Source organism: Apium graveolens, unplaced genomic scaffold (genome assembly GCF_009905375.1).
Source record: "Apium graveolens cultivar Ventura unplaced genomic scaffold, ASM990537v1 ctg313, whole genome shotgun sequence".
NCBI classification, from domain to species: domain Eukaryota; kingdom Viridiplantae; phylum Streptophyta; class Magnoliopsida; order Apiales; family Apiaceae; genus Apium; species Apium graveolens.
The window spans coordinates 654-72,742 of record NW_027417951.1 but is presented as its reverse complement, the minus strand read 5'-3'; the positions used below and the strand labels follow the sequence as shown (position 1 = coordinate 72,742).

The 72,089-nt window shown below is 33.9% G+C and overlaps 3 pseudogenes; all 3 read right to left on the bottom strand.

Annotated features, from left to right (window-relative positions):
• Window positions 1-8,983, bottom strand: part of LOC141700958 (potassium channel AKT2/3-like) — a 10,466-nt pseudogene extending 1,483 nt beyond the window's left edge.
• Window positions 8,984-24,375: 15,392 nt separating this feature from the next.
• LOC141700957 (potassium channel AKT2/3-like) lies at window positions 24,376-28,902 on the bottom strand (annotated as a pseudogene).
• A 40,307-nt stretch (window positions 28,903-69,209) lies between these two features.
• LOC141700959 (asparagine--tRNA ligase, cytoplasmic 2-like) lies at window positions 69,210-71,008 on the bottom strand (annotated as a pseudogene).
• Between the last annotated feature and the right edge of the window lie 1,081 nt (window positions 71,009-72,089).

The following is a 72,089-nucleotide window of genomic DNA, read 5'->3' as shown; positions in this document are numbered from 1 at the left end:
TTCTTCCCTTTGAATCTCCTATGTCGAGGTCTAATCTTGCCTTGAGAAGTTCGTCAAGGAAAGCAGCATTTCCTGTGCCGGCAACTGTTAATAAGTTGATCGACATATAAGGATTATCATCTTCTTGATTCCCACTATCCACTATCAAGTCCCCTATATTAAACTCCTTCAGCCTTTTATGATGCTGAAAATTAATCGCACATAGTAATTTAGTCTTAGTCATTCATTTTAATATGGTGCAGTTTATGTTCATCTGTGATGATTTTAATTGCAAACACTTAGTTTGGGAACTACTTAAATATCTAATTCATTGTAGGATGGATGGGAGAAGATCAATTATATATTTGAGAGAATTTTCTCCTCTCTGAAGGAGTTTGAAACAACATTGAAGCTGAACATATGACAAAATTACCTGAAGGAAGTTTTTGAGAATGGCAACATAGTCTTCTTGTTTACTTTGCATTTCTTCAATAAGAGCACTAGTTTTCATCTTTAAGAGCTGTGAAAGAGTCTTGGTTCAATATGTAACAGCATGTGGCCTGTAGCACAGTGCATCTATTTCTCCAAACATATCTCCAGGTTGCAAAATCCCAACAATTTCCTCTTTCTAGTCCATCTCAGAGTGATCAATTAATTCCACTTCCCCTGACACTATTATATAAACATCATTAGGTGCTTCATTCTGCAATATCACATCCTCTCTACGTGGTATATATTCAGCCTTCATATCCACAGCCTGATGAAAAATAGACAATGTCATTACATTAAATACATGTCTTATATTATATACGCTTCCCGTGTTAGACAGTTTTAAATTATTTAATCAGATAAAAATAGTGTCATATGCACATGAGAATCAAGAAGTCCAATGAGACTGTCATTTCTGAACTTTCCGAGGTTGGGAAACTTATGAAGTAAAGCTAGTAAAAGGCGCATTTTTTTAATCACGTGAAAAAGCATATGTCGATGATCATACCAAGAGCAATAGAGTTTCCCTTGATACATTCTGGAAAAGATAGACCCTCTAGACGGTTGGAATAAATAAATGATGACTAATGCTTTTGATAATGGTTTTGGTAGTTGTTCAATCAGTTGCTGCTGGTTCAAGCTCTCAGCCTTGAATCTCAAGCACATATAAGCTAGTATCTGCTCCCTGAGTCTGACCGGCAAGTGGTTTCTGCTCACAAAGTTTGACGTTGCTTCAATGCTATTCCTCTAAAAAACAAGCACAAGAAAATTTCCTGAATTCTGAACTTGATTTAAGCCTAGACAACTAGACTCATAACATCTTGCGATGCAAGATAGAAGAGATAAAAAGGAGGCTTACAAATTCCGTGGTACGACTAGTGCCTTCAACGACTAAATTTGTCATATTACCAATAATGTAAGCTGTTAAGCCAAGGTTGATGAGCATGTACACAGCTGATTATTGTGTACATGTGTGTGTGTTTACCAATAATGTAAGCTGTTAAATTCGATGCATCAACATCACTCTTAGCTACAAGTTTCAATGTGCCAAAGCTGATTGAAGATAAAATTATAAAGTTTGTCTTGTTCTTAGTATTCATACTTAACTACTGAGATGAAGAAGAATTTAAAATTTTATATATGTTTCCGGTTAAGAGAGCAACTGATTCTAAATAATAGAGCAACTCATTTTACTACCAGAAATAAAGCAGTGTTAATCAAGATCAACACAAAAAGTCACAAGTAATGCTAACACATATCACAAAAAGTAAAAGGAAGATATAATCAATTTAGGCCACACTTGTACTTTAAATTTTATAAACCAACAAATTTATGTATTAAATTAATATCCTTGGTGAACCAAGATTAGCAAACACAGTAAATTTAATCTAATTATGTTATACAAATGTATGGCAATATATTTAGAGAAAATAAGCTGAACTAAAATAATAACAAATCTCAAAATTCATATTGTTAATGAAAATAAATAAATTAAAAAATGAAAATAAAAAATGAGAGGGAGAGAAGAAGGAGAGACATACCGGGAGAGAGGGAGGAGATTACCGATTACCGTGAAGCAGGGCTAACACAGGAGAATATACGAATTCAATTAGGTAAATAGGCTGTGAAAATGAACAAAAAAGTAATATGAGCGTGTATATAGGTATATATAGGGGAGTGCCAGAGAGGGAGAGTGCGAGAGAGAGGGAGAGTGCGGGAGAGAGAGACCTGAGAAGGAGTGCGGAAGTTTCAAGCTCTTCAATCGGGAACTATCATAGAGAAGATGTAGATGTAGGGCACCGTGGAGAGAAACTAATTTGGGGATGAACTACTAACTATAGGATGGATTGTAAACCAAATGATGTAATGAGTATGTTTTTTTAATTTGATGTTTTTTAAATTAATAAAAGCTGCCATATAGATTTATAAGGTAAAAAATTGATGGTTTGATTTTAATAATAATATATACGACGGTCAAGATAAGACTGATGTAAAAGGGTATAATATATGACGGTTAAAAAAGGACCGATGTAAAAGGCTATATTATATACGTCGGGTATATAATTGTCGACGAAAAAGAGTAAATAGTGTTTGAAAATTAATTGAAAATTTGAAGTAGTCAACTAATTTGAAACAATTTTTTTTTCATAAAAGTGGACATTTATTTTTGAAACGGAGTAAACAAAATTCAATATTGTGTGAATATCAACAATATAGAAATATTATTACTTCTATTTTATTTAACATTTCGATATAAAAAAACAAAAAAAAATTATTTTTGGAAGTCTTTTAACTTTAGCAAATATATCATAACTCAAATTAAAAAAGATTGTGAGATGCATATGATAAATAGATAAATATGTGATTAGAAAATAATTATACAAAAATAAAAAATTTAAAAGAACCCCTTCAGTGTCGTGACATCCCTGGTCCAATTAATTTTTTACTCTAATACTTTTAGCGTCGATTAAATTAAAGCCCGTAGCATAAAGCAGAAATTTATAGCGGCGGCCAACTAGAAGCCCGTAGCACAAAGCATACATTTTAGCATCGGTTATAAACGGCGACGCCATAAGTACTTTTAAGCGACTGTTACTTACAGAACCGACGCTATTAACACTTTTAGCGTCGGTTAAATTAATAACCGACACCAAATGTCATGCACATATACCTATTTGCGTCGGTCAATCTTGCAACTGACGCAGGAAATACCTTTAGGCGTCGGTTCTTTAAAGAACCGACGCTAAAACTACGTTGCAGAAAGTACTTTTTGTACTAGTGTCTGCTCACACATCAGCAGCTACCATCATTTTTTCATGATATTCGGGATTTTCTCTTTCTATGTCCAATTGGATATGCTCTCACAAATCCTGTTAAGGTGTCATACAGGGCTATCATGCAGGTCTGGAATATAGCAGTGGTAAATTCAACACATACTGGTTTTTCTTTTGAGTATAAGGACCAAAGATATAAAGTTGATGCTGACATTCTGCTTCAAGCCTTGAGATTGCCTGCTCTTGATGGTGCTCTTGATAATCACACCAATGAGCAGCTGTTTGATATGCTAAGGACTTTAGGCTATCAAAGAGAAATCACAACCATTGGAAAACTGGTCAGATGCAAACTGAAAAGAGAGTGGAACTTTTTCTTTGACTGTATTAGTAGATGTTTCTTGAATAAGACAACAAACTTTGATGCACTTCCATCCACCTCCCTGAGAATTGGGTACTCTCTTCTTAACTCTGGTAATTTTGATTATAGTAATACTATATTACAGTTCATAATTGCTTGGATAGCAGATGCTTCAGGAGTAATAGGGTATACTAGATTTTTACAACTGATTTTCACTTATCTATGCCCCTAATGATATTTTTGATGATGATGAATTACTCCCTATTTTTCAGATTTCTGAAAATGCAATCACTGATCATATCAAAAGGGATGAAAAGAATAATTTTCAGGACCACCCTTTCTTCTTAGAGAGGTCAGGCAATTTCTGTTGAGAAATAGACCTACTCCTACACAAGTGCCTGCAAATCCTGATGATGGCACCTCTGTCACAGTTTCTGATGCTAAGACTCAAGAAATCACCCATCTTGTTTCTAACCCAAGCATTTCTTCTTCCAAACAGCAAATACAACAAGCCTCTAAATTAGCCTCCTCTGTTGTCTCTCAAAAGACATCAGTTGTAACAAAGAAAAGGTTGTTTAAGAAATCTGTCACATCTGGACAGAAAGCTAAACAAGTCTCACTGAGTGAGAGTGAGAAGAAAGAAGACTGCTTTCCTATCAAGAAAACAAGACTGATCATTCAAGAAGATTCTGAATCAGATGATCAGATGCCAATAGGGTCCCTGTCAAAAATCAAGAAGTCCATTGATCAAAATCCTAATGACTTGATTGACACTACTGGAATCAAGGAGCCAACTACTGGTGCTAGTGCTCTGCTTGACAAGTTTCCAGTAATTTAAGCAACTGTTGAACTGCAAAGAGTCAGTTGAAAAGAAGAAGTGAAGAAGTAGTTGGATATATCAGAAAGAAGAAGAAGACTCAGCCTCTTGACAAGGATGTTAGTACACAAGAACCTAGGTCTCAAAGAGATTTAACAACTGCAACACATCCAGTCACACAAGAACCATCTTCTCAAAGGGAAGATACAGATATTGAGGCTGCACAAATCGTTGTTAATATTGCTCAAAGTGATCTTCTTACAGATTTTGTTCACTAACTTCAGGAAAAGCAAACTCATCAGGAGATACTATCACGAGTTGATACAATCATTGTTGATCCTATTTTTGAGAAGAGCATACAAGAACCTTCACCAAGCATTGCCGAAGCAGCTCACATGCCTCAGACTCCACAAGAACCATCAGTTCAAAGTACTGATGCTGGTCTTTCAACTTCTCCTGACAGATCAAATCCTGATGATGCATCAGCTCCTACTGAGAATCATCATTCAACTGAACTAGCTACAATTGATGATTCATTACTAGTTGCTAGTTTGAAAAAGCATTCTGATGTGCTGTTTGTTCCTCCACTTTCATCACTTCCACTTGAGGAATCACCTTCAGGTATTGTTAATTTCTCATATATTCTCATATTTGTATGATTATAAATAGTCTCTTATTTGAGGTTACCTCTATTTATATGACAAGCATAAAATCTTCTTAGCCATCTCTTATTTCTTTGCTATATGTGTGATGGAGCCTTTCTGTGAGACTGTGTGAAAATAATAATAAAAAAGAGAGAAAAATATTTTGAGTGGCAGTCTCCTGTACTGGAAAAAGGAGAGGTAGTTTTGAGACAAGAATCTTATAAGTTTTTCTTTACTTATAAAGTTTCTTCTATGAGAATAATATTACTCTTAAAAGTGATATATTGTGTGAGAAGTGATGAGATCACTTGAAAAGAACATAGAGATTTAGGTGTTACTATGTTTCTGTTTTAGGATCATATCAGCCACAAACATCTCTTGCAAAGAATCTGGATAAAGGCAAGGAAATTTTGTTTGATTCTGCACATTCTCCTGCTGGCTTGTCTGACTCTGACAATGATAGTGATGCATCTAAGAAGTCAAATGTTGGTTCTTCTTCGCACTTCACTGAAAATCTTTCTTATTACAATCCTGATGCTGAGTATTTCAGACAGACAGAATGGAATTACAAATGGAGACTTGCAAATTCTTCTATCTCATCTGCTGTTAGCCTGTAACATATTCATCGTGCTTATGATGAAATTCAAACTCCTGATCTGAAGTTGCATCTTAAGGCCACAACTCTTTCTGTTAAAGGAATTTACTCTGAACTTGATGAAATGAAGAAGTCTCATGCTGGTGTCAAAGAGAAAAATTGATGGAATTTTGCTTCACACACCTAACTCAGCTGAAATCAAAAGTGTGAAAAATACCATCAAAGATGTTAAATCTCTAGACAGCATGGCCTCTAGATTTTCCTCCTTGGAAGACAAGGTTTCTTCTATAAGTGACAAACTGGATGCTCTGTTTTCTCTTCTTTCAAATACTGATGCCAAAAAGGGGGAGAAGATAGTTGCTAAAAAATGTACACCATATTCTATTCAGACAAAGGATAAAGATATTGATGGTGATGGTGATAAGAATAATCCAGTTACAGATGTTCAAATTGCTTCTACTGCTCAACAAGTTCAACATTCCAAGAAGAATGATTCTTCAGGACAAAGGAAGTCCACTTGAAGACGGGACCGTTTAAGGGTTAAAGCGTTCTACAGAAACTAAGTCAAAGTGATCACTACCTTGTAGTAGGAGTCACTGAGATCATTTTACTGCTTAGCAGGAGCAAGAACATTGAATTATAGCTCATAACCTAAGTACAAGAATTGGTTTTGACCTAGTAGGAGCAACAGGGAAGAAATGAGAAAAGAAACTAATTAAGAAATGTTTATTCTACACTCTAGTCACAAGTGAGAGATTTTTCTAAGGCAAAATACCTTAATAGGATGAAGGGGTCACAAGTAAAGGTCCCTAGGCTTCCTTGGTCGCAACTTGGGATTTAAACTAAGTCAAAAGTGCATACTAGTGAACCTTGGTCGCAAGTAAAATCTATACTAGAGAGATGGATCGCAACGTAGGATTTTTTCTAAGGCAACTACTTCCCCTAGGTGGTGTGGTCGCCATTTAGGTTTTTCCGGAATGCAACTAAGGCAAATTCACTCCCTAGAGCATGAAGAGGTCGCAAGTAAGCCCTACAAGGGACTAGAGATCGCAACTCATGAATTTAGCTAAGGCAAAGTTCACTCCAAGGCTCCCTGGTCACAAGTTAGAATGCTTGATCGGTTTTATGACTATTGTAATTTGCTACTTTGATGGTTATGGGATGTAAATTTAATATGTTGTTATGGTTTGATACTTTGTCGGTTATTTAAGATTGCTTATTATGTAATGATATGGTTTAATCCTCCGGTTATCGGAGTTTGTAAATGATTTCGTTGGATTTAATTACTATTGTTTAATCATTAAATTTACTAGTTTGGTGGAATGATTTTGAGTAGTATAGGTTATTGATTGGATTGGATATTTGGTTGTGAATATTGCTTGGTTGTGAATATTGTTTGGTTGTTTGGTTGTTTGATTTGGTTTTGTATAGGGACTGCAGAAAAACCTGCAATTTTTTTTAAAATCAGACCTTAAAACCGACCGACAATAGGCATAACCGACCACTTTTGACCATTACAAAACCCAGAAAACCGAATATGACATTTAGGACGGTCGGTTATGACATTTAAGTTAGCTTCTGATATAAAACTAACCGATGTGCACACTTTGACCACTGTCGGTCATGAGTTTCAGTCAACTTTTTAAAAACAAACATAACCGACCACCTACGGTCGGTTATGACTTAGTGACGTGGCAACACGTGTACACAGTGACCCCACATTTGAATAAAATATCCATGCAGTTAACCGACCACTATATTGGTCGGTTATGAGGGTTAAACCTGATCAAAAGTCAGAGGACATAGCATATTAAAATGTCCAGCAAGTATATGCATGTAAATTTGGAGTCAAATATACACTTTGTGAAATTTTGTACTTTTGTATGATTCTAATTAAGGTCTTATTACCGCTGACTAGTAAGTGGTTGTTAAGTAAAGTTTCATTTTATTTTTTGAAAGTTAAATCTGCTTTTATTGTTATCTAAATTTGAATCATGTTTTAAGAGAAGATAAATTTGATAGCGTCTTCCATACATTTTTACATCAATAATAAATTGAATTTAAAGTGCTTATGTTTATGTATTATCTAAGATTTAAAATCTTATATCACTCGGTACCCTTTCTCCTGGTACAAAATTTGTGCAACAAATAAAAAATATTGACTAATTAAAATTTATTAAAATTAACAATATTTTTTAAGATAGAAAAATTGGTAAAAAAATAACTATCCACACATGTTTTATTTTAAATTTATCCATATTAAACATGTACACGACAGAGCACATTTAAAAGTCCAGTAACTATATGCATGTAAATTTGGCATCAAGTATATAACAGTTTGTGAAATTTTGTACTTTTATATGATTATCATTAAAATCTCACTGCTCACTGCTCACTGGTATTGGTAAGTGGTTGTTAAGTAAACATTTAGGTGTGGAAGACAGTTCACCATAATTAATAAATACATAACTGATATTCTATAAATATGGTCTTACTGATCCTCTGTAGTCCATCACTTTACTCTGAACACCAAGTCCGTTAAAAATAATCAAAGATGGTTAAGAATTCTGGGCACAAAAAGGTGTATGGCCGAGAACCCAGAGTCAGACTTCCAATAATAACAGCTGCAAGAATTTTTCAATTGACACAGGAACTAGGTCACAACAATGATGGGCAAACCATTGAATGGCTTCTCCGTGAAGCTGAGCCTGCTATCAGGCGTTATACAGGTACCGGATCAATGCCTGATGTCCCTGAATCAACTCGGTCCCTGAGTCTCCCCATGTCTCCACCATCCTCCTTTGCACCTGTAAGTGCTACTTCAACCATGAGTATCCCCCTGTCTCCGTTGTCCTCCTTTGCTACTTCAACCATGAGTCTCCCCCTATCTCCCCTGTGCTCCTTTGATACTTCGACCATGAATCTCTCCATGTCTCCACCATCCTCCTTTGCACCTGTAAGTGCTACTTCAACCATGAGTATCCCCCTGTCTCCGTTGTCCTCCTTTGCTACTTCAACCATGAGTCTCCCCCTATCTCCCCTGTGCTCCTTTGATACTTCGACCATGAATCTCCCCATGTCTCCACCATCCTCCTTTGCACCCGTAAATGCTACTTGGAAGCCGAGTCTCCCCGTGTCTCTACCATCCTCCTTTTCAACTATGAGTCTACCCATGTCTTCACCATCCTCCTTTGCACCAATAAGTGCTACTTCAACCCTCACTGTGACACCTCCTGGTCCTGTCTTGGTGCAAACATTAATGTGTGGCTTGGCATCTTCACATGAATCTTTTGTGGGACCTGCACTGAACCGTCCTATACCTACCATGCTAACGGGGTCAACAATGCGGGTTCCGTCCACAAGGGGAATGGTTGCTCCTACAGTGGTTGATCTTGTGCCAGCATATGGATCATACATGGTGCCTCAGCAAAATATTGGAATGGCTCAGTCTGGCATGGGGGTAGTACCCACAACTTTTATTCCTGAATCTTATATAATGCCACAAGAAAATGCTGGGCTTCCTGAGCTACCTGGCATTGAGTTTGATAATTCAGAGTTCTTTATGTCACTGCTGCAGGGAAATGACGTAGCAAATGAGGGTGGATGGTTCAATGATCAGAATGATCTTCATAATCATTAGATAAGTGATCCTTAGGATTTGGATAATGATGATCTTGATTTGCAATTCTTAGGATTTGTTATCATTTCAAACGAGAAAGTTTGTAGCTTATTTTTACAATATTCATGCTTCTTACGTTCTATCTTAATAATCTTGTTAACTTTGCATCTAAATTAATGAGATAATTTGACTTTAGAATTACAAGAAGTAAAGGTAATTCTATTTCTCTCAAAGTGAACTTTAGCATAAAAAAAATTAATTTTGGACATTGTCCAAGTAGTAATTTTAGGTATTTAACTATAAATTTATAATGTATGTTACCAAAGTCATTGTTAGAGTAATTTAACAATTAAATCCCAAATTTTATTAAATGAGTTATTATTGGGGTAAAAAAACAAAGGGATTCAATATATTACAAATTAAATATAATGTAAAAATATTTTCTCTTAGAGTATAGAAAAAATGTTCCAACCCATACCAAAAGTTCACCTACAAGCAAATTGTTAGATGGGAAAAATCTTATAGAACATATGGTTAAATTAAATTTGAGTGTCTTGTTTACTTATTTTGAAACAATAGACATCTTATTATTGATATTTGATAAGAAAAGATGCAATATATTTTATTTAAAGTTCTATTTAAAGTGAATTACAATTTAATTATCAAAAAATTATTGGAATGTGAAATATGAAATAAGAAAGTATATAATATTTTCAATTAAATTTACTAAAATAATATATATCAATAAGTATGGTCAGTGCCTTCCTCGGTCCAAAAAAATTATCAGTTCCAATAAATAATTTAATTTGTTAAATTTTCAAACCAAAAAAATAGAAATAATTTAAATTTAGTTACTTGTGATTTGTAAAAATCGGGAATCGGGGAGTGGTGCTACCAATTTGGGATTAATTGAAAATTTAAAAACAGGAGATTAATCGTAGTAAAAAACGGATGTATTATAATATTAAATTATATTGAATATATTATTATGATTATATTAGTTATTTATTAACAAATATATGTTTATTATATCTTAATTTTTATATTTATTCATATTTAAATGAATATAATAATTTTAATTTTATTAAATAATTATATATACTCCAATACAGAAAAATTCCTAAGGACTAATCGGATTTCAAAAATTGAATCTGTTGGATACCTTGCGGTGGATTAATCGCGAATTAATTGGTTAAATTGGAGATTTTTAGAACACATCTTGTGATTATTATTTTCTTTTAGTTGAAGAATACTTGAAATATATCTTACACATTATTACACTTTAGTTGTCTTTATAATTATTTACATTTTAACATAAATAAAAAAAAATGTAACATATGATCTCATAAAGAAATAGTGATCGTAATTTTATTACAAAAACAATTACTTTAATGCTTGAGTTTGAAACCTAGCAACATATGATCTGATTTTATGGGAAAATTATAAGGGAAGAAATGATAACTAAAATATATAATTAATTTTGGTAACCTTATATACAAAAGGAACCACGATTTAAGGTTTGATGAAGTAGTGGTTTGTATTTAAGGAATAGTACATAGATAGATATAACAAAAGTAAAGTGTTCACTAATAACTGCTATGAAATCTGACAAATTAGAATAGATAGTAGAAACCACAACTATGTAGTGCACATCACTCAAATTTCCCACGCCCTAAAAATTAATGAGAGCCATTAATCGGAGTGATTAATCGGACTGATTAATCGGAACATTAATAGGGAGAATATAAATATTATTTTCAACTTTTATTATTATAAAATGATAAATATGTCAGATATTTATTTGACAAAAGAAATTAGAATGGTATTAAACAATATCTACACATTTGACATTCGTTATTTACTAATTATTGAGTTTACAATATTAACTAATATTTTAATTTATACTTCTAAACTAATTACAATATGTCATTTTATATTTAAAGTGGGAAAATAAATATGTTAGATTACTTATTACTTTTTTCCAATACTTTATATTAGAAATTGGCATGATATTCTGTAAAATTATCAAATTAATGAATTAAAATCATAAAAAGGTAAAAAAAACAATGATTTTTAATTATTTTTCGACGAGACCACCTATGACCGCTTAGCCCGCCTAATTGTGATTTTGACCCAATTTTCAGCAAAAAGGCCTAAATCACCACCTAGGTCCGAGTCAGGGGGTTTTACCACCGCCTAACCCCTAAGAACCGCCTACACGGTCACCTAGACCAATTTTTAGAACATTGGAAGAGACTATCAAACTCCTAAAGCATGATTAAAATTTACATACAATATAAGCAGATTTAACTTTTAATAAACAAAATGAATTAAGAATAAAATCCAAATTATTATTATTTTTGTAGCAATCAATTATACACAATCATAACAAAATTCTTATAGTAATGACTATAACTAAAAAAATAACATGACAGTATTAGTTTTTATTTCTATTTGTCACCACTATTTACAAACTTTTAAGTTGAATCATTAAATTGTATTTTAAAAAAATAAGTTTTTTATTAAATACTTCATATTTTTAATCCTCTAAATATTTTTGAAATATATATTATCATTTAGTCAAACTAATATGGGCCTGAAATTAGCAGGGTGAAAAACCAAAATACCCACCATTTGGGGGCTTAGTACCCAAAATACCATTTGGCGGGACGGAGTGTCCAAATTACGTATTGAATACGCATGTCCAACATGCGAATTTCATTTTTTAAAAATTTATAAAGGATACGCATATGTGAAATGCGTATTCATTTTTTTGTTTTTAGGGAATATGCATGTGTGAAATGCGTATTCCTTGTTTTTCAAAAAAGTGAGTACGCATAGCCCACATGCGTGTCCTTTACAAAAAAACTGAAGGTTGTATACGCAGTAATGTAATGCGTAATCTGTCGGTATTTTGGGCAGTCCCCGCGCATCTGGGTATTTTTGGCAGTTGGGGCTGGAAAATGGGGTATTCTGGACATTCTTTCAAATTAGCCTACAAGCATAAATAATATTGAATTAATTAAACCTGATATGTTACGTTTGTAGCCAAGGCCCACAGAAACTTCTCTAACATTTGTTGCCAATGGCTAACTAATGTTGGCTAACTAATGTTGTGCTTATCTTGGAGCAAAAAAATGACTTGTAATCCTATAATATACGAAGTTTAGAATTAAGTAAACTTCCACTATTATTATTATTATTATTATTATTATTATTATTATTATTATTATTATTATTATTATTATTATTATTATTATTATCATTATCATTATCATTATAATTCTTGTTGTTGTTGTTTTTATTGTTGTTGTTATAATTATTAAATGTTATTATTATTATTATTATTTTTATTATTATTATTATTATTATTATTATTATTATTATTGTTGTTGTTGTTGTTGTTGTTATTCTTATATGAGTATATGTGATTAATTTCAAACCTATATTGATCTTAAATGTACATTGTATTTTTTTTATCATGTTCGCATTTATAAAATAAAAATATCAACATAAGTTAACTAAAAAATAAGTGAAAAAATAATTCATATATATAATCAAGTGAAATAAGAAGTAAAAATTCATATTTACGCACAATATTATAGAAATCTGTATATATAATATGCTTTTTGTACATATATATTCGAATTCACACACATACACTAAATACAATATTTACCAATAAATATATTATTCTATACATTTTGTATGGTGTAATCAAAGTGAAAAGAGCAATATTCAGCTAAATTTTCATATTTCCTATATTAACACTCAAGAAAAGTTATCAATTAATCATATAGTGTCATTAAGATAAAAATAAAAAGTACTACTATTTTTAAATAGGCTTAATAAAGCTAAAATAATAGCGTTGTATCTTTAAACTTCCTTTAACTTTTATATTGTTACGGAGAAATATTGGCTAAATTTGATCAAAATGTTTTGGTCATATTTAAGCAAAAATGACCGCCAGTGGTCAAATTAAGTTAAATATGACTGAATTGTATCGGTCATTATTAGGATGGTCAAATTTAGCTAAAAAGGTCAAATTTAATTAAATTTGACGTACTAGGCCGGTCAAATTTAGCTAAATAGGTCAAATTTAGTTAAATTTGACGGACTAAATATGATTGCTCAGTTTTTCAATTTTGATAGACTAAAATTGACTTCGAACAGTCAATTTTATATTTTGACTTTTGTCATCAAAAATTTTGATAAAAATTGAATTTCCCGCCTATTGTTACAGATGTGTCGGCCAACGAGTTAAAATCAATCAATTTTATAAATTTGACTAGGTTACTTTTGGTCAAAATTATAAATATGACTCCATTTGAGTTGGTCGAGTTTATAAAAGCGACAAATTTTGATCAAATTTAAAGTACAAAATATGATTACTATTAAAAAAATAAAAAGTTCCTTGCTGCTGAAAAATGTGCAAGTACTTTTTTTAAAATTCACTAAAAAAATTTCATACATAGTCGACACAAAGGTTTTCTAGCATATTGTAAAATTTTACTCTTAACTAATTATTTGTTTATCAGGTGTTCTACAAAGATAAACCATAGTAAACTTATATTGAATAATTATTTGTGTTAAATTTGTGACGTAGCTTTGAAGCTAATTTACTAAGTCTATATCTTCAAGGCAATAAACAACTTTCCTTGTGTTCTATTAGGTGTTTTACAGAGATAGACATATAAATGTGTCATACCATAGTCCTTCCATTTTCTCTGAGACGTCTTTCCTGAAGGAGGAAACTGCATATCCTCACAAAGACTCCATACTAGCGATCCTAAATAACGACATGTAACTGAATGTGCTTCAGTTCTTCCAAACTTTATAATCATTTTTAACGGTTTATCTGGTTCCAAGAAATACCGATAAGTGCCATAAAAACTAGTTTTACCACCATGCTTTAGTTGATTGGCTTTTTACTTATCCTATACAAATATGACATTCATCAAACTAAGTCATCACAGCTCTCACAAGTCGCACATATATGGCCATGGTCTCATCTCTCGCCTCAAATTCTCTATTGACCTGGGACACCACAAGTTTCGAGTCTCCACAGACCTTCAAGTTTTTAACCCTCAAGGTTCCAGCTAAGCCAAGTCCAGCAATGTGGACTTCATATTCCGCCTCATTATTTGTGGTAGGAAAATCTTACTTTATATTATACTCAATCAAGACACCATCGAGGCTTTGTAAAACCATCCCAGCTCCACTTGAATTTTTTCAATGCCCCATTAAATAGAGCACTTAGAACTCTTTGTTCTCAACTATCTTTTCTCCATCTTGGCCATCCATGCCTTGAGCTATATCTTCCTGCCCCCGACTTCTTGGTTGTCGATAGTACATTCAACCACGAAGTCAGTCAAGACCTGAGCTATGATCGATGTTCTAGGTTTATACTTAATGTCAAATTCTTCAAGCTCTATGGCCCATTTGATCAGTCTTCCACTGACCTTAGAACTATGGATGATGTTTTTCAAAGGCTTATTTTTAACACTTCGATTTTATGTGCTTGGAAGTAGGGACGTAACTTTTTTAACGTCATGACCAAGGCCAAAGCAAACTTTACTTTAGTTAAATAGTTCAACTCATCTGCGTGTAGAATCTTGTTGACATAATAGATATGTTTATGGGTTTTGGCTTCCTTTTTTACCAATACAACGCTCAAGGCTCTTTCAAAAACAACCAAGTACAAAACAGAGTTTCATTCTGAACTGGTTTGGCCAACAACGGGGCTTGAACCTTGTATTTCTTTAATTCCTTAAACGACATATGACATTCATCGGTCCAGGAAAAATCTTTTACTTTCTTTAAAGATTTGAAGAATGGCTGGCACTTGTCTCCGGACTTGGAGATGAACCGTCCCAAAGCAGTAATCATTTCATTGTGTTTCTGAATGTCCTTTACAGAGCGTGGATGTTCCATATCCAGGATGGCCTTTATCATGTTAGGATTGGCCTCAATTCCCCTCTTGGAGACCATTAATCCTAAAAACTTTCCAGATCCTACACCAAAAGAACACCTGGCGAAATTCAACAACATTTTGTGATATCTCAAAACCTCAAATGGGCTAAATGATCAACCTTTAGAAGGCTCTTGACTAACATGTCACCTTCGTATACCTCCATGATCTTTCCAATAAGATCCTTAAAAATCTTATTCACCAACCATTGGTAAGTGGCTCCTGCATTCTTGAGACCAAATGCCATAATCAAGATAATAAAAAATACCAAAGTTGGTGATGAATAATACCTTTTGGATTGTCATTTTTATGAATTTTGATTTGATTATAGCCGCTAAATCCATCCATGAAACTCAGCATCTCATGCCCTCCAGTGGAATCTATCAAAGTGTCTATCTGTGGGAAAGGAAAATTATCCTTTGGACATGCATCGTTCAGGTTAGTGAAGTCAACATACATCCTCCACTTTCCATTAGCTTACTTCACCATCACCGCATTAGCCAACCATTCCATGAATTGTATTTCCTCATTGAACCCAACCTCTAAGAGCTTTTTTACCTCATGTTTTATGGCATCTTTTCTTTTCAAAGCAAAACTCATTTTCTTTTGCTTTACTGTATTTCGATTAGGGTCGATATTTAGCTTTTGAGTTATCAATTCAAAACAATGCTCGGCATATCAACTGCTGACCACGCAAAAATGTCATTATTCTCTTGTCAGAACTTTATCAACGTCAGGGGTTCCTTTAAAGAAGCTCCAATAAAAGTCATCTTTTTCGGGTCGCTGAGAGTCAAGAGAATTGGGATTAAATCTTTCGTTGGCTTTATTATATATTGAATTCTCAATGATCAAAAGAAGCTCAGGATATGGCTGTTCAGATGTCATTGGGATCTGATGTACCGTCAGGTTTTGGTATGTCATCAGGATTTGTATGACATCAGTATTTGAAGATAGTCAGCTTTAGAGGATTTGTTTTGTTCCTTATAATATGGAGCAGATATCTGTTACATCTGAGAGAAAGGACTTTATCTGTTTAGTTTAAGATATGTATCTGTTTCAGTTAGTTTTTGATAATGTATATCTTAGATTAATCTGTTGTAGCTGTGTAGTATATAAACACAGTTTAGGTCATCACTTAGTGAACAACACTCGAGGATCATTCGACCTAGCAGCTCTCAAGAACATCGGTATTTCTTGAGAGGATTTTGTAACAGTTTTTATCATAAATATAAAAAGCTGTTATATTTTATTACTTGTTCAAAATATTTATACAATTGTATCCAACCCCCCCTTGAACAATTGTATCTTTACTGGGAAACAATTGGTATCAGAGCACACTGATAAATTTATAATCAGAAACGATCTAAACATGTCTCTGAACAAGTATGAAAGTATTAAAATTCCCATTCTGAAAAAGACTGAATATCCAACATGGAAGGTGAAGATGCTCATGTACCTGGAAGCTACAGATCCAGATTATCTAGACGTAATCAATGATGGACCCTTCATGCCAACAAACTGGTGCCTGCAACTCCTTCGGTTTGTGAACACTATCAACTGAAGGAGAAGACAGAATGGACACCAGAAGAGAAAGTAGTTGTGCTGAAAGATGCAAAGATAAGAAACATTTTGTATAAGAGTCTTAATTCTGTGATGTCAAATAGGGTCATAGCCTACAAGACTGCCAAAGAAATATGGGATGCTCTTGAAACTCAATGTCAAGGAACCATGGCCATCAAGAAGAACAGAAGGGATGTTCTGATTCAAGAATATGAACACTTTGAGGCCAAGCCTGATGAAAGTCTCACTGATATCTATGACAGATTTCTGACTCTACTCAACAATCTGTCTTTGGTAGGAAAGGTGTATGATCGAGAGGATTCAAACACCAAGTTTTTAAGAGCATTAAGCGAAGAATGGGAGACTCAGACTTCAATCATACGATATCAGTATGATTTGGACGTAATTACTCTGGATGAAGTCTATGGCATGCTAAGAACTCATAATTTGGAGGTTCAGCAAAGGAGAGAGAGGAAAAGCAGCAAAGGGAAATCTGTCGCTTTGAAAGTTAATGATAAAGCTTCAAAAGAAAAGTCTGTTGGAGCTATATGAAAGAAGAACAAATTTCCAGAATTAGATACTGATGATTCATCATCATATCCTGATGATGATACTGATTCTGAAACTAATGAGAATATGATAAATTCTGATGTCATGCAAATGGTTGCATTACTGGTTAAGGGCTTCAGGGGAATGCAATTCAGGAAGTCTAGGAACAACAGAAGCTTCAAGAAGAAGTTCATCGGAGGTGAAAAGAAGTCAATTGGGAGAAAAGATGGAAAGGACTCTAAAGCTGGGAAGCTAGACAGGACAAAGATCAAGTGCTACAACTGTGATGAACCTGGTCACTTTGCCTCAGAGTGCAAGAAAACAAAGCATGATCATGGGAAGAGCAAAGCCCTGATCACTTCAAGCAAGAATTGGGTGGACTCCTCTGACTCTGAAGATGAAAATACATGATATGCACTGATGGACAGTCTTGATGATCCTGCTGCTTCTGAGCCTAAGGTACAAACTCCTTTCTTCACTTTTGATACTAAAAATATATCTGAATTGAAATCTATTCTTAAATCTTTGCATGGTAGTTTTAAGAATAAGACTTTAGAAAATGATAGACTTATAACTGAAATTAAGACATTGAAATTTAGGAATGATCAGTTAGAGTCTGACTTGATACATCAGATAGATTTGAAGAAAGAATGTAAGAGAGCTAAACATACAGTTAAGATTCTTGAGGCTAGATACAGTATGTTAGAAAAGAATCTAGAGAATGAGCGAAAAACCCTTAAAGCCTGGACTGATTCAGGTCAAAAGGTTCATGAGATGATCTCAAAGAAAAATTGGAAAGAATGCCTAGGCTATAAAGATGGAATTAAGATGTTGACACTGAAAATAAAATTTCCCTTAAAATTCCTGTTAAGTTTATTTCATCAGAAGCTGATGAACCCAAATCTACTTTTGAAAAGGGTTCAACATCAGTATCACAAGAAGAACTGGTAAATGATAAAATTCAAAGAAAGAAAAGCAAGGAAACCATTAAGTCTGTTAAGAAAAAAAAGAACATAGGACTTTTGTCAGCAAATTAATTGAAAAAGATAATATCTGAGGTTATTGACAAACCTCAAGCAAAAAGTCCTAAGAGAAACAGGAATGGTAAGCAAGGTATTTCTAAGGATTCAATTTACAAGGTTGTTGCCAGTGCTCCTAGGAAAACTTGTTTTAACTGTGGAAATACTAATTATCTTGCTATTGATTACAAGAGGAATAAGAAAAGGAAAACTGTTATTCCTGAGTCTGATGTTAGGGGTAGATCAGTATTTTATAAACCACAAAATCTTTGTTTTCATTGTGGTAGTAGTTGGCATTCGATTTATACTTGTAGTTCTTATCACAAGTTATATCACAATTACTATGAACCTTTGCCTAAGTTTAATAAAGTTGCTTGTGTGATTAATTCTGTTAGTTTTACTAAACTTGCTTCTGACAAGACAAATCCTGAAAATAGAAAGACTGTCAGAAGTACTCCTGACACACAAAGGCTTAAGTTGTCCAAAAAGAGGGCCCAACAAGTGTGGGTCCTTAAAAGTCCTTCTAATTGATTATTCTTCTGATTGCAGGGTAACAAGAAAAATACACTTATCTTGGATAGTGGATTTTCAGGACACATGACTGGAAATAAATCCCTGCTGTCAGAATTTGAGAAGAAGGTTGGCCCAGATGTATCTTATGGAGATGGAAATGTAGGACATACTCTGGGATATGGCAACTTGATAATTGGAAAGGTAGCAATAGAGAATGTAGCTCTAGTGGAAGGACTGAAGCATAATGTTCTGAGCATCAGTCAAATCACTGACAAAGGTTAGCATGTTATATACCAAGACTCACACTACGAAGTTGTTCATAAAAAGTCAAAGAAAATTGTCTTGATAGGATACAGACATGGTAATATTTATGAAGCAAGGCTACATGAAAGTCTTGAAAAGGAAGCTACTTGCCTTATCTCTAAGGCATCAGTAGATGAGAGCTGGAACTGGCATAAGAAGCTCTCACATCTCAATTTCAACTCAATCAATCAACTTGCCAAGAAGGAGCTTGTAAGAGGATTGCCAAACATGTTATACTCAAGTGATGGTCTTTGTAATGCTTGCCAAAAGTCTAAACAAAGAAGAGTATCTTTCAAAACCAAAACAGAATTCTCTATCTCTGAGCCATATCACATGTTGCACCTGGACCTTTTTGGACTAGTAAACATAATGTCCATCAACAAGAAAAGGTACACACTTGTAATTGTTGATGATTTCACTAGATATACATGGGTCTATTTTCTACATAGGAAAGATGAAGCTCCAGAAATTCTTCTGGATCACATAAGGCAAATTGAAAATGGATCTACCTACAAAGTGAAAATCGTGAGAAGTGAGAATGACACTGAATCCTGAGAAGTGAGAATGGCAAACTCAAAAACTCAAAGATAGAGGAATTCTGCAAGTACAAATGCATAGAGCAACAATTGTCAGCTCCCGGTACACCTCAACAAAATGGTGTTGTTGAGAGGAAAAACAGAACCTAATTGAAGCTGACAGAACTCTGCTAGAAGAAGCAAAACTACCCACTTACTTCTGGGCTGAAGCAGTAAACACAGCATGGTATACTCAGAATGTCACTCTGATAAATAGACATGGTGTTAATCCTTATCAAATGCTAAAAGAAAAGAAGCTCAGTCTCAAACATTTTCATTTATTTGGATGTAAGTGCTTTATTTTGAGAACTCATATTGAACAGCTTGGAAAGTTTGAATCAAAGGCTGATGAAGGAATCTTTGTTGGATATTCACCATCAAAAGCTTACAGAGTGTTCAATCTAAGAACACACACTGTAGTAATCTCCATCAATATATTTTTTGATGATAAGAAGATTCCTGGTTTTGAAGAAGACACTCATGAAAGTCTAATATTTGCAAATGAAAAAGCATTGTTGGAATCTGGATCAAACTCTAATGAACTGTCAAATCCTGATGATCCAAATCCTGACACTCCTTCAGATTCTGAAGATAATCATTGTGCTAATGAGCCTGCACAAGTTGAGGGGGAGCAACAGCGAAGGTCAGCTGATGATACTAACACTGAAGAATCATCTCAAAGTTCTTCTCAATAAAATGCTGATTCAATATCAGAAGAACATGAGTCAAGTCCCAATAATTCATCAGGAAATAACCCAACAGATTCAGGGGGAGCCTCAAATGGATTTGATGAGGCATACAATTCAGGGGGAGCATCTAGTTCCAGAAGGATACTTCCCAGTGCCATAAAATGGACTAAGAATCATACTCCTGATCTGATCATTGGAAATCCTGATGATGGTGTAAAGACAATAAGTGCAACTCAGAATGAATGTTTATATCATAATCTACTTTCAAAAAAAGAGCCAAAGAAAGTAGAAGATGCACTCAAGAATGCAGATTGGGTCATGGCCATGCAAGAAGAATTGAATGAGTTCAAAAGAAATGAAGTGTGGAAGCTGGTACCTAGACCTAAGAACAGGTCAATTTTGGGCACAAAGTGGGTCTTTAGAAATAAGAGTGATCTCGATGGAACAATCATCAGAAACAAGGAAAGATTGGTGGAAAAAGGATATTCTCAACAGGAAGGTATTGACTATGATGAGACATTTGCTCCTGTTGCTAGGTTGGAAGCAATCAGAATCTTCTTGGCATATGCTACTCACAAGAAGTTCAAAGTCTTCCAGATGGATATCAAGAGTGCATTTCTCAATGGAGAACTTGAAGAAGAAGTCTATGTTGAACAACCACCAGGATTTGTCGATCCTAAACATCCTGATTATATTTACAAACTTGATAAAGCACTCTATGGACTGAAGCAAACACCTAGAGCATGGTATGAAACCCTTGCTCAGTTTCTACTTGAAAGTGCATTCAAAAGAGATACAATAGATAAATCCCTGTTTTATCTAAATAAAGGTAAAGATTTATTTTTAGTTCAAATTTATGTTGATGATATCATTTTTTGATCAACTAATCAAATACTGTGTAATAAGTTTTCAAAGTTGATGCAATCAAGATATCAAATGAGTATGATTGGCGAGATGAGTTACTTCCTAGGCTTGCAGATTAAACAAACTGATAATGGCATCTATATCAATCAGTCCAAGTACACAAGAAATCAACTGAAGAGGTTTAATATGCAAGAAAGTGCAACTGCAAGTACTCCTATGGCAACTACTACAAAACTTGATCCAAATGAAGGTACAGCAGTTGATGTGACAAGCCACAGAGGTATGATTAGATCTCTGTTATATCTAACTGCTAGCAGGCCAGACATTATGTTTGCCACTTGTTTGTGTGCAAGATTTCAGGCAAATCCAAGGGAGCCACATCTTATTGCAGTAAAGAGAATTTTCAGGTACCTCAAGGGTACTATGTCTCTTGGACTTTGGTATGCAAGAGAAGCTAATTTTGCATTATGTGGTTATTCAGATACTGATTTTGCTAGATACAAAATAGACAGGAAAAGTACATCAGGAAGCTGTCAGTTCTTGGGAGGCAGATTAGTCTCAAGGTTCAGCAAGAAGCAGAAATCTATTTCTACTTCAACTATTGAGGCTGAATATATAGCAGCTGGGAGTTGATGTGCTCAGTTGTTATGGATGAGAAATCAACTCATGAACTATGGATTATCATTCTGAAAAATTTCTATTTATTGTGATAATCAAAGTGCTATTACTATGACAGGAAATCCAGTGCAACACTCTCTTACAAAGCACATCAGTATCAGATATCACTTCATAAGAGAGCATATCATGGAAGGAACCATAGAGCTTTATTTGTTCCTACTGAACAGCAGCTGGCTGATATCTTCATAAAGCCATTACCTGAAGCAACATTTACAAAGCTTGTGAATGAACTTGGTATGGTTAACTGGGATAAGTAAATTTTTATTTTATCTATTTGATCAAATCTTGATGTATATTGATCAAATCCTGATATGTCCTAAATGCTGTGATATTAAGCCAGAAATATTTGATGTATTCTATTTTATATGCATGAAAAATTAAGTGATTTTATTTGTTAATTGTGTCTGTCCGAATAAATATATCACTGTCATCATTACACATCGGTCTAGGGAGACGCGCCTTAAAAAGATATTCTTTGGTTAAAGTTTTAAGCTAACTCAAGAGTTAATTTTCTTTACCGAAACCTAGAGTCCCTCTCTATTACCAACTATTTGGTTATTACCAACTTCTCAATATTCTGAAACACAAACTCTCTAAATCTCTATCCCTTATCATATTTTTTCTATCAAAAACATGAGCTTCTTCAACATGTTCTTTGATTATCCGACATTTACAATCGAGTTTTGTTGCGATGAGTGGGAACAGGAGTGGCACATCTCTGCCATTCCTGATGAGATTTGGAGTTGGGTTCCACAAGATATCTACACTGATCTCTTGATTTTCCGGAGAGATTACTATCACCATCTGGTTCGTATGGAAGAAGATCGTTCGGAAGCCATCCGTCAGCAAGAACAAATTATTCGTCTTATTGTGCTCTTTGTTGAAGACAGGAAGAAAAGACTCTGAACATCCATCCATTCTTTTGTCTTCCTGATTTATCTCCCTTTCCCCCCTTTCTCATTCTCATCAGCTTTGTCAGGCTTCTTAGACCAAGGTTGTTGATGTTTATCATCTTAGACTAGGATTATCTTGTAATCTTTTGCATGTAATCTACAAATTTCATAAAATGTACTCTTTTGATATATTAATAAAATTTCTTTTCATTGCAAGATTTAGTCTTTGTTTATCTCGTATTATGTGTATGTGAATGTTCTTATTAAAGCTTGTTAATCTTTACTTCATCTACTTGAACTGTAATTCTTGATGAATGTTTTGATTAGCATTGTGGTTGCTAATAATTTATGATGCTTTGACAAACAAATGTTGAATTTGAATCGACATATCCTGAGTTAGTCAAATCCTGACAGAAGAAAGGTCTCAAATCCTGATAACAGGTCAGCATGTTCTAATTTGGATTATTAGTGTTAATCAATCTCTGAGTAAGCTTTATTGTTTCAATTAAGTGTCCCACTTAATTAATGATAATTGGTGGATTATCAGATAAACAAATTTCTACAGTTGTGTCTTGATATAACTGTATGTATTTTGTATTTACTTCCACAATTTCCTCCAACATTAAAATCAATTACTCAGATATTATTTCATGTTTGAAGTCAAATTCGCTAGGTTACCTTCTTCATACAAGTGTATTAAACATATTTCTGAATAGTGACACAATTCATCATACACATAGTTTCACTGAACACATCTCACACTTACTCTCTCGCACAAGCTATTCACATCATAACAACTTCTAAAGTTTCACCAATCTTCAGTCAAACCACAATCATTCATGGAAACACATTTGGCACTAACAATTACTTAGCTCTCACTAGTACAAAAATGACTTTTAGCCACGGTCAAAATAGGCCTTTAGCGTCGGTTTTTTAGCGTTGTATATGCAGGGGACGCTAAAGGTATATTCTTTTTGTGTCGGGTAATTAGGCGACACTAAACATTTTTAGCGTCGGTTAGATGACCGACTCAAAATTGCCATTAACCGACGCTCTTGCTTGGACAATTGTATCGGTCCAATAAAGTGCCGACGCTAGAAGTTGTAATTAGATGCGTCGGTTTATCAAAAAACCGACGCTGAGAGTTAATATTAAAGGCGTCGGTTGTTAAAATTACCGACGCTATATGTTTATGTTAAAGGCGTTGGTCATTGAAAAAGCCGACGCTATATGTGTATGTTATAGGCGTCGGTTATTCAATAACACCGACGCCTAAAGTACTGTAAAAAAAATAAATATTCTTTACGTTTTTATTGATATCCTGAACCTGCTTTTTACAAATACCAGCATTCCCACAAATATAACTGAATAATCAAATTAACTAGGAATCAAATTGAAATTAAAGTAGGTCTCAAGCTCTCTTTTAATTTTTTTGCACAATGTGGGACCTCTGGTCCTTTTCTTGAAACTGGAGTCTGCATTATCTTTATCCATAGCAATTACCTACAACAATATAAAGATCAACAAGTCAGGAAGAAGTAGAAGTATTTTGTTGATTTCAAAACCTATTGTAGACTTGTAATAGTAAAATGTGTATAAAAGTTGTTCTGTAGAAATAATTACCACCCAGGTTGTTTCTTCTCCACTCTGTTTGGACATAAGAAAGGTGAGCCAAAATCACAAACACACACACATATTTCTGCTTAAAAACACACACACATGTTTCCAAACTTCTTACCTGTAAAAAGGTTTACAACAAACAGAACTATGAGTTTCTACTTAAAAATATGTGATTTACTGCTAACATATCTCTTAGAATATTATTTCAAGAAACGTGTAATTTTGCTCGTAATTCTAATAGTAATGCACAAACAAGTCCTAACATCTTTTATCTACATATAACAAAGTACCTGCTATAGATTTGAGTTCTTCTAGTGACAAAGGCAGTGTAATTAGTCTGCCAGCTTCAGTGCAAAAATTTTCTCCTCTTTACAGGATGTCCGCTATATATACTAGCTCTAATAGAACATGTTATTCCTTTTGATGATTTTTGCTTCTTAATCTCTTCAGCTGGATCTTTATCCTCCAATTTCTTTACAATCCTTTTGTCCACGACGCTGTCAAGCATGCTTATCTGATGGCCTACTTCTCTTTTTTGCAACATTTCATCCAGATTTAAAGAAGATAAAAACTTGTTATTAGATTTATGTACATCTTCAGTGTTGACATCTGCACCATTCATCACAAGAAGCTCGCCCATTTCCGAATGGTTTTCCTCCATCGCGATTTGGATATGTGTTAATCCATGACAATCTTTTGAATCTACAATCAAACCGTGCTTCAGGAGTTCTTTCATGACAGCTACATCATTCCTCCTTGCAGCTATGGTTAAGAGGTACCCTGCAGTGCATGGATCCGAGATGGAAGCCCAGTGGTAAAGTATTCTGAATATGGAGTGGTATTTTGCTGCTATGGCATCCCACATTGCAGTGTTACCTTCTACATCTGCCATGCATATATGAATGTTACTATGATTACAAATAAACTGAGAAAATAAAATGACACTTTGTTCTCTTAAACCATTATGATAATATCATTCTTGAAAAATTAGATTGGTGAACATTTTAGCTACTCCTGGCTTACTGTGTTGATACCTAGTCAATAATTAGAGTGTGATCTTGATACCTATGACTGACACCGAAACTTGAGAAAAGTTATTTTCTCTTAACAGATGAACAAAAATTATAAGCCTGCTAAAAATATCTACCTCTTAGGTGTATGTTACATGCATGTTTGAGGAGTACCAATACACATTCTTCATGCCCCTTTGATGCTGCAATATGCTGATGCACAACAGAGAAAGCGAAACAGATTTCATATTTGAATGGCAGATATGTGTATCCTTACTTGGGATTGTGTTTGCAGTCTATAGTTATAAACTAGTAAGTATAAGTATTTTACCAGTGGTGTTCTTCCCTTTGAATGTCCTATGTCGAGGTCTAATCTTGCCTTGAGAAGTTCGTCAAGGAAAGCAGCATTTCCTGTGCCGGCAACTGTTAATAAGTTGATCGACATATAAGGATTATCATCTTCTTGATTCCCACTATCCACTATCAAGTCCCCTATATTAAACTCCTTCAGCCTTTTATGATGCTGAAAATTAATCGCACATAGTAATTTAGTCTAAGTCATTCATTTTAATATGGTGCAGTTTATGTTCATCTGTGATGATTTTAATTGCAAACACTTACTTTAGGAACTACTTAAATATCTAATTCATTGTAGGATGGATGGGAGAAGATCAATTATATATTTGAGAGAATTTTCTCCTCTCTGAAGGAGTTTGAAACAACATTGAAGCTGAACATATGACATAATTACCTGAAGGAAGTTTTTGAGAATGGCAACATAGTCTTCTTGTTTACTTTGCATTTCTTCAATAAGAGCACTAGTTTTCATCTTTAAGAGCTATGAAAGAGTCTTGGTTCGATATGTAACAGCATGTGGCCTGCAGCACAGTGCATCTATTTCTCAAAACATATCTCCAGGTTGCAAAATCCCAATAATTTCCTCTTTCTAGTCCATCTCAGAGTGATCAATTAATTCCACTTCCCCTGACACTATTATATAAACATCATCAGGTGCTTCATTCTGCAATATCACATCCTCTCTACGTGGTATATATTCAGCCTTCATATCCACAGCCTGATGAAAAATAGACAATGTCATTACATTAAATACCTGTCTTATATTATATACACTTCCTGTGTTAGACAGTTTTAAATTATTTAATCAGATAAAAATAGTGTCATATGCACATGAGAATCAAGAAGTCCAATGAGACTGTCATTTCTGAACTTTCCGAGGTTGGGAAACTTATGAAGTAAAGCTAGTAAAAGGCGCATGTTTTTAATCACGTGAAAAAGCATATGTCGATGATCATACCAAGAGCAAGAGAGTTTCCCTTGATACATTCTGGAAAAGATAGACCCTCTAGACGGTTGGAATAAATAAATGCTGACTAATGCTTTTGATAATGGTTTTGGTAGTTGTTCAATCAGTTGCTGCTTGTTCAAGCTCTCAGCCTTGAATCTCAAGCACATATAAGCTAGTATCTGCTCCCTGAGTCTGACCGGCAAGTGGTTTCTGCTCACAAAGTTTGACGTTGCTTCAATGCTATTCCTCTACAAAACAAGCACAAGAAAATTTCCTGAATTCTGAACTTGATTTAAGCCTAGACAACTAGACTCATAACATCTTGCGATGCAAGATAGAAGAGATAAAAAGGAGGCTTACAAATTCCATGGTACGACTAGTGCCTTCAACGACTAAATTTGTCATATTACCAATAATGTAAGCTGTTAAGCCAAGGTTGATGAGCATGTACACAGCTGATTATTGTGTACAAGTGTGTGTGTTTGCCAATAATGTAAGCTGTTAAATTCGATGCATCAACATCACTCTTAGCTACAAGTTTCAATGTCCCAAAGCTGATTGAAGATAAAATTATAAAGTTTGTCTTGTTCTTAGTATTCATACTTAACTACTGAGATGAAGAAGAATTTAAAATTTTATATATGTTTCCGGTTAAGAGAGCAACTGATTCTAAATAATAGAGCAACTCATTTTACTACCAGAAATAAAGCAGTGTTAATCAAGATCAACACAAAAAGTCACAAGTAATGCTAACACATATCACAAAAAGTAAAAGGAAGATATAATCAATTTAGGCCACACTTGTACTTTAAATTTTATAAACCAACAAATTTATGTATTAAATTAATATCCTTGGTGAACCAAGATTAGCAAACACAGTAAATTTAATCTAATTATGTTATACAAATGTATGGCAATATATTTAGAGAAAATAAGCTGAACTAAAATAATAACAAATCTCAAAATTTATATTGTTAATGAAAATAAATAAATTAAAAAATGAAAATAAAAAATGAGAGGGAGAGAAGAAGGAGAGACAGACCGGGAGAGAGGGAGGAGATTACCGATTACCGTGAAGCAGGGCTAACACAGGAGAAGATACGAATTCAATTAGGTAAATAGGCTCTGAAAATGAATAAAAAAGTAATATGAGCGTGTATATAGGTATATATAGGGGAGTGCCAGAGAGGGAGAGTGCGAGAGAGAGGGAGAGTGCGGGAGAGAGAGACCTGAGAAGGAGTGCGGAAGTTTCAAAGCTCTTCAATCGGGAACTATCATAGAGAAGATGTAGATGTAGGGCACCGTGGAGAGAAACTAATTTGGGGATGAACTACTAACTATAGGATGGATTGTAAACCAAATGATGTAATGAGTATGTTTTTTTAATTTGATGTTTTTTAAATTAATAAAAGCTGCCATATAGATTTATAAGGTAAAAAATTGATGGTTTGATTTTAATAATAATATATACGACGGTCAAGATAAGACTGATGTAAAAGGGTATAATATATGACGGTTAAAAAAGGACCGATGTAAAAGGCTATATTATATACGTCGGTTATATAATTGTCGACGAAAAAGAGTAATTAGTGTTCGAAAATTAATTGAAAAGTTGAAGTAGTCAACTAATTTGAAACAATTTTTTTTTCATAAAAGTGGACATTTATTTTTGAAACGTAGTAAACAAAATTCAATATTGTGTGAATATCAACAACATAGAAATATTATTACTTCTATTTTATTTAACATTTCGATATAAAAAAACAAAAAAAATATTATTTTTGGAAGTCTTTTAACTTTAGCAAATATATCATAACTCAAATTAAAAAAGATTGTGAGATACATATGATAAATAGATAAATATGTGATTAGAAAATAATTATACAAAAATAAAAAAATTTAAAAGAACCCCTTCAGTATCGTGACATCCCTGGTCCAATTAATTTTTTACTCTAATACTTTTAGCGTCGGTTAAATTAAAGCCCGTAGCATAAAGCAGAAATTTATAGCGTCGACCAACTAGAAGCCCGTAGCACAAAGCATACTTTTTAGCATCGGTTATAAACGGCGACGCCATAAATACTTTTAAGCGACTGTTACTTACAGAACCGACGCTATTAACACTTTTAGCGTCGGTTAAATTAATAACCGACACCAAATGTCGTGCACATATACCTATTTGCGTCGGTCAATCTTGCAACTGACGCAGGAAATACCTTTAGGCGTCGGTTCATTAAAGAACCGACGCTAAAACTACGTTGCAGAAAGTACTTTTTGTACTAGTGTCTGCTCACACATCAGCAGCTACCATCATCTTTTCATGATATTCGGGATTTTCTCTTTCTATGTCCAATTGGATATGCTCTCACAAATCTTGTTAAGGTGTCATACAGGGCTATCATGCAGGTCTGGAATATAGCAGTGGTAAATTCAACACATACTGGTTTTTCTTTTGAGTATAAGGACCAAAGATATAAAGTTGATGTTGACATTCTGCTTTAAGCCTTGAGATTGCCTGCTCTTGATGGTGCTCTTGATACTCACACCAATGAGCAGATGTTTGATATGCTAAGGACTTTAGGCTATCAAAGAGAAATCACAACCATTGGAAAACTGGTCAGATGCAAACTGAAAAGAGAGTGGAACTTTTTCTTTGACTGCATCAGTAGATGTTTCTTGAATAAGACAACAAACTTTGATGCACTTCCGTCCACCTCCCTGAGAATTGGGTACTCTCTTCTTAACTCTGGTAATTTTGATTATAGTAATACTATATTACAGTTCATAATTGCTAGGATAGCAGATGCTTCAGGAGTAATAGGGTATACTAGATTTTTACAACTGATTTTCACTTATCTATGCCCCTAATGATATTTTTGATGATGATGAATTACTCCCTGTTTTTCAAATTTCTGAAAATGCAATCACTGATCATATCAAAAGGGATGAAAAGAATAATTTTCAGGACCACACATTCTTCTTAGAGAGGTTAGGCAATTTCTGTTGAGAAATAGACCTACTCCTACACAAGTGCCTGCAAATCCTGATTATGGCACCTCTGTCACAGTTCCTGATGCTAAGACTCAAGAAATCACCCATCTTGTTTCTAACCCAAGCATTTCTTCTTCCAAACAGCAAATACAACAAGCCTCTAAATTAGCCTTCTCTGTTGTCTCTCAAAAGACATCAGTTGTAACAAAGAAAAGGTTGTTTAAGAAATCTGTCACATCTGGACAGAAAGCTAAACAAGTCTCACTGAGTGAGAGTGAGAAGAAAGAAGACTGCTTTCCTATCAAGAAAATAAGACTGATCATTCAAGAAGATTCTGAATTAGATGATCAGATGCCAATAGGGTCCCTGTCAAAAATCAAGAAGTCAATTGATCAAAATCCTAATGACTTGATTGACACTACTGGAATCAAGGAGCCAACTACTGGTGCTAGTGCTCTGCTTGACAAGTTTCCAGTAATTTAAGCAACTGTTGAACTGCAAAGAGTCAGTTGAAAAGAAGAAGTAAAGAAGTAGTTGGATATATCAGAAAGAAGAAGAAGACTCAGCCTCTTGACAAGGATGTTAGTACACAAGAACCTAGGTCTCAAAGAGATTTAACAACTGCAACACATCCAGTCACACAAGAACCATCTTCTCAAAGGGAAGATACAGACATTGAGGCTACACAAATCATTGTTAATATTGCTCAAAGTGATCTTCTTACAGATTTTGTTCACCAACTTCAGGAAAAGCAAACTCATCAGGAGATACTATCACGAGTTGATGCAATCATTGATGATCCTATTTTTGAGAAGAGCATACAAGAACCTTCACCAAGCATTGCTGAAGCAGCTCACATGCCTCAGACTCCACAAGAACCATCAGTTCAAAGTACTGATGCTGGTCTTTCAACTTCTCCTGACAGATCAAATCCTGATGATGCATCAGCTCCTACTGAGAATCATCATTCAACTGAACTAGCTACAATTGATGATTCATTACTAGTTGCTAGTTTGAAAAAGCATTCTGCTGTACTGTTTGTTCCTCCACTTTCATCACTTCCACTTGAGGAATCACCTTCAGGTATTGTTAATTTCTCATATATTCTCATATTTGTATGATTATAAATAGTCTCTTATTTGAGGTTACCTCTATTTATATGACAAGCATAAAATCTTCTTAGCCATCTCTTATTTCTTTGCTATATGTGTGATGGAGCCTTTCTGTGAGACTGTGTGAAAATAATAATAAAAAAAGAGAGAAAAATATTTTGAGTGGCTGTCTCCTGTACTGGTAAAAGGAGAGGTAGTTTTGAGACAAGAATCTTATAAGTTTTTCTTTACTTATAAAGTTTCTTCTATGAGAATAATATTACTCTTAAAAGTGATATATTGTGTGAGAAGTGATGAGATCACTTGAAAAGAACATAGAGATTTAGGTGTTACTATGTTTCTGTTTCAGGATCATATCAGCCACAGACATCTCTTGCAAAGAATCTGGATAAAGGGAAGGAAGTTTTGTTTGATTCTGCACATTCTCCTGCTCGCTTGTCTGACTTTGACAATGATAGTGATGCATCTAAGAAGTCAAATGTTGGTTCTTCTTCGCACTTCACTGAAAATCTTTCTTATTACAATCCTGATGCTGAGTATTTCAGACAGACAGAATGGAATTACAAATGGAGACTTGCAAATTCTTCTATCTCATCTGCTGTTAGCCTGTAACATATTCATCGTGCTTATGATGAAATTCAAACTCCTGATCTGAAGTTGCATCTTAAGGCCACAACTTTTTCTGTTAAAGGAATTTACTCTGAACTTGATGAAATGAAGAAGTCTCATGCTGGTGTCAAAGAGAAAAATTGATGGATTTGTGCTTCACACACCTAACTCAGCTGAAATCAAAAGTGTGAAAAATACCATCAAAGATGTTAAATCTCCAGACAGCATGGCCTCTAGATTTTCCTCCTTGGAAGACAAGGTTTGTTCTATAAGTGACAAACTGGATGCTCTGTTTTCTCTTCTTTCAAATACTGATGCCAAAAAGGGGGAGAAGATAGTTGCTACAAAATGTACACCATATTCTATTCAGACAAAGGATAAAGATATTGATGGTGATGGTGATGGTGATAAGAATAATCCAGTTACAGATGTTTAAATTGCTTCTACTGCTCAACAAGTTCAACATTCCAAGAAGAATGATTCTTCAGGACAAAGGAAGTCCACTTGAAGACGGGACCATTTAAGGGTTAAAGCGTTCTACAGAAACTAAGTCAAAGTGATCACTACCTTGTAGTAGGAGTCACTGAGATCATTTTACTGCTTAGCAAGAGCAAGAACATTGAATTATAACTTATACCCTAAGTACAGGAATTGGTTTTGACCTAGTAGGAGCAACAGGGAAGAAATGAGAAAGGAAACTAATTAAGAAATGTTTATTCTACACTCTAGTCAGAAGTGAGAGATTTTTCTAAGGCAAAATACCTTACTAGGATGAAGGGGTCACAAGTAAAGGTCCCTAGGCTTCCTTGGTCGCAACTTGGGATTTAAACTAAGTCAAAAGTGCATACTAGTGAACCTTTGTCGCAAGTAAAACTATACTAGAGAGATGGATCGCAACGTAGGATTTTTTCTAAGGCAACTACTTCCCCTAGGTGGTGTGGTCGCCATTTAGGTTTTTCCGGAATGCAACTAAGGCAAATTCACTCCCTAGAGCATGAAGAGGTCGCAAGTAAGCCCTACAAGGGACTAGAGATCGCAACTCATGAATTTAGCTAAGGCAAAGTTCACTCCAAGGCTCCCTGGTCGCAAGTTAGAATGCTTGATCGGTTTTATGACTATTGTAATTTGCTACTTTGATGGTTATGGGATGTAAATTTAATACGTTGTTATGGTTTGATACTTTGTCGGTTATTTAAGATTGGTTATTATGTAATGATATGGTTTAATCCTCCGGTTATCGGAGTTTGTAAATGATTTCGTTGGATTTAATTACTATTGTTTAATCATTAAATTTACTAGTTTGGTGGAATGATTTTGAGTAGTATAGGTTATTGATTGGATTGGATATTTGGTTGTGAATATTGTTTGGTTGTGAATATTGTTTGATTTGGTTTTGTATAGGGACTGCAGAAAAACCTGCAATTTTTTTTAAAATCAGACCTTAAAACCGACCGACAATAGGCATAACCGACCACTTTTGACCATTACAAAACCCAGAAAACCGAATATGACATTTAGGACGGTCGGTTATGATATTTAAGTTAGCTTCTGATATAAAACTAACCGATGTGCACACTTTGACCACGGTCGGTCATGAGTTTCAGTCAACTTTTTAAAAACAAACATAACCGACCACCTATGGTCGGTTATGACTTAGTGACGTGGCAACACGTGTACACAGTGACCCCACATTTGAATAAAATGTCCATGCAGTTAACCGACCACTATATTGGTCAAAAGTCAGAGGACATAGCATATTAAAACGTCCAGCAAGTATATGCATGTAAATTTGGAGTCAAATATACACTTTGTGAAATTTTGTACTTTTGTATGATTCTAATTAAGGTCTTATTACCGCTGACTAGTAAGTGGTTGTTAAGTAAAGTTTCATTTTATTTTTTGAAAGTTAAATCTACTTTTATTGTTATCTAAATTTGAATCATGTTTTAAGAGAAGATAAATTTGATAGCCTCTTCCATACATTTTTACATCAATAATAAATTGAATTTAAAGTGTTTATGTTTATGTATTATCTAAGATTTAAAATCTTATATCACTCGGTACCCTTTCTCCTAGTACAAAATTTGTGCAACAAATAAAAAATATTGACTAATTAAAATTTATTAAAATTAACAATATTTTTTAAGATAGAAAAATTGGTAAAAAATAACTATCCACACATGTTTTATTTTAAATTTATCCATATTAAACATGTACACGACAGAGCACATTTAAAAGTCCAGCAACTATATGCATGTAAATTTGGCATCAAGTATATAACTGTTTGTGAAATTTTGTACTTTTATATGATTATCATTAAAATCTCACTGCTCACTGCTCACTGCTCACTGGTATTGGTAAGTGGTTGTTAAGTAAACATTTAGGTGTGGAAGACAGTTCACCATAATTCATAAATACATAACTGATATTGTATAAATATGGTCTTACTGATCCTCTGTAGTCCATCACTTTACTCTGAACACCAAGTCCGTTAAAAATAATCAAAGATGGTTAAGAATTCTGGGCACAAAAAGGTGTATGGCCGAGAACCCAGAGTCAGACTTCCAATAATAACAGCTGCAAGAATTTTTCAATTGACACAGGAACTAGGTCACAACAATGATGGGCAAACCATTGAATGGCTTCTCCGTGAAGCTGAGCCTGCTATCAGGCGTTATACAGGTACCGGATCAATGCCTGATGTCCCTGAATCAACTCGGTCCTTGAGTCTCCCCATGTCTCCACCATCCTCCTTTGCACCTGTAAGTGCTACTTCAACCATGAGTATCCCCCTGTCTCCGTTGTCCTCCTTTGCTACTTCAACCATGAGTCTCCCCCTATCTCCCCTGTGCTCCTTTGATACTTCGGCCATGAATCTCCCCATGTCTCCACCATCCTCCTTTGCACCCGTAAATGCTACTTGGAAGCCGAGTCTCCCCGTGTCTCTACCATCCTCCTTTTCAACTATGAGTCTACCCATGTCTTCACCATCCTCCTTTGCACCAATAAGTGCTACTTCAACCCTCACTGTGACACCTCCTGGTCCTGTCTTGGTGCAAACATTAATGTGTGGCTTGGCATCTTCACATGAATCTTTTGTGGGACCTGCACTGAACCGTCCTATACCTACCATGCTAACGGGGTCAACAATGCGGGTTCCGTCCACAAGGGGAATGGTTGCTCCTACAATGGTTGATCTTGTGCCAGCATATGGCTCATACATGGTGCCTCAGCAAAATATTGGAATGGCTCAGTCTGGCATGGGGGTAGTACCCACAACTGTTGTTCCTGAATCTTATATAATGCCACAAGAAAATGCTGGGCTTCCTGAGCTACCTGGCATTGAGTTTGATAATTCATAGTTCTTTATGTCACTGCTGCAGGGGAAATGACGTAGCAAATGAGGGTGGATGGTTCAATGATCAGAATGATCTTCATAATCATTAGATAAGTGATCCTTGAGATGTTATAATTATTTATCTCCTAAAAAGATGGTTATGTCACATATAGAATTTAATCTCTTTTAATTTTTTTTCATTTTTAGTTAACACCCACAAAGGTGATTATGTCATATCTTAAATTTAGTCTTTTACATTTTATTTTATTTTCTCTTTGTTATTTAAGATAATTAATTAAACAACTTTTCAAATTTAATCTTTTAAGATGGGGATAATGATGATCTTGATTTGCAATTCTTAGGATTTGTTATCATTTCAAACGAGAAAGTTTGTAGCTAATTTTTACAATATTCATGCTTCTTACGTTCTATCTTAATAATCTTGTTAACTTTGCATCTAAATTAATGAGATAATTTGACTTTACAATTACAAGAAGTAAAGGTAATTCTATTTCTCTGAAAGTGGGCATTGTCCAAGTAGTAATTTTAGGTATTTAACTATAAATTTATAATGTATGTTACCAAAGTCATTGTTAGAGTAATTTAACAATTAAATCCAAAATTTTATTAAATGAGTTATTATTGGGGTAAAAAAACAAAGGGATTCAATATATTACAAATTAAATATAATGTAAAAATATTTTCTCTTAGAGTATAGAAAAAATGTTCCAACCCATACCAAAAGTTCACCTACAAGCAAATTGTTAGATAGGAAAAATCTTATAGAACATATGGTTAAATTAAATTTGAGTATCTTGTTTACTTATTTTGAAACAATAGACATCTTATTATTGATATTTGATAAGAAAAGATGCAATATATTTTATTTAAAGTTTTATTTAAAGTGAATTACAATTTAATTATCAAAAAATTATTGGAATGTGAAATATGAAATAAGAAAGTATATAATATTTTCAATTAAATTTACTAAAATAATATATATCAATAAGTATGGTCAATGCCTTCCTCGGTCCAAAAAAAAATATCAGTTCCAAAAAATAATTTAATTTGTTAAATTTTCAAACCAAAGAAATAGAAATAATTTAAATTTAGTTACTTGTGATTTGTAAAAATCGGGAATCGGAGAAAATCGGTGGTGCTACCAATTTGGGATTAATTGAAATAGGAGATTAATCGTAGTAAAAAATGGATGTATTATAATATTAAATTATATTTAATATATTATTATGATTATATTAGTTATTTATTAACAAATATATATTTATTATATCTTAATTTTTATATTTATTCATATTTAAATGAATATAATAATTTTAATTTTATTAAATAATTATATATACTCCAATACAGAAAAATTCCTAAGGACTAATCGGATTTCAAAAATTCAATCTGTTGGATACCTTGTGGGGGATTAATCGCGAATTAATTGGTTAAATTGGAGATTTTTAGAACACTTCTTGTGATTATTATTTGCTTTTAGTTGAAGAATACTTGAAATATACCTTACACATTATTACACTTTAGTTGTCTTTATAATTATTTACATTTTAACATAAATAAAAAAAATTGTAACATATGATCTCATCAAGAAATAGTGATCGTAATTTTATTACAAAAACAATTAATTTAATGCTTGAGTTTGAAACCTAGCAACCATATGATCTGATATTATGGGAAAATTATAAGGGAAGAAATGATAACTAAAATATATAATTAATTTTGGTAACCTTAAATACAAAAGGAACCATGTTTAAGGTTCTAATAACTGCTATGAAATCTGACAAATTAAATTAGATAGTAGAAACCACAACTATGTAGTGCACAACACTCAAATTTCCCAGCCCCTAAAAATTAATGAGAGCCATTAATTGGAACATTAATCGGACTGATTAATCGGACTGATTAATGAGAACATTAATAGGAAGAATATAAATATTATTTTTAACTTTTATTATTATAAAATGATAAATATGTCACATATTTATTTGACAAAAGAAATTAGAATGGTATTAAACAATCTCTACACATTTGACATTTGTTATTTAATAATTATTGAGTTTACAATATTAACTAATATGTTAATTCACACTTTTAAACTAATTACAATATGTCATTTTATATTTCAAGTGGGAAAATAAATATGTTAGATTACTTATTACTTTTTACCAATACTTTATATTAGAAATTGGCATGATATTGTGTAAAATTATCAAATTAATGAATTAAAATCATAAAAAGGTAAAAAACAATGATTTTTAATTATTTTTCGACCAGACCGCCTATGACCGCTTAGCCCGCCTAATTCTGATTTTGACCGATTTTCAGCAAAAAGGCATAAATCACCACCTAGGTCCGAGTCAGGGCGTTTTACCACCGCCTAACGCCTAAGAACCGCCTAGACGGTCACCTACACATATTTTTAGAACATTGGAAGAGACTATCAAACTCGTAAAGCATGATTAAAATTTACATACAATAAAAGCAGATTTAACTTTTAATAAACAAAATGAATTAAGAATAAAATCCAAATTATTATTATTTTTGTAGCAATCAATTATACATAATCATAACAAAATTCTTATAGTAATGACTATAACTAAAAAAATAACATGACAGTATTAGTTTTTATTTTTATTTGTCACCACTATTTACAAACTTTTATGTTTAATCATTAAATTGTATTTTAGAAAACTAGATTTTTTAAGAAATACTTCATATTTTTAATCCTCTAAATATTTTTGAAATATATATTATCATTTAGTCAAACTAATATGGGCCTGAAATTAGCCGGGTGAAAAACCAAAATACCCAAACATTTGGGGGCTTAGTACACAAAATACCATTTGGCGGGACGGAGTGTCCAAATTACCTATTGAATACGAATGTCCAACATGCGAATTTCGTTTTTTTTAAAATTTATAAAGGATATGCATATGTGAAATGCGTATTCATTTTTTTATTTTTAGGGAATACGCATGTGTGAAATGCGTATTCCTTATTTTTCAAAAAAGTGAGTAGGCATAGCCCACATGCGTGTCCTTTACAAAAAAACTGAAGGTTGTATACGCAGTAATGAAGGTTGTATACGCAGTAATGTAATGCGCGCATCTGGGTATTTTTGGCAGTTGGGGCTGGAAAATGGGGTATTCTGGACATTCTTTCAAATTAGCCTACAAGCATAAATAATATTGAATTAATTAAACCTGATATGTTACATTTGTAGCCAAGGCCCATAGAAACTTCTCTAACATTTGTTGCCAATGGCTAACTAATGTTGGCTAACTAATGTTGTGCTTATCTTGGAGCAGCAAAAATGACTAGTAATCCTATAATATACGAAGTTTAGAATTAAGTAAACTTCCACTATTATTATTATTATTATTATTATTATTATTATTATTATTATTATTATTATTATTATTATTATTATTATCATTATCATTATCATTATAATTCTTGTTGTTGTTGTTTTTATTGTTGTTGTTATTATTATTAAATGTTATTATTATTATTATTATTATTATTATTATTATTATTCTTATATGAGTATATGTGATTAATTTCAAACCTATATTGATCTTAAATGTACATTGTATTTTTTTTATCATGTTCGCATTTATAAAATAAAAACATCAACATAAGTTAATTAAAAAATAAGTGAAAAAATAATTCTTATATATAATCATGTGGAATAAGAAGTAAAAATTCATATTTACGCACAATTTTATAGAAATCTATATATATATTATGCTTTTTGTACATATATATTCGAATTCACACACATACACTAAATACAATATTTACCCATAAATATATTATTCTATACATTTTGTATGGTGTAATCAAAGTGAAAAGAGCAATATTCAGCTAAATTTTCATATTTCCTATATTAACACTCAAGAAAAGTTATCAGTTAATCATGTAGTGTCATTAAGATAAAAATAAAAAGTACTACTATTTTTAAATAGGCTTAATAAAGCTAAAATAATAGCGTTGTATCTTTAAACTTTCTTTAATTTTTATATTGTTACGGAGAAACATTGGCTAAATTTGATAAAAATGTTTTGGTCATATTTAAGAAAAAATGACCGCCAATGGTCAAATTAAGTTAAATATGACTGAATTGCATCGGTCATTATTAGGATGGTCAAATTTAGCTAAAAAGGTCAAATTTAATTAAATTTGACGTAATAGGCCGGTCAAATTTAGCTAAATAGGTCAAATTTAGTTAAATTTTACGGACTAAATATGATTGCTCAATTTATCAATTTTGATAGACTAAAATTGACTTCAAAAAGTCAATTTTATATTTTGACTTTTGTCATCAAAAATTTCGATAAAAATTGAATTTCCCGCCTGTTGTTACAAATGTGTCGGCCAACGAGTTAAAATCAATCAATTTTATAAATTTGACTAGGTTACTTTTGGTCAAAATTATAAATATGACTCCATTTGAGTTGGTCGAGTTTATAAAAGCGACAACTTTTGATCAAATTTAAAGTAGAAAATATGATTACTATTAAAAAAATAAAAAGTTCCTTGCTTCTGAAAAATGTGCAAGTACTTTTTTTTGAATTCACTAAAAAAATTTCATACATAGTAGAGACAAAGGTTCTCTAGCATATTGTAAAATTTTACTCTTAACTAATTATTTGTTTATCACGTGTTCTACAAAGATAAACCATAGTAAATTTATATTGAATAATTATTTGTGTTAAATTTGTGACGTAGCTTTGAAGCTAATTTACTAAGTCTATATCTTCAAGGCAATAAACAACTTTCCTGGTGTTCTATTAGGTGTTTTACTGAGATAGACATATAAATGTGTCACACCATAGTTCTTCCATTTTCTCTGAGACGTCTTTCCTGAAGGAGGAAACTGCATATCCTCACAAAGACTCCATACTAGCGATCCTAAATAACGATATGTAACTGAATGTGCTTCAGTTCTTCCAAACTTTATAATCATTCTCAACGGTTTATCTGGTTCCAAGAAATACCGATAAGTGCCATAAAAACTAGTTTTACCACCATGCTTTAGTTGATTGGCTTTTGGTACTTGTCCCATACAAATATGACATTCATCAAACTAAGTCATCACAGATCTAACAAGTCGCACATATATGGCCATGGTCTCATCTCTCGCCTCAAATTCTCCATTGACCTGGGACACCACAAGTTTCGAGTCTCCACAGACCTTCAAGTTTTTAACCCTTAAGGTTCCAGCTAAGCCAAGTCCTGCAATGTGGGCTTTATATTCCGCCTCATTATTTGTGGTAGGAAAATCTTAATTTATATTATACTCAATCAAGACACCATCGAGGCTTTGTAAAACCATCCCAGCTCCACTTGAATTTTTTCAATGCCCCATTAAATAGAGCACTCAGAACTCTTTGTTCTCAACTATCTTTTCTCCATATTGGCCATCCATGCGTTGAGCTATATCTTCCTGCCCCCGACTTCTTGGTTGTCGATAGTACATTCAACCACGAAGTCAGTCAAGACCTAGGCTATGATCGATGTTCTAGGTTTATACTTAATGTCAAATTCTTCAAGCTCTATGGCCCATTTGATCAGCCTTCCACTGACCTTAGAACTATGGATGATGTTTCTCAAAGGCTTATTTTTTAACACTTCGATTTTATGTGCTTGGAAGTAGGGACGTAACTTTCTTAACGTCATGACCAAGGCCAAAGCAAACTTTACTATAGTTAAATAGTTCAACTCAGCTGCGTGTAGAATCTTGTTGACATAATAGATATGTGTATGGGTTTTGGCTTCCTTTTTTACCAATACAACGCTCAAGGCTCTTTCAAAAATAACCAAGTACGAATACAGAGTTTCATTCTGAACTGGTTTGGCCAACAACGGGGCTTGAACCTTGTATTTCTTTAATTCCTTAAACGACATCTGACATTCATCGGTCCAGGAAAAATCTTTTACTTTCTTTAAAGATTTGAAGAATGGCTGGCACTTGTCTCCGGACTTGGAGATGAACCGTCCCAAAGCAGTAATCATTTCATTGTGTTTCTGAATGTCCTTTACAGAGTGTGAGTGTTCCATATTCAGGATGGCCTTTATCATGTTAGGATTGGCCTCAATTCCCCTCTTGGAGACCATTAATCCTAAAAACTTTCCAGATCCCTACACCAAAAGAACACCTGGCGAAATTCAACATTATCTTGTGATATCTCAAAACCTCAAAAGTTTCCCTCAAATGGGCTATATGATCAACCTTTAGAAGGCTCTTGACTAACATGTCATCTTCGTAGACCTCCATGATCTTTCCAATAAGATCCTTAAAAATCTTATTCACCAACCATTGGTAAGTGGCTCCTGCATTCTTGAGACCAAATGCCATAATCAAGATAATAAAAAATACCCAAGTTGGTGATGAATAATACCTTTTGGATTGTCATTTTGATGCATTTTAATTTGATTATAGCCGCTAAATCCATCCATGAAACTCAGCATCTCATGCCCTCCAGTGGAATCTATCAAAGTGTCTATCTGTGGGAAAGGAAAATTATCCTTTGGACATGCATCGTTCAGGTTAGTGAAGTCAACATACATCCTCCACTTTCCATTAGCTTTTTTCATCATCACCGGATTAGCCAACCATTCCATGAATTGTATATCCTCATTGAACCCAACCTCTAAGAGCTTTTTTATCTCATGTTTTATGGCCTCTTTTTTTTCAAAGCAAAACTCATTTTCTTTTGCTTTACTGTATCTCGGTTAGGGTCGATATTTAGCTTATGAGTTACAATTCAAAATAATGCTCGGCATATCAACTGCTGACCACGCAAAAATGTCATTGTTCTCTTGTTCCTTTAAAGAAGCTCCAATAAAAGTCATCTTTTTCGGGTCGCTGGGAGTCAAGGGAATTGGGATTAAATATTTCGTTGGCTTTGTTATATATTGAATTCTCAATGATCAGAAGAAGCTCAGGATCTGGCTATTCAGATGTCATCGAGATCTGATGTACCGTCAGGATTTGGTATGTCATCAGGATTTGTATGACATCAGTATTTGAAGACAGTCAGCATTAGAGGATTTGTTCTGTTCCATATAAGGTGGAGCAGATATCTGTTATGTCTGAGAGATAGGACTTTATCTGTTTAGTTTAAGATATGTATCAGTTTCGTTTAGTTTTTGATAATGTATATCTTAGATTAATCTGTTGTAGCTGTGTAGTATATAAACACAGTTTAGGTCATCACTTAGTGAACAACACTCGAGGATCATTCGACCTAGCAGCTCTCAAGAACATCGGTATTTCTTGACAGGATTTTGTAACAGTTTTTATCATAAATATAAAAAGCTGTTATATTTTATTATTTGTTCGAAATATTTATACAATTGTATCCAACCCCCCCCCCCCCCCTTGAACAATTATATCTTTACTGGGAAATAATTGGTATCAGAGCACACTGATAAATTTATAATCAGAAACGATCTAAACATGTCTCTGAACAAGTATGAAAGTATTAAAATTCCCATTTTGAAAAAGACTGAATATCCAACATGGAAGGTGAAGATGCTCATGTACCTGGAAGCTACAGATCCAGATTATCTAGACGTAATCAATGATGGACCCTTCATGCCAACAAAACTGGTGCCTGCAACTCCTTCGATTGCTGAACACTATCAACTGAAGGAGAAGACAGAATGGACACCAGAAGAGAAAGTAGTTGTGCTGAAAGATGCAAAGGTAAGAAACATTTTGCATAACAGTCTTAATTCTGTGATGTCAAATAGGGTCATAGCCTACAAGACTACCAAAGAAATATGGGATGCTCTTGAAACTCAATATCAAGGAACCATGGCCATCAAGAAGAACAAAAGGGATGTTCTGATTCAAGAATATGAACACTTTGAGGCCAAGCCTGATGAAAGTCTCACTGATATCTATGACAGATTTCTGAATCTACTCAACAATCTGTCTCTGGTAGGAAAGGTGTATGATCGAGAGGATTCAAACACCAAGTTTTTAAGAGCATTAAGTGAAGAATGGGAGACTCAGACTTCAATCATACGATATCAGTATGATTTGGACGTAATTACTCTGGATGAAGTCTATGGCATGCTAAGAACTCATAATTTGGAGGTTCAGCAAAGGAGAGAGAGGAAAAGCAGCAAAGGGAAATCTGTTGCTTTGAAAGTTAATGATAAACCTTCAAAAGAAAAGTCTGTTGGAGCTGTACGAAAGAAGAACAAATTGCCAGAATTAGATACTGATGATTCATCATCATATCCTGATGATGATACTGATTCTGAAACTGATGAGAACATGACAAATTCTGATGTCATGCAAATGGCTGCATTACTGGTTAAGGGCTTCAGGAGAATGCAATTCAGGAAGTCTAGGAACAACAGAAGCTTCAGGAAGAAGTTCATTGGAGGTGAAAAGAAGTCAATTGGGAGAAAAGATGGAAAGGACTCTAAAGCTGGGAAGCTAGACAGGACAAAGATCAAGTGCTACAACTGTGATGAACCTGGTCACTTTGCCTCAGAGGGCAAGAAAACAAAGCATGATCAAGGGAAGAGCAAAGCCCTGATCACTTCAAGCAGGAATTGGGTGGACTCCTCTGACTCTGAAGATGAAAATACATGATATGCACTGATGGACAGTCTTGATGATCCTGCTGCTTCTGAGCCTAAGGTACAAACTCCTTTCTTCACTTTAGATACTGAAAATATATCTGAATTGAAATCTATTCTTAAATCTTTGCATGGTAGTTTTAAGAATAAGACTTTAGAAAATGATAGACTTATAACTGAAATTAAGACATTGAAATCTAGGAATGATCAGTTAGAGTCTGACTTGATACATGAGATAGATTTGAAGAAAGAATGTAAGAGAGCTAAACATACAGTTAAGATTCTTGAGGCTAGATACAGTATGTTAGAAAAGAATCTAAAGCCTGGACTGATTCAGGAAAAAAGGTTCATGAGATGATCTCAAAGAAAAACTGGAAAGAATGCCTAGGCTATAAAGATGGAATTAAGGATGTTGACACTGAAAATAAAATTTCCCTTAAAACTCCTGTTAATTTATTTCATCAGAAGCTGATGAACCCAAATCTACTTTTGAGAAGGGTTCAACATCAGTATCACAAGAAGAAATGGTAAATGATAAAACTCAAAGAAAGAAAAGCAAGGAAACCATTAAGTCTGTTAAGAAAAAAAAGAACATAGGACTTTTGTCAGCAAATTAATTGAAAAAGAAAATATCTGAGGTTATTGACAAACATCAAGCAAAAAGTCCTAAGAGAAACATGAATGGTAAGCAAGGTATTTCTAAGGATTCAATTTACAAGGTTATTCCCAATGCTCCTAGGAAAACTTGTTTTAACTGTAGCAATACTAATTATCTTGCTATTGATTACAGGAGGAATAAGAAAAGGAAAACTGCTATTCCTGAGTCTCATGTTAGGGGTAGATCAGTATTTTATAAACCACAAAATCTTTGTTTTCATTGTGGTAGTAGTTGGCATTCGATTTATACTTGTAGTTCTTATCACAAGTTGTATCACAATTACTATGAACCTTTTCCTAAGTTTAATAAAGTTGCTTGTGTGATTCATTCTATTGGTTTTACTAAACTTGCTTCTGACAAGACAAATCCTGACAAAGGAAAGACTGTCAAAAGTACTCCTAACACACAAAGGCTTAAGTTGTCCAAAAAGAGGGCCCAACAAGTGTTGGTCCTTAAAAGTCCTTCTAATTGATTATTCTTCTGATTGCAGGGTAACAAGAAAAATACACTTATCTTGGATAGTGGATTTTCAGGACACATGACTGGAAATAAATCCCTGCTGTCAGAATTTGAGAAGAAGGCTGGCCCAGATATATCTTATGGAGATGGAAATGTAGGACATACTCTGGGATATGGCAACTTGATAATTGGAAAGGTAGCAATAGAGAATGTAGCTCTAGTGGAAGGACTGAAGCATAATCTTCTGAGCATCAGTCAAATCACTGACAAAGGTTATCATGTTATATACTAAGACTCACACTACGAAGTTGTTCATAACAAGTCAAAGAAAATTGTCTTGATAGGATACAGACATGGTAATATTTATGAAGCAAGGCTACATGAAAGTCTTGAAAAGGAAGCTACTTGCCTTATCTCGAAGGCATCAGTAGATGAGAAGCTCTCACATCTCAATTTCAACTCAATCAATGAACTTTCCAAGAAGGAGCTTGTAAGAGGATTGCCAAACATGCTATACTGAAGTGATGGTCTTTGTGATGCTTGCCAAAAGTCTAAACAAAGAAGAGTATCTTTCAAAACCAAAACATAATTCTCTATCTCTGAGCCATATCACATGTTGCACCTGGACCTTTTTGGACTAGTAAACATAATGTCCATCAACAAGAAAAGGTACACACTTGTAATTGTTGATGATTTCACTAGATATATATGGGTCTATTTTCTACACAGGAAAGATGAAGCTCCAGAAATTCTTCTGGATCACATAAGGCAAATTGAAAATGGATCTACCCACAAAGTGAAAATCCTGAGAAGTGAGAATGGCACTGAATTCAAAAACTCAAAGATAGAGGAATTCTGCAAGTTCAAATGCATAGAGCAACAATTGTCAGCTCCCGGTACACCTCAACAAAATGGTGTTGTTGAGAGGAAAAACAGAACCTAATTGAAGCTGGCAGAACTCTGCTAGAAGAAGCAAAACTACCCACTTACTTCTGGGCTAAAGCAGTAAACACAGCATGGTATACTCAGAATGTCACTCTGATAAATAGACATGGTGTTAATCCTTATCAAATGCTAAAAGAAAAGAAGCTCAGTCTCAAACATTTTCATTTATTTGGATGTAAGTGTTTTATTTTGAGAACTCATACTGATCATCTTGGAAAGTTTGAATCAAAGGCTGATGAAGGAATCTTTGTTGGATACTCACAATCAAAAGCTTACAGAGTGTTCAATCTAAGAACATACACTATAGTAATCTCCATCAATATATCTTTTGATGATCAGAAGATTCCTGGTTTTGAAGAAGACACTCATTAAAGTCTAATATTTGCAAATGAAAAAGCATTGTTGGAATCTGGATCAAACTCTAATGAACTGTCAAATCTTGATGATCCAAATCCTGACACTCCTTCAGATTCTGAAGATAATCATTGTGCTAATGAGCCTGCACAAGTTGAGGGGGAGCAACAGCGAAGGTCAGCTGATGATACTAACACTGAAGAATCATCTCAAAGTTCTTCTCAATATAATGCTGATTCAATATCAGAAGAACATGAGTCAAGTCCCAATAATTCATCAGGAAATAACCCAACAGATTCAGGGAGAGCCTCAAATGGATTTGATGAGGCATACAATTCATGGGGAGCATCTATTTCCAGAAGGATACTTCCCAGTGCCATAAAATGGACTAAGAATCATACTAATGATCTAATCATTGGAAATCCTGATGATGGTGTAAAGACAATAAGTGCAACTCAGAATGAATGTTTATATCATAATCTACTTTTAAAAGAAGAGCCAAAGAAAGTAGAAGATGCACTCAAGAATGCAGATTGGGTCATGGCCATGCAAGAAGAATTGAATGAGTTCGAAAGAAATGAAGTGTTGAAGCTGGTACCTAGACCTAAGAACAGGTCAATTTTGGGCACAAAGTGGGTCTTTAGAAATAAGACTGATCTCGATGGAACAATCATCAGAAACAAGGAAAGATTGGTGGAAAAAGGATATTCTCAACAGGAAGGTATTGACTATGATGAGACATTTGCTCATGTTGCTAGGTTGGAAGCAATCAGAATCTTCTTGGCATATGCTACTCACAAGAAGTTCAAAGTCTTCCAGATGGATATCAAGAGTGCATTCCTCAATGGAGAACTTGAAGAAGAAGTCTATGTTGAACAACCACCAGGATTTGTCGATCCTAAACATCCTGATTATGTTTACAGACTTGATAAAGCACTCTATGGACTGAAGCAAGCACCTAGAGCATGGTATGAAACCCTTGCTCAGTTTCTACTTGAAAGTGCATTTAAAAGAGATACAATAGATAAATCCCTGTTTTATCTAAATAAAGGTAAAGATTTGCTTTTAGTTCAAATTTATGTTGATGATATCATTTTTTGATCAACTAATCAAACACTGTGTAATAAGTTTTCAAAGTTGATGCAATCAAGATATCAAATGAGTATGATTGGAGAGATGAGTTACTTCCTAGGCTTGTAGATTAAACAAACTGATAATGGCATCTATATCAATCAGTCCAAGTACACAAGAAATCTACTGAAGAGGTTTAATATGCAAGAAAGTGCAACTGCAAGTACTCCTATGGCAACTACTACAAAACTTGATCCAAATGAAGGTACAGCAGTTGATGTGACAAGCTATAGAGGTATGATTGGATCTCTGTTATATCTAAATGCTAGCAGGCCAGACATTATATTTGCCACTTGTTTGTGTGCAAGATTTCAGGCAAATCCAAGGGAGCCACATCTTATTGCAGTAAAGAGAATTTTCAGATACCTCAAGGGTACTATGTCTCTTTGACTTTGGTATGCAAGAGAAGCTAATTTTGCATTATGTGGTTATTCAGATGCTGATTTTGCTAGATGCAAAATAGACAGGAAAAGTACATCAGGAAGCTGTCAGTTCTTGGGAGGCAGATTAGTCTCAAGGTTCAGCAAGAAGCAGAAATCTATTTCTACTTCAACTGTTGAGGCTGAATATATAGCAGCTGGGAGTTGAGTTGCTCAGTTGTTATGGATGAGAAATCAACTCATGGACTATGGATTATCATTCTCAAAAATTTCTATTTATTGTGATAATCAAAGTGTTATTTCTATGACAGGAAATCCAGTGCATTACTCTCTTACAAAGCACATTAGTATCAGATATCACTTCATAAGAGAGCATGCCATGGAAGGAACCATAGAGCTTTATTGTGTTTCTACTGAACAGCAGCTGGCTGATATCTTCACAAAGCCATTATCTGAAGCAACATTTACAAAGCTTGTGAATGAACTTGGTATGGTTAACTGGGATAAGTAAATTTTTATTTTATCTATTTGATCAAATCCTGATGTATATTGATCAAATCCTGATATGTCCTAAATGCTGTGATATTAAGCCAGAAATATTTGATGTATTCTATTTTATATGCATAAAAAATTAAGTGATTTTATATGTTAATTGTGTATGTCCGAATAAATATATCACTGTCATCATTACACATCGGTCTAGGGAGACGTGCCTTAAAAAGATATTCTTTGGTTAAAGTTTTAAGATAACAATAGAGTTAATTTTCTTTACCGAACCCTAGAGTCCCTCTCTATTACCAACTATTTTGTTATTTAAACCAACACTCATCAGACTTCTCAACATTCTGAAACACAAACTCTCTAAATCTCTATCCCTTATCATATTTTTTCTATCAAAAACATGAGCTTATTCAACATGTTCTTTGATTATCCGACATTTACAGTCGAGGTTTGTTGCGATGAGTGGGAACAGGAGTGGCACATCTCTGCCATTCCTGATGAGATTTGGAGTTGGGTTCCACAAGATATCTACATTGATCTCTTGATTTTCCGGAGGGATTACTATCGCCATCTGGTTTGTATGGAAGAAGATTTTTTGGAAGCCATCCGTCAGCAAGAGCAAATTATTCGTCTTGTTTTGCTCTTTGTTGAAGACAGGAAGAAAAGACTCTGAACATCCATCCATTCTTTTGTCTTCCTGACTTATCTCCCTTTCCCCCCTTTCTCATTATCATCAGCTTTGTCAGGCTTCTTAGACAAAGGCTGTTGATGTTTATCATCTTAGACTAGGATTATCTTGTAATCTTTTGCATGTAATCTACAAATTTCATAAAATGTACTCTTTTGATATATTAATAAAATTTCTTTTGATTGCAAGATTTAGTCTTTGTTTATCTCGTATTATGTGCATGTGAATGTTCTCATTGAAGCTTGTTAATCTTTACTTCATCTACATGAACTGTAATTCTTGATGAATGTTTTGATTAGCATTGTGGTTACTAATAATTTATGATGCTTTGACAAACAAATGTTAAATTTGAATCGACATATCCCGAGTTAGTCAAATCCTGATAAAAGAAAGGTCTCAAATCCTGATAACAGGTCAGCACGTTCTAATTTGGATTATTAGTGTTAATCAATCTCTGAGTAAGCTTTATTGTTGCAATTAAGTGTCCCACTTAATTAATGATAATTGGTGGATTATCAGATAAACAAATTTCTACAGTTGTGTCTTGATATAACTATATATATTTTGTATTTACTTCCGCAATTTCTTCCAACATTAAAATCAATTACTCAGATATTGTTTCATGTTCGAAGTCAAATTTGCTAGGTTACCTTCTTCATACAAGTGTATTAAACATATTTCTGAATAGTGAAGCTATAAAACCAGTAGAAATTCTGTGACACAATTCATCATACACATAGTTTCACTGAACACATCTCACACTTACTCTCTCGCATAGCTATTCACATCATGACAACTTCTGAAGTTTCACCAATCTTCAGTCAAACCACAATCATTCATGGAAACACATTTGGCACTAACAATTACTTAGCTCTGCTCACATATCAGCAGCTACCATCATCTTTTCATGATATTTGGGATTTTCTCATTCTATGTCCAATTGGATATGCTCTCACAAATCCTGTTAAGGTGTCATACAGGGCTGTCATGCAGGTCTGGAACATAGCAGTGGTAAATTCAACACATACTGGTTTTTCTTTTGAGTATAAGGACCAAAGATATAAAGTTGATGCTGACATTCTGCTTCAAGCCTTGAGATTGCCTGCTCTTGATGGTTCTCCTAATACTCACACCAATGAGCAGCTGTTTGATATGCTAAGGACTTTAGGCTATCAAGGAGAAATCACAACCATTGGAAAACTGGTCAGAACCAAACTGAAAAGAGAGTGGAACTTTTTCTTTGACTGCATCAGTAGATGTTTCTTGAATAAGACAACAAACTTTGATGCACTTCCATCCACCTCCCTGAGAATTGGGTACTCTCTTCTTAACTCTGGTAATTTTGATTATGGTAATACTATATTACAGTTCATAATTTCTAGGATAGCAGATGATTCAGGAGTAATAGGGTATACTAGATTTTTACAACTGATTTTCACTTATCTATGCCCCTAATGATATTTTTGATGATGATGAATTACTCCCTGTTTTTCAAATTTATGAAAAAGTGATCACAGATCATATCAAAAGGGATGAAAAGAATAATTTTCAGGACCACCCTTTCTTCTTAGAGAGGTCAGGCAATTTCTGTTGAGAAATAGAACTACTCCTACACAAGTGCCTGCAAATCCTGATGATGGCACCTCTGTCACAGTTCCTGATGCTAAGACTCAAGAAATCACCCATCTTGTTTCTAACCCAAGCATTTCTTCTTCCAAACAGCAAACACATCAAGCCTCTAAATTAGCCTCCTCTGCTGTCTCTCAAAAGACATCAGTTGTAACAAAGAAAAGGTTGTTTAAGAAATCTGTCACATCTGGACAGAAAGCTAAACAAGTCTCACTGAGTGAGAGTGAGAAGAAAGAAGACTGCTTTCCAATCAAGAAAAGAAGACTGATCATTCGAGAAGATTCTGAATCAGATGATCAGATGCCAATAGGGTCCCTGTCAAAAATCAAGAAGTCCATTGATCAAAATCCTAATGACTTGATTGACACTACTGAAATCAAGGAGCCAACTACTGGTGCTAGTGCTCTGCTTGACAAGTTTCCAGTAATTGAAGCAACTGTTGAACTGCAAAGAGTCAGTTGAAAAGAAGAAGTGAAGAAGTAGTTGGATATACCAGAAAGAAGAAGAAGACTCAGCCTCTTGACAAGGATATTAGTACACAAGAACCTAGGTCTCAAAGAGATTTAACAACTGCAACACATCCAGTCATACAAGAACTCTCAAAGGGAAGATACAGACATTGAGGCTGCACAAATCATTGTTAATATTGCTCAAAGTGATCTTCTTACAGATTTTGTTCACCTACTTCAGGAAAAGCAAATTCATCAGGAGATACTATCACGAGTTGATGCAATCATTGATGATCCTATTTTTGAGAAGAGCATACAAGAACCTTCACCAAGCATTGCCGAAGCAGCTCACATGCCTCAGACTCCACAAGAACCATCAGTTCAAAGTACTGATGCTGGTCTTTCAACTTCTCCTGACAGATCAAATCCTGATGATGCATCAGCTCCTACTGAGAATCATCATTCAACTGAACTAGCTACAATTGATGATCCATTACTAGTTGCTAGTTTGAAAAAGCATTCTGATGTACTGTTTGTTCCTCCACTTTCATCACTTCCACTTGAGGAATCACCTTCATGTATTGTTAATTTCTCATATATTCTCATGTTTGTATGATTATAAATAGTGTCTTATTTGAGGTTACCTCTATTTATATGACAAGCATACAATCTTCTCAGCCATCTCTTATTTCTTTGCTATATGTGTGATGGAGCCTTTCTGTGAGACTGTGTGAAAATAATAATAAAAAAAAAGAGAGAAAAATATTTTGAGTGGCAGTCTCCTGTACTGGAAAAAGGAGAGGTAGTTTTGAGACAAGAATCTTATAAGTTTTTCTTTACTTATAAAGTTTCTTCTATGAGAATAATATTACTCTTAAAAGTGATATATTGTATGAGAAGTGATGAGATCACTTGAAAAGAACATAGAGATTTAGGTGTTACTATGTTTCTGTTTCAGGATCACATCAGCCACAGACATCTCTTGCAAAGAATCTGGATAAAGGCAAGGAAATTATGTTTGATTCTGCACATTCTCCTGATGGCTTGTCTGACTCTGACAATGATAGTGATGCATCTAAGAAGTCAAATGTTGGTTCTTCTTCGCACTTCACTGAAAATCCTTCTTATTACAATCCTGATACTGAGTATTTCAGACAGACAGAATGGAATTACAAATGGAGACTTGCAAATTATTCTATCTCATCTGCTGTTAGCCTACAACATATTCATCATGCTTATGATGAAATTCAAACTCCTGATCTGAAGTTGCATCTTAAGGCCACAACTATTTCTGTTAAAGGAATTCACTCTGAACTTGATGAAATGAAGAAGTCTCATGCTGGTGTCAGAGAGAAAAATTGATGGATTTTTGCTTCACACACCTAACTCAGCTGAAATCAAAAGTGTGAAAAATACCATCAAAGATGTTAAATCTCCAGACAGCATGGCCTCTAGATTTTCCTCCTTGGAAGACAAGGTTTCTTCTATAAGTGACAAGCTGGATGCTCTATTTTCTCTTCTTTCAAATACTGATGCCAAAAAGGGGGAGAAGATAGTTGCTACAAAATGTACACCATATTTTATTCAGACAAAGGATAAAGATATTGATGGTGATGGTGATAAGAATAATCCAATTACAGATGTTCAAATTGCTTCTACTGCTCAACAAGTTCAACATTCCAAGAAGAATGATTCTTCAGGACAAAGAAAGTCTACTTGAAGACGGGACCGTTTAAGGGTTAAAGCGTTCTACAGAAACTAAGTCAAAGTGATCACTACCTTGTAGTAGGAGTCACTGAGATCATTTTACTGCTTAGCAGGAGCAAGAACATTGAATTATAGCTCATAACCTAAGTACAGGAATTGGTTTTGACCTAGTAGGAGCAACAGGGAAGAAATGAGAAAAGAAACTAATTAAGAAATGTCTATTCTACACTGTAGTCGCAAGTGAGATGATTTTTCTAAGGCAAAATACCTTACTAGGATGAAGGGGTGACAAGTAAAGGTCCCCAGGCTTCCTTGGTCAGAACTTGGGATTTAAACTAAGTCAAAATTGCATACTAGTGAACCTTGGTCGCAAGTAAAATCTATACTAGAGAGATTGATCGCAACGTAGGATTTTTTCTAAGGAAACTACTTCCCCTAGGTGGTGTGGTCGCCATTTAGGTTTTTCCGGAATGCAACTAAGGCAAATTCACTCCCTAGAGCATGAAGAGGTCGCAAGTAAGCCCTACAAGGGACTAGAGATCGCAACTCATGAATTTAGCTAAGGCAAAGTTCACTCCAAGGCTCCCTGGTCGCAAGTTAGAATGCTTGAAAATAATTCTAGGTGCTAAACCTCCTTGTAGTCGTCAGTAAGGAGTTGTGTTGTTAATTCAAATGCTAGACTTTCTCCTTGTATGTGCAAGTAAGGAAATGTGTTCCCAGGAAAAAGTTTTCTCAGCCACACTTTATTGATTCATTCATTTGATTTATGTGGTAAATAAATGACCACGTATTTTTATTAAATATAAATCCTATACTACAGCAGCAGATCGAAACAACAATCAAGTTTTGTAATTTTTCTTTTCATCTTCTCTCTCACGAGAGTTGATGAAAATAAGAAATAAAGAGATTTACAGAGAAGCTCAGCATATTGATTATCCGTTCAACTTCTCACCGGAGAAACGTTATAATGCCCGTTTTAACTCTTGTATATTCATAGGGGCATTATAATCGTTATCCGGTAATTAGATCCTTAGACAAACAAAAGCTAGATCATTGTATAGGATTTAATTTTTAATATCTTTGTAGTAGCTAGGAACTTTGTTGTTCTTAGATTGTAGCCGGTTAATTTATTTATCGGAGTGTAGCAACACCCCCGAGGATTTATATATGAATATATACTTCCCGAATATCTTGTATTCCTCGTTTTATTTTCCCAAACACTATTCACCTCAAGAACACGGAACCACTAACCGAACACTAAATTATATGTCTATAAAAGATTCGAAATAATTTTTAATTTAGTGAGTATCGTATTCAACCCCCCCCCTTTATAATACTTCGAGACCTAATAGGAGTAATTGGAACCATGTCATCAACATTCTCCGAACTCTCACTATTTCCTGCAAGCTATATTTTTATAATGTCTTCAAGCACTGCCTTCACTTTCTCAAGTTGTTCCTTTGTATACTCAGAATCGACTACAAGCTTATCCTTATACAATGCATTCTCATAAAAGTAACATCTCTACTTCTAATGACCTTCTTTGTCAAATTATACCAGAAACGGTGACCCATATCATCTGAGCCATACCTAATGAAGATACACATTTTTAATTTCAGATCAAGCGTGTCCCTGTCAGAATCTTTAACATGCACATAAGAAATACAACCAAAAACCCGCAAGTGTGAAAGATTTACTTTCTTTTCCTGCCACTGTTCTTCAAAAATCTTGAAACCCAAAGGACTTGAAGGTTTTTTATTTATGAGACACACTGTTGTGCTAATAGCATATGGCCAAAACATCTGGACGATTTCAGTGTTTATGGTTATGATTTTAATGTATGTCTGCATAATCTCTCTAAAGTGCTTAAACGTTGTGAAGAGGTTAATTTGGTTTTAAATTGGAAATAGTGCCACTTCATGGTCAATGAATGAGTGGTACTTGGTCATCTTATTTCTGAACATGGCATCCAAGTTGATAAAGCAAAATTTGAGGTGATTGAGAAACTCCCTCCTCATGTTAATGTCAAGGGAGTTAGGAGTTTCTTAGGTCATGCGGGGTTTTATCGTCATTTTATCAAAGATTTTTCAAAAATTACAAAACCCCTCACTCAATTGCTGTTTAAGGATGCCACTTTTGTCTTTATTGATACTTGTTTGGAGTCCTTCTACAGGATTAAGGAAGCTTTGATAACTGCAACTATCATACAACCTCCAGATTGGAATCTTTCATTCGAAATCATTTGTGATGCAAGTGATTATGCTATTGGAGAAGTTCTCGGTTAGAGGAAAGACAAGGTATTGCACGCTATCTACTATGCAAGTAAAACCTTGGATGAAGCTCAGGGGAACTATGCTACTACTGAGAAGGAGCTTCTAGTTGTGGTCTATGCTCTTGACAAGTTTCGTGCTTATCTCATTGGTTCCAAAGTCATTGTTCACACAGATCATTCTGCACTTAAATATCTAGGAAAACAATCAGCGTGCTATGGAAGTCGATAAGGATTACACGTCCAAGGATGAGGCCTCCGATGATGAGGACTTTGATGATGGCGGCGGTGATGGCGGTGGATCGTCTGATGTTGATTTGTCGGATTAGTTTACATTGATCAGTTTTATGACTATTGTAATTTGCTACTTTGATGGTTATGGGATGTAAATTTAATACGTTGTTATGGTTTGATACTTTGTCAGTTATTTAAGATTGCTTATTATGTAATGATATGGTTTAATCCTCCGGTTATCGGAGTTTGTAAATGATTTCGTTGGATTTAATTACTATTGTTTAATCATTTTGTTGTGGAATGATTTTAAGTAGTATAGGTTATTGATTGGATTGGATATTTGGTTGTGAATATTGTTTGGTTGTGAATATTGTTTGGTTGTTTGATTTGGTTTTGTATAGGGACTGCAGAAAAACCTGCAATTTTTTTTAAAATCAGACCTTAAAACCGACCGACAATAGGCATAACCGACCACTTTTGACCATTACAAAACCCAGAAAACCGAATATGACATTTAGGACGGTCGGTTATGACATTTAAGTTAGCTTCTGATATAAAACTAACCGATGTGCACACTTTGACCACGGTCGGTCATGAGTTTCAGTCAACTTTTTAAAAACAAACATAACCGACCACCTACGGTCGGTTACGACTTAGTGACGTGGCAACACGTGTACACAGTGACCCCACATTTGAATAAAATGTCCATGCAGTTAACCGACCACTATATTGGTCGGTTATGAGGGTTAAACCTGACCAAAAGTCAGAGGACATAGCATATTAAAACGTCCAGCAAGTATATGCATGTAAATTTGGAGTCAAATATACACTTTGTGAAATTTTGTACTTTTGTATGATTCTAATTAATGTCTTATTACCGCTGACTAGTAATTGGTTGTTAAGTAAAGTTTTATTTTATTTTTTGAAAGTTAAATCTACTTTTATTGTTATCTAAATTTGAATCATGTTTTAAGAGAAGATAAATTTGATAGCCTCTTCCATACATTTTTACATCAATAATAAATTGAATTTAAAGTGCTTATGTTTATGTATTATCTAAGATTTAAAATCTTATATCACTCGGTACCGTTTCTCCTAGTACAAAATTTGTGCAACAAATAAAAAATATTGACTAATTAAAATTTATTAAAATTAACAATATTTTTTAAGATAGAAAAATTGGTAAAAAATAACTATCCACACATGTTTTATTTTAAATTTATCCATATTAAACATGTACACGACAGAGCACATTTAAAAGTCCAGTAACTATATGCATGTAAATTTGGCATCAAGTATATAACCGTTTGTGAAATTTTGTACTTTTATATGATTATCATTAAAATCTCACTGCTCACTGCTCACTGCTCACTGCTCACTGCTCACTGCTCACTGGTATTGGTAAGTGGTTGTTAAGTAAACATTTAGGTGTGGAAGACAGTTCACCATAATTCATAAATACATAACTGATATTGTATAAATATGTGTGTAGTCCATCACTTTACTCTGAACACCAAGTCCGTTAAAAATAATCAAAGATGGTTAAGAATTCTGGGCACAAAAAGGTGTATGGCCGAGAACCCAGAGTCAGACTTCCAATAATAACAGCTGCAAGAATTTTTCAATTGACACAGGAACTAGGTCACAACAATGATGGGCAAACCATTGAATGGCTTCTCCGTGAAGCTGAGCCTGCTATCAGGCGTTATACAGGTACCGGATCAATGCCTGATGTCCCTGAATCAACTCGGTCCCTGAGTCTCCCCATGTCTCCACCATCCTCCTTTGCACCTGTAAGTGCTACTTCAACCATGAGTATCCCCCTGTCTCCGTTGTCCTCCTTTGCTACTTCAACCATGAGTCTCCCCCTATCTCCCCTGTGCTCCTTTGATACTTCGACCATGAATCTCCCCATGTCTCCACCATCCTCCTTTGCACCCGTAAATGCTACTTGGAAGCCGAGTCTCCCCGTGTCTCTACCATCCTCCTTTTCAACTATGAGTCTACCCATGTCTTCACCATCCTCCTTTGCACCAATAAGTGCTACTTCAACCCTCACTGTGACACCTCCTGGTCCTGTCTTGGTGCAAACATTAATGTGTGGCTTGGCATCTTCACATGAATCTTTTGTGGGACCTGCACTGAACCGTCCTATACCTACCATGCTAACGGGGTCAACAATGCGGGTTCCGTCCACAAGGGGAATGGTTGCTCCTACAATGGTTGATCTTGTGCCAGCATATGGATCATACATGGTGCCTCAGCAAAATATTGGAATGGCTCAGTCTGGCATGGGGGTAGTACCCACAACTGTTGTTCCTGAATCTTATATAATGCCACAAGAAAATGCTGGGCTTCCTGAGCTACCTGGCATTGAGTTTGATAATTCAGAGTTCTTTATGTCACTGCTGCAGGGAAATGACGTAGCAAATGAGGGTGGATGGTTCAATGATCAGAATGATCTTCATAATCATTAGATAAGTGATCCTTGAGATGTTATAATTATTTATCTGCTAAAAAGATGGTTATGTCACATGTAGAATTTAATCTCTTTTAATTTTTTTTCATTTTTAGTTATCACCCACAAAGGTGATTATGTCATATCTTAAATTTAGTCTTTTACATTTTATTTTATTTTCTCTTTGTTATTTAAGATAATTAATTAAACAACTTTTCAAATTTATTCTTTTAAGATCGGGATAATGATGATCTTGATTTGTAATTCTTAGGATTTGTTATCATTTCAATTCAGAAAGTTTGTCGCTAATTTTTACAATATTCATGCTTCTTACCTTCTATCTTAATAATCTTGTTAACTTTGCATCTAAATTAATGAGATAATTTGACTTTAGAATTATAAGAAGTAAAGGTAATTCTATATCTCTGAAAGTGAACTTTAGCATAAAAAAAAATTAATTTTGGGCATTGTCCAAGTAGTAATTTTAGGTATTTAACTATAAATTTATAATGTATGTTACCAAAGTCATTGTTAGAGTAATTTAACAATTAAATCCAAAATTTTATAAAATGAGTTATTATTGGGGTAAAAAAAAAGGGATTCAATATATTACAAATTAAATATAATGTAAAAATATTTTCCCTTAGAGTATTGGAAAAAATGTTCCAACCTATACCAAAAGTTCACCTACAAGCAAATTGCTAGAGGGGAAAAATCTTATAGAACATATGGTTAAATTAAATTTGAGTATCTTGTTTACTTATTTTGAAACAATAGACATTTTTTGATATTTGATAAGAAAAGATGCAATATATTTTATTTAAAGTTCTATTTAAAGTGAATTACAATTTAATTATCAAAAAATTATTGGAATGTGAAATATGAAATAAGAAAGTATATAATATTTTCAATTAAATTTACAAAAATAATATATATCAATAAGTATGGTCAATGCCTTCCTCGGTCCAAAAAAAATTATCAGTTCTAATAAATAATTTAATTTGTTAAATTTTCAAACCAAAAAAATAGAAATAATTTAAATTTAGTTACTTGTGATTTGTAAAAATCGGGAATCGGGGAATATCGGTGGTGCTACCAATTTGGGATTAATTGAAACAGGAGATTAATCGTAGTAAAAAACGGATGTATTATAATATTAAATTCTATTTAATATATTATTATGTTTATATTAGTTATTTATTAACAAATATATATTTATTATATCTTAATTTTTATATTTATTCATATTTAAATGAATATAATAATTTTAATTTTATTAAATAATTATATATACTCCAATACAGAAAAATTCCTTAGGACTAATCGGATTTCAAAAATTGAATCTGTTGGATACCTTGCGGGGGATTAATCGCGAATTAATTGGTTAAATTGGAGATTTTTAGAACACTTCTTGTGATTATTATTTGCTTTTAGTTGAAGAATACTTGAAATATACCTTACACATTATTACACTTTAGTTGTCTTTATAATTATTTACATTTTAACATAAATAAAAAAAATTGTAACATATGATCTCATCAAGAAATAGTGATCGTAATTTTATTACAAAAACAATTAATTTAATGCTTGAGTTTGAGACCTAGCAACCATATGATCTGATTTTATGGGAAAAATTATAAGGGAAGAAATGATAACCAAAATATATAATTAATTTGGGTAACCTTATATACAAAAGGAACCACTTTAAGGTTTAATGAAGGCAGTGGTCTCTATTTAAGGAATAGTACATAGATAGATATAACAAAAGTAAAGTGTTCACTAATAACTGCTATGAAATCTGACAAATTAGATTAGATAGTAGAAACCACAACTATGTAGTGCACAACACTCAAATTTCAGAGCCCCTAAAAATTAATGAGAGCCATTAATTGGAACATTAATGGCACTGATTAATCGGAACATTAATAGGGAGAATATAAATATTATTTTTAACTATTATTATTATAAAATGATAAATATGTCAGATATTTATTTGACAAAAGAAATTAGAATGGTATTAAACAATATCTACACATTTGACATTCGTTATTTACTAATTATTGAGTTTACAATATTAACTAATATTTTAATTCACACTTCTAAACTAATTACAGTATGTCATTTTATATTTCAAGTGGGAAAATAAATATGTTAGATTACTTATTACTTTTTACCAATACTTTATATTAAAAATTGGCATGATATTGTGTAAAATTATCAAATTAATAAATTAAAATCATAAAAAGGTAAAAAACAATAATTTTTAATTATTTTTCGACCAGACCGCCAATGACCGCTTAGCCCGCCTAATTGTGATTTTGACCCGATTTTCAGCAAAAAGTCATAAATCACCACCTAGGTCCGAGTCGGGGCGTTTTACCACCGCCTAAGGCATAAGAACCGCCTAGACGGTCACCTAGACCGATTTTTAGAACATTCGAAGAGACTATCAAACTCCTAAAGCATGATTAAAATTTACATACAATAAAAGGAGATTTAACTTTCAATAAACAAAATGAATTAAGAATAAAATCCAAATTATTATTATTTTTGTAGCAATCAATTATACATAATCATAACAAAATTCTTATAGTAATGACTATAACTAAAAGAATAACATGACAGTATTAGTTTTAGTTTTTATTTGTCACCACTATTTACAAACTTTTATGTTGAATCATTAAATTGTATTTTAGAAAACTAGATTTTTTAAAAAATACTTCATATTTTTAATCCTCTAAATATTTTTGAAATATTAGCCGGGTGAAAAACCAAAATACCCACCATTTGGGGGCTTAGTACCCAAAATACCATTTGGCGGGACAGAGTGTCCAAATTACCTGTTGAATACGCATGTCCAACATGCGAATTTCGTTTTTTTAAAATTTATAAAGGATACACATATGTGAAATGCGTATTCATTTTTTTGTTTTTAGGGAATACGCATGTGTGAAATGTGTATTCCTTGTTTTTCAAAAAAGTGAGTAGGCATAGCCCACATGCCTGTCCTTTACAAAAAAACTCAAGGTTGTATACGCAGTAATGTAAAGCGTAATCTGTCGGTATTTTGGGCAGTCCGCGCACATCTGGGTATTTTTGACAGTTGGGGCTGAAAAATGGGATATTCTGGACATTCTTTCAAATTAGCATACAAGCATAAATAATATTGAATTAATTAAACATAATATGTTACATTTGTAGCCAAGGCCTAGAGAAACTTCTCTAACATTTGTTGCCAATGGCTAACTAATGTTGTGCTTATCTTGGAGCAGAAAAATGACTAGTAATCCTATAATATACGAAGTTTAGAATTAAGTAAACTTCCACTATTATTATTATTACTATTATTATTATTATTATCATTATCATTATCATTATAATTCTTGTTGTTGTTGTTTTTATTGTTGTTGTTATTATTAATAAATGTTATTATTATTATTATTATTATTATTATTATTATTATTGTTATTCTTATATGAGTATATGTGATTAATTTCAAACTTATATTGATCTTAAATGTACATTGTATTTTTTTATCATGTTCGCATTTATAAAATAAAAATATCAACATAAGTTAATTAAAAAATAAGTGAAAAAATAATTCATATATATAATCATGTGAAATAAGAAGTAAAAATTCATATTTACGCACAATTTTATAGAAATCTGTATATATATTATGCTTTTTGTACATATATATTCGAATTCACACACATACATTAAATACAATATTTACCCATAAATATATTATTCTATACATTTTGTATGGTGTAATCAAAGTGAAAAGAGCAATATTCAGCTAAATTTTCATATTTCCTATATTAACACTCAAGAAAAGTTATCAATTAATCATATAGTGTCATTAAGATAAAAATAAAAAGTACTACTATTTTTAAATAGGCTTAATAAAGCTAAAATAATAGCGTTGTATCTTTAAACTTCCTTTAACTTTTATATTGTTACGAAGAAACATTGGCTAAATTTGATCAAAATGTTTTGGTCATATTTAAGCAAAAATGACCGCCAATGGTCAAATTAAGTTAAATATGACTGAATTGCATCGGTCATTATTAGGATGGTCAAATTTAGCTAAAAAGGTCAAATTTAATTAAATTTGACGTACTAGGCCGGTCAAATTTAGCTAAATAGGTCAAATTTAGTTAAATTTGACGGACTAAATATGATTGCTCAATTTTTCAATTTTGATAGACTAAAATTGACTTCGAACAGTCAATTTTATATTTTGACTTTTGTCATCAAAAATTTTTATAAAAATTGAATTTCCCTGCCTGTTGTTACAAATGTGTCAGCCAACGAGTTAAAATCAATCAATTTTATAAATTTGACTAGGTTACTTTTGGTCAAAATTATAAATATGACTCCATTTGAGTTGGTCGAGTTTATAAAAGCGACAAATTTTGATCAAATTTAAAGTACAAAATATGATTACTATTAAAAAAATAAAAAGTTCCTTGCATCTGAAAAATGTGCAAGTACTTTTATTTAAATTCACTAAAAAAAATTCATACATAGTAGACACAAAGGTTCTCTAGCATATTGTAAAATTTTACTCTTAACTAATTATTTGTTTATCAGGTGTTCTACAAAGATAAACCATAGTAAATTTATATTGAATAATTATTTGCGTTAAATTTGTGACGTAGCTTTGAAGCTAATTTACTAAGTCTATATCTTCAAGGCAATAAACAACTTTCCTGGTGTTCTATTAGGTGTTTTACAGAGATAGACATATAAATGTGTCACACCATAGTTCTTCCATTTTGTTTGAGATGTCTTTCCTGAAGGAGGAAACTGCATATCCTCACAAAGACTCCATACTAGCGATCCTAAATAACAACATGTAACTGAAGGTGCTTCAGTTCTTCCAAACTTTATAATCATTCTCAACGGTTTATCTGGTTCCAAGAAATACTGATAAGTGCCATAAAACTAGTTTTACCACCATGCTTTAGTTGATTGGCTTTTTACTTGCCTCATACAAATATGACATTCATCAAACTAAGTCATCACAGCTCTCACAAGTTGCACATATATGGCCATGGTCTCATCTCCCGCCTCAAATTCTCCATTGACCTGGGACACCACAAGTTTTGAGTCTCCACAGACCTTCAAGTTTTTAACCCTCAAGGTTCCAGCTAAGCCAAGTCCTGCAATGTGGGCTTCATATTCCGCCTCATTATTTGTGGTAGGAAAATCTTACTTTATATTATACTCAATCAAGACATCATCGAGGCTTTGTAAAACCATCCCAGCTCCACTTGAATTTTTTCAATGCCCCATTAAATAGAGCACTCAGAACTCTTTGTTCTCAACTATCTTTTCTCCATCTTGGCCATCCATGCCTTGAGTTATATCTTCCTGCCCCCGACTTCTTGGTTGTCGATAGTACATTCAACCACGAAGTCAGTCAAGACCTGAGCTATGATCAATGTTCTAGGCTTATACTTAATGTCAAATTCTTCAAGCTCTATGGCCCATTTGATCAGCCTTCCACTGACCTTAGAACTATGGATGATGTTTCTCAAAGGCTTATATTTTAACACTTCGATTTTATGTGCTTGGAAGTAGGGACGTAACTTTCTTAAAGTCATGACCAAGGCCAAAGCAAACTTTACTATAGTTAAATAGTTCAACTTAGCTGCGTGTAGAATCTTGTTGACATAATAGATATGTTTATGGGTTTTGGCTTCCTTTTTTACCAATACAACGCTCAAGGCTCTTTCAAAAACAACCAAGTACAAATACAGAGTTTCATTCTAAACTGGTTTGGCCAACAACGGGGCTTGAACCTTGTATTTCTTTAATTCCTTAAACGACATCTGACATTCATCGGTCCAGGAAAAATCTTTTACTTTCTTTAAAGATTTGAAGAATGGCTGGCACTTGTCTCCGGACTTGGAGATGAACCGTCCCAAAGCAGTAATCATTTCATTGTTTTTCTGAATGTCCTTTACAGAGCGTGGATGTTCCATATCCAGGATGGCCTTTATCATGTTAGGATTGGCCTCAATACCCCTCTTGGAGACCATTAATCCTAAAAACTTTCCAGATCCTACACCAAAAGAACACCTGGCGAAATTCAACATCATCTTGTGATATCTCAAAACCTCTAAAGTTTCCCTCAAATGGGCTGTATGATCGACCTTTAGAAGGCTCTTGACTAACATGTCATCTTCGTAGACCTCCATGATCTTTCCAATAAGATCCTTAAATATCTTATTCACCAACCATTGGTAAGTGGCTCCTGCATTCTTGAGACCAAATGTCATAATCAAGATAATAAAAAATACCAAAGTTGGTGATGAATAATACCTTTTGGATTGTCATTTTTATGCATTTTGATTTGATTATAGCCGCTAAATCCATCCATGAAACTCAGCATCTCATGCCCTCCAGTGGAATCTATCAAAGTGTCTATCTGTGGGAAAGGAAAATTATCCTTTGGACATGCATCGTTCTGGTTAGTGAAGTCAAAATATATCCTCCACTTTCCATTAGCTTTTTTCACCATCACCGGATTAGCCAACCATTCCATGAATTGTATTTCCTCATTGAACCTAACCTCTAAGAGCTTTTTTACCTCATGTTTTATGGCCTCTTTCCTTTTCAAAGCAAAACTCATTTTCTTTTGCTTTACTGTATTTCGGTTAGGGTCGATATTTAGCTTATGAGTTATCAATTCAAAACAATACTCGGCATATCAACTGCTGACCACGCAAAAATGTCATTGTTCTCTTGTCAGAACTTTATCAACGTCAGGGGTTCCTTTAAAGAAGCTCCAATAAAAGTCATCTTTTTTGGGTCGCTGGGAGTCAAGGGAATTGATGAAAATAAGAAATAAAGAGATTTACAGAGAAGCTCAGCACATTGATTATCCGTTCAACTTCTCACCGGAGAAACGTTATAATGCCCGTTTTAACTCTTGTATATTCATATGGGCATTATAATCGTTATCCGGTAATTAGATCCTTAGACAAACAAAAGCTAGATCATTGTATAGGATTTAATTTTTAATATCTTTGTAGTAGCTAGGAACTTTGTTCTTCTTAGATTGTAGCCGGTTAATTTATTTATCGGAGTGTAGCAACACCCCCGAGGATTTATATATGAATATATACTTCCCGAATATCTTGTATTCCTCGTTTTATTTTCCCAAACACTATTCACCTCAAGGACACGGAACCACTAACCGGACACTAAATTTTATATCTATAAAAGATTCGAAATAATTTTTAACTTAGTGAATATCGTATTCAACCCCCCCCCCCTTCTACAATACTTCGAGACCTAATAGGAGTAATTGGAACAATGTCATCAACATTCTCCGAACTTTCACTATTTCCTGCAAGCTATATTTTTATAATGTCTTCAAGCACTGCCTTCACTTTCTCAAGTTGTTCCTTTGTATACTCAGAATCGACTACAAGCTTATCCTTATACAATGCATTCTCATTAAAAGTAACATCTCTACTTCTAATGACCTTCTTTGTCAAATTATACCAGAAACGGTGACCCATATCATCTGAGCCATAACTAATGAAGATACACTTTTTTAATTTCAGATCAAGCGTGTCCCTGTCAGAATCTTTAACATGCACATAAGAAAGACAACCAAAAACCCGCAAGTGTGAAAGATTTACTTTCTTTTCCTGCCACCGTTCTTCAAAAATCTTGAAACCCAAAGGACTTGAAGGTTTTTTATTTATGAGACACACTATTGTGCTAATAGCATCTGGCCAAAACATCTGGACGATTTCAGTGTTTATGGTTCTGATTTTGATGTATGTCGGCATAATCTCTCTAAAGTGCTTAAACGTTGTGAAGAGGTTAATTTGGTTTTGAATTGGAAATAGTGCCACTTCATGGTCAATGAATGAGTGGTACTTGGTCATCTTATTTCTGAACCTGGCATCCAAGTTGATAAAGCAAAATTTGAGGTGATTGAGAAACTCCCTCCTCATGTTAATGTCAAGGGAGTTAGGAGTTTCTTAGGTCATGCGGGGTTTTATCGTCATTTTATCAAAGATTTTTCAAAAATTACAAAACCCCTCACTCAATTGCTATTTAAGGATGCCACTTTTGTCTTTATTGATGCTTGTTTGGAGTCCTTTTACAGGATTAAGGAAGCTTTGATAACTGCAACTATCATACAACCTCCAGATTGGAATCTTTCATTCGAAATCATTTGTGATGCAAGTGATTATGCTATTGGAGAAGTTCTCGGTCAGAGGAAAGACAAGGTATTGCACGCTATCTACTATGCAAGTAAAACCTTGGATGAAGCTCAGGGGAACTATGCTACTACTGAGAAGGAGCTTCTAGTTGTGGTCTATGCTCTTGACAAGTTTCGTGCTTATCTCATTGGTTCCAAAGTCATTGTTCACACAGATCATTCTCCACTTAAATATCTAGGAAAACAATCAGCGTGCTATGGAAGTCGATAAGGATTACACGTCCGAGGATGAGGCCTCCGATGATGAGGACTTTGATGATGGCGGCGGTGATGGCAGTGGATCGTCTGATGTTGATTTATCGGATTAGTTTACATTGATCGGTTTTATGACTATTGTAATTTGCTACTTTGATGGTTATGGGATGTAAATTTAATACGTTGTTATGGTTTGATACTTTGTCGGTTATTTAAGATTGCTTATTATGTAATGATATGGTTTAATCCTCCGGTTATCGGAGTTTGTAAATGATTTCGTTGGATTTAATTACTATTGTTTAATCATTAAATTTACTAGTTTGGTGGAATGATTTTGAGTAGTATAGGTTATTTATTAGATTGGATATTTGGTTGTGAATATTGTTTGGTTGTGAATATTGTTTGGTTGTTTGATTTGGTTTTGTATAGGGACTATAGAAAAACCTGCAATTTTTTTTAAAATCAGACCTTAAAACCGACCGACAATAGGCATAATCGACCACTTTTGACCATTACAAAACCCATGAAAACCGAATATGACATTTAGGACGGTCGGTTATGACATTTAAGTTAGCTTCTGATATAAAACTAACCGATGTGCACAATTTGACCACGGTCGGTCATGAGTTTCAGTCAACTTTTTAAAAACAAACATAACCGACCACCTACGGTCGGTTATGACTTAGTGACGTGGCAACACGTGTACACAGTGACCCCACATTTGAATAAAATGCCCATGCAGTTAACCGACCCCTATGTTGGTCGGTTATGAGGGTTAAACCTGACCAAAAGTCAGAGGACATAGCATATTAAAACGTCTTGCAGGTATATGCATGTAAATTTGGAGTAAAATATACACTTTGTGAAATTTTGTACTTTTGTATGATTGTAATTAAGGTCTTATTATCGCTGACTAGTAAGTGGTTGTTAAGTAAAGTTTCATTTTATTTTTTGAAAGTTAAATCTACTTTTATTGTTATCTAAATTTGAATCATGTTTTAAGAGAAGATAAATTTGACAGCCTCTTCCGTACATTTTTACATCAATAATAAATTGAATTTAAAGTGCTTATGTTTATGTATTATCTAAGATTTAAAATCTTATATCACTCGGTACCCTTTCTCCTAGTACAAAATCTGTGCAACAAATAAAAAATATTGACTAATTCAAATTTATTAAAATTAACAATATTTTTTAAGATAGAAAAACTGGTAAAAAATAACTATCCACACATGTTTTATTTTAAATTTATCCATATTAAACATGTACACCACAGAGCACATTTAAAAGTCCAGTAACTATATGCATGTAAATTTGGCATCAAGTATATAACAGTTTTTGAAATTTTGTACTTTTATATGATTATAATTAAAATCTCACTGCTCACTGGTATTGGTAAGTGGTTGTTAAGTAAACATCTAGGTGTGGAAGACAGTTCACCATAATTCATAAATACATAACTGATATTGTATAAATATGGTCTTACTGATCCTCTGTAGTCCATCACTTTACTCTGAACACCAAGTCCGTTAAAAATAATCAAAGATGGTTAAGAATTCTGGGCACAAAAAGGTGTATGGCCGAGAACCCAGAGTCAGACTTCCAATAATAACAGCTGCAAGAATTTTTCAATTGACACAGGAACTAGGTCACAACAATGATGGGCAAACCATTGAATGGCTTCTCGGTGAAGCTGAGCCTGCTATCAGGCGTTATACAGGTACCGGATCAATGCCTGATGTCCCTGAATCAACTCGGTCCCTGAGTCTCCCCATGTCTCCACCATCCTCCTTTGCACCTGTAAGTGCTACTTCAACCATGAGTATCCCCCTGTCTCCGTTGTCCTCCTTTGCTACTTCAACCATGAGTCTCCCCCTATCTCCCCTGTGCTCCTTTGATACTTCGACCATGAATCTCCCCATGTCTCCACCATCCTCCTTTGCACCCGTAAATGCTACTTGGAAGCCGAGTCTCCCCGTGTCTCTACCATCCTCCTTTTCAACTATGAGTCTACCCATGTCTTCACCATCCTCCTTTGCACCAATAAGTGCTACTTCAACCCTCACTGTGACACCTCCTGGTCCTGTCTTGGTGCAAACATTAATGTGTGGCTTGGCATCTTCACATGAATCTTTTGTGGGACCTGCACTGAACCGTCCTATACCTACCATGCTAACGGGGTCAACAATGCGGGTTCCGTCCACAAGGGGAATGGTTTCTCCTACAATGGTTGATCTTGTGCCAGCATATGGATCATACATGGTGCCTCAGCAAAATATTGGAATGGCTCAGTCTGGCATGGGGGTAGTACCCACAACTGTTGTTCCTGAATCTTATATAATGTCACAAGAAAATGATGGGCTTCCTGAGCTACCTGGCATTGAGTTTGATAATTCAGAGTTCTTTATGTCAATGCTGCAGGGAAATGACGTAGCAAATGAGGGTGGATGGTTCAATGATCAGAATGATCTTCATAATCATTAGATAAGTGATCCTTGAAATGTTATAATTATTTATCTCCTAAAAAAGGTGGTTATGTCACATGTAAAATTTAATCTTTTTTAAATTTTTTTCATTTTTAGTTATCACCCACAAAGGTGATTATGTCATATCTTAAATTTAGTCTTTTACATTTTATTTTATTTTCTCTTTGTTATTTAAGATAATTAATTAAACAACTTTTCAAATTTAATCTTTTAAGATTGGGATAATGATGATCTTGATTTGCAATTCTTAGAATTTGTTATCATTTCAAACCAGAAAGTTTGTAGCTAATTTTTACAATATTCATGCTTCTTACCTTCTATCTTAATAATCTTGTTATAACTACAACATATTTGCAATCATACAGGTAGAGTTTCCGTTGTCTATACACTTGTAATAAGTGAGATTCAACAACGTTTTTTAATACTGGTTACAATCAAGAATTCACAACTGTTACTCTATATTAACCATTGTTAGGAAATTCTTTAAACAACTGTTTATTTATTCAACTATTGTTTACCTACCTTAACAACAATGGTTTTGTAGTAAAACCATTGTTGTTAACTTATTAGATGTTTTCATAAACAACAGTTTATAAACTTCTTTTAACTAGTTAAAACCGTTGTCATGAATGGTTTTTGTTTAAAAGACAATGATGTAAAAGATTTAAACCATTGCAAAGAATATTAAAAGACAACAGTTTTTTAAAAAAAATATGTGCAATGAGACCATACAACAATTTTCATCATTTTTAAGTGGGTTTCACACAACTGTTTACAAAATTAATCTCATTATTTAAAATAAATCAATTTTAAAATAAAATGATATTATATTAATTCAATTGTTATTTCAAAATTAAAATTAAATTTATAATACAAAGGTTCTCTACAAGAATTACAACTATAAGCCCTTAAGTGAAGAATTATAACTATAAGCCTTGATAACTAATACTAAAGCCATGAGCTGTAATGTATTTGCATCTCTGGACAAATTTCAATATATTATTTCACTTCAATAGTATACCTTATTGAGTATTTACAGGCATACATATGAAGCAGAAATTTACAGTATGTTAATCAGTTGTAGGCTTTGCCAAAGCTCCGCGAGAAAGGCACAACATCTCTAACATCATTGAGACCCGTGGCATATAAAACTAGGAGGTCAAAGACAAAACTGAAGCCGGAGTTCTTGACAGTACCATGCCTGCGAAGATCCAAGTACCACTCATACTGATGCTTTGGCAAGTTTAACTCGTTAATCCTGAAATATAACGCTAAATCAGTAATAGCATTCAATTGCTAGCTACTTACCTTAAAAATTATGTAAAATCATCAGGCTAATCAATATTCAAACATGGAACCACCATCAAAGTTACATAGAACGATGAGTTATGGAAAGGTAAATGACTAACGATACATATTGTCTTTACCTTGATTCTAGCATATCTAAACGCTCCTCATTTTAAGTGCCTCTGATCAGAGTTCCAGCCTGCAAATAATTGATTTTTTAATTGTAAGATACAACTAAGTTGTATGCACTAAATCTTGTCAGAGTACTATCTACTTCAAGCTTACCTTTGGTACAATCAAATCGAAAGCTGCAACTGTTTTCCCATCATCATTCAGTCGCACATAAAATGGCTTAAGTTCTTTCGGGTAATTGTAGATAATCACTGGTCTTTTGTAGATCTCATCAGCTATATAACTGTCATTAACCAGTTGAGATTCTTAGACTCTGACCTTATTGTGTACATGTATTGCATAAATGTTCGTTTTGAGTTGCCATTGAAGCTCTTCACTTAAGGGAATGCCGTGGTCAATGTTTACATCTACACATGACAATAATAGGTACCTGAATGAGTGTCAAAGTTACAGAAACCGCCATAAGCCCCACCACTGACACGTACACGGTCCCGTAAGCATGTATTACAATTATGTTTAGAAATGACATATCCACTCCCCTTAAATTCATATCATATTTCATAGAGGTTTGCTGCTTTTCCAACACAATTTACCTGTATAGAGAGTATAATTTTAGAACAAAAAGATTGACAAAAAAATGGTTTTCATGTAAAGTTCTCTCTATCGTACCTGGGTAGGAATCACAATAGCTTCACTAGTTAGAGGAAGTCAAGCATTCCAGCTTTCTGATTTTGCAAGGGAAGATCGTGGAAGAGAGTCAAGAAACTTGGCAACATACTTCTCCAACTTTGTCAAGTTCTCTCCATCAGCAGTAAGATTTATCAGGCAGCCTTCCTTTGAAAATAGGCATTTACTGATCTCCTCCAATGATGATGAGATTTAATTCCAATCAAGATCAATTTTCTGTTCAAGAGATTGCAGATACTCTAGATAACTGAAAGTACACACAATATACAAATTACATTAAGCGCACCAATAATCATACAATACTGAACAATATCAAGAACATAAATAGAGTGAATTGGTAAGGAGATTCGACTTACTTTCGAAAAAAATAAAAAAAAGAACAGAGAGGACTTATAACGGTTTATCATTTTAACATACCTGTTGAAGAGGCCATGCCCGAGAGGCTACTGCAAGCAAGGCTTACCATTTCAGTAGAATCGTTTGGCCTAATACACAAAATTCATAAGTTTAGAAACAAAATCACTTGTCACAAAGGTCATACATGATTTAATCACTCCGAAAAATTCACCTTTTAGTATGGCAGTATGATCTCAGCATCTCATACATGATTTTATCCAGATGGATAATACCTTATACAGAGATGTTACGGAAACTATCATATAGCATTCAAGCAAGTCATAACAGACACACCCACAAAACTGCTACTGGGAGAAGAAAAAATCACTTACATCTTAAATCACACAGAAACAAACCTACACAAATCATCAAAACACTCAATTTTCTTCTTGAGCTTCAATTTTCCCCTCCACATCCCCTTTACTTACTTGTACGCACAAAATAAGAACTAAAATCAGCACAAAATAAGAACTAAAATGAGAGAGAGAGTTAGACAGAGAGAGAGTGATACCTCAAAATTAAAGACAAGCACCTTCCATTGAATCCACAAATAAGCCCTAAAGCCTTAGTTTTGAACACAAACTAAAATCCCAAATTGAAGTCGAATTGAAACCCTAAACGGAACCATACTCCATTAAAGAAACATACAAATCAATCAAAGGAGGCTCAAATCAAAGCAAATATTTATGTATGTATAGATTTTTCATAACAAGGAGAGTAGAGGGGGAGAAAGAGAGGGAGAGAGGGAAGGGGAGAGACCACAACCTAAATCAAAACTCAATAGGACAACAATCTTCTTTGGAATACCAACTCAATTCAAGCAGCTGAGATCCTTCGGGTCGGAAATGGAATCACAAACAGCGGACGACTATGAAGTTAATTCGTCATTCAGAGTGTAATTAGTGTTTGAAATAGAGGTGGATTGAGAGGGTTAGGAGGGAGAGAGAGAGAGAGAGATTTAGATTTGTGTACTTTGGTGTTTTATGTTTACAGAGAAAGAGATGAAATGGGGAGGGGGAGGGGGGAGCGGGTAATGAAAAGAAAAGAAGGGGGAAATGAAAAGTTGAAGGAGGGAAACCAATTATAACAAGAAAACTCGATAAATAAATATTGTATACTTATAAATTTTTTATAAATAGATTTAAGAAATTATTTTTATAAAATAATATAAAATAAATTTGAATGTTTTTAATATTTTAATATGACAAAAGCTAATATATTTTTATATTCGTTGTCGAGAGGGGTACTTTTACCGGATTTTTCTAATCCTGACATGCAAAATGAATTTTAA